The sequence below is a fragment of the Cricetulus griseus genome, chromosome 7 (assembly GCF_003668045.3).
Source record: "Cricetulus griseus strain 17A/GY chromosome 7, alternate assembly CriGri-PICRH-1.0, whole genome shotgun sequence".
Lineage (NCBI taxonomy): Eukaryota > Metazoa > Chordata > Mammalia > Rodentia > Cricetidae > Cricetulus > Cricetulus griseus.
In genome coordinates, this window is record NC_048600.1 from 133,425,946 (window position 1) to 133,496,854 (window position 70,909).

At 49.0% G+C, this 70,909-nt stretch overlaps 2 protein-coding genes across 5 annotated transcripts; one reads left to right on the forward strand and one right to left on the reverse strand.

Annotated features, from left to right (window-relative positions):
* The first annotated feature begins 8,770 nt into the window (after positions 1–8,770).
* Positions 8,771–11,818, forward strand: Slc16a3 (solute carrier family 16 member 3). The gene is made up of 4 exons (XM_035447208.1): positions 8,771–8,993; positions 9,372–9,515; positions 10,074–10,841; positions 11,521–11,818. Exons 1-4 carry the CDS (start codon positions 8,771–8,773, stop codon positions 11,793–11,795), a joined length of 1,410 nt encoding a protein of 469 aa, XP_035303099.1. The 3' UTR covers positions 11,796–11,818.
* A 19-nt stretch (positions 11,819–11,837) lies between these two features.
* On the reverse strand, positions 11,838–47,201 carry Csnk1d (casein kinase 1 delta). 4 transcript variants are annotated; one of them, XM_027425331.2, is made up of 10 exons: positions 46,815–47,201; positions 37,700–37,810; positions 28,155–28,303; positions 27,250–27,478; positions 26,625–26,795; positions 25,868–26,016; positions 23,322–23,493; positions 21,978–22,117; positions 12,800–12,952; positions 11,838–11,979 (listed from the first exon to the last, which is right to left on the reverse strand). In XM_027425331.2, the coding sequence occupies exons 1-9, from the start codon at positions 46,888–46,890 to the stop codon at positions 12,863–12,865; spliced, it is 1,287 nt and encodes a 428-aa protein (XP_027281132.1). In that variant the 5' UTR covers positions 46,891–47,201; the 3' UTR covers positions 11,838–11,979; positions 12,800–12,862. The 4 variants fall into 4 exon arrangements, with proteins under 4 accessions (XP_027281132.1, XP_027281134.1, XP_027281133.1 ...); XM_027425333.2 differs by lacking the exons at positions 11,838–11,979; positions 12,800–12,952 and adding exons at positions 15,882–17,975; positions 19,065–19,127 and having other exon boundaries at positions 46,815–47,199; XM_027425332.2 differs by lacking the exons at positions 11,838–11,979; positions 12,800–12,952 and adding an exon at positions 15,882–17,975 and having other exon boundaries at positions 46,815–47,200.
* Between the last annotated feature and the right edge of the window lie 23,708 nt (positions 47,202–70,909).

Sequence of the window (70,909 nt, forward strand, 5' to 3'; positions counted from 1 at the left end):
ACTGGTGCTGGGTGGTTCATGTAGGCTTGGCCAGGCATAGTGACAAGGCTATAATTGTAGGGTCATGAAGACTCTCCATGGGCTGCAGATGTGGTGTCTGTATGGCTCTGCAGAGCCTGGAAGATTGCTGGCTCCTGACTGGAGAGACTTAACCTTCCACCTACCCTCCCTGGGGCAGCTGACATGGGAACCGTCAGAAAACTCTCCCTGTTTCTGAGATCATTTTGGAGACAAAGGAGGAGCCTGGCTCCTACCCTGTCTGGGAGACTGGATGCTTGCTCAAGACTGGTGATAGCTCCTTAACATCCCATGGTTCCTAGGGGCAAGGATCTTGGGAAAGTTCATGTCCCCAAGGGTTCCAGCCACTGAGTCTCCTCAGAGCACATTCCAGGACCTGATGGGACCTGAAGCTGTAGACTGGAATGGAAGGAGGTGGCACAGGTAGGGTGCCTGGAGGGACATGGTGGACTGTGGAGGGCAGGGCCCGGTCTGGCTGGATCACTGGTCAGTGCTAGGAAACTGTCCCCTCACCAGGGACAGCTACATTTCCCCAGGTACTTTCCCTTCAGAAAAGGACATCCTGAGCTGGAACAGACCCATGGTGGGCAGATCCTGGTCTGGAGAGAGCTCTCATATCATTGCTAGAACAGTAGAGGATGTGCTGTGGGAATTTTGCTCTTGGGCTCTAGGTCCTGAATGCTCCTAGATTCACCCAGAAAATGGACTATTGGGTCTTCTGGAACAACTAGGTCTCAGTCTGCAGAAATCTGGCTATGGATAGTGTAGCTCCTGGCCTTTGGGTGACAGGAGGAGGCAGAGAGACCCTGGATGCATTGACTTGGTTTCTGTTTGCTTTTTGGCAACTCTAAATTATTTGGTCTGGATGAAGGGTGAGGAGGGGCAGCAAGCACAACCCTGCCACACTGAACTGTGAGCACAAGGAGAGCATAAGGCTAGCCCCCACATCTGTGTGCCACATCTGGCGGGTGGCACACGCTGCCACTGCACCTGTAACATATCCAGTGGCTGAGGCTGCAAGTTTGCCTTCCCCACCTCCCAGAAGTTATCCGCCTATCACAGGTCTTCATCCCTGAAGACTGAAGCCCCATAGGTCACTTGTTAGAGGCCATGGGATTCTTACCATGAAAACTTAGGGTTTCCCTAGCATCTTTGGAGTAATAGTCAGGCCCTAGGCAGGGGTGGAGATCAGACCCTGAATGACTCTTTCATGAAGGGTCCCTTGGAGGACGGGTGCTGAATACCCAACAGAGCAGGGCGTCTTTACCTACTAGGCTGGGCGCCTCAGTAGGTAAGGACTCAGGATGGTGGATTATGGGGCCAAAGCTAATGCCATGGTGCCCTCTGGTTACCATGACAGAAAGAGTGGACAGCTGTGACACTGTGGACTTGGGGCTCACCCTTTTCTATTCTGGATGTGTTGAGATCTTTGTCTAATGTTGAGTTACTCTCTAAACTTCCTAGCCTCAGGGGATCTGGGGTGGTTTAGGAGCCTCGCTGCAAGTGAGACGGAGTGCTTCTGTAACCCAGGCTGGGTGCCCAATAAATGTCTTGGGCCCTGTCCATCAAAGGTTCTGCTCCCTGGTGCCTTCTCAAACCTAGCCTCCAAAGTGCCAGCTATTTCCACCGTATGGAGGGGGAAATGGGGATGAAGATGCATGGCCCGCGGAGGACTAGGAAGACCCGGCTCAGAAGAATGACTCTGCTTTCTCCCAACCCTGATCCTACCCAGGCAGTCAGCATTTGTGGAGTAGGATGGAAAGCTGCCGTCAGGTTCTCATCTCCTGAATTGGGCTGGGAGATGAAGGGTGACAGGGCAGGGCTGTGGAGTCAGTGCCTGTATCTGGCTTGGCCAGGCTCCGACCACAGAGGAAAGCAGAAGTTCGGGGAGGTTGACAGCCTTGCCCAAGATCCCCAGAGACCAGCGTGGTCGGGTCTTGCTTCTCCACCAGGGGAGACAGCCGCGACGGCCACGCAGTAGCCCAGGCTTAGGCACCGACAGGATGTGGAGGGGGCGAAGGTCCGAAGGAGGCCTAAAGACGTAGAGCCAAGGCAGGTGACGGGAGCCCATGGTGAATGGGGTGTGTGCGGTGGCGGCTTGTGCCAGGGCACGGAGGGCAAAAAGGCCCCCGTCTGGCAAGGGCGCTGCCGCTGTCTTGCCAGAATCCTAGAAGGAGGCCGCAGCATCGGGAGGGAGTAAGTGGAGAGGCAGAAAGGGGTGCCGAGGCGGTCAGCTCAGGTCTGAGGGCGCGGAAGAGACCAGAGAGAAGGTCCGCGATGGGTGGGATCCGCGCCCTGAGCGCTTAGAAAACGGGTTCGGGTCCGGGCTCCCTGGTCAGCGGAGCACGGCAGTGACCGCGCCGTCGGGGCGCAGAGGCTGGGGCGCCCCCTCCGGCAGCGGCGTGGGGTCCGGGCGGGGAGGGCGGGGGCGGCGCCAGGCGGCGGTGACGTGCGCGGGGGACGTGCCGCGCAAGGGATGAGAGCACTTAAAGTCGCCCCCGGCGCGGCGCCGAGCTGCCGGGGCGGGCAAGGCGGACTCAGCGGCTGGCCGTAGCGGTGGCAGGTAGGCGCGGCGGGATGCTTGGCGCGCGGAGCGAGGCACGGGCGCTCCAGTCGCCCGGGGGTGGGGCCTTGGTTCCTCAGGTGCCGGATCCGGGCCTGGGGCTCCACGCTCCTGGTCCTCTCCCCTCCTGGCTCTCCAGCCCCGGGTCTCTCCTGACTTGGAGAACCCTCTCACCACTGCAGCTCCACCAAATGGCCCGGAGCAGTCAGTCGAGCGCTCTCCTCCTGCCTCTCTGCCTTCGCAGAAGCCTATCCATCCGGCAGCCCTCAGGGGCTGGGCTGCTTCATCCAGGAGGCAGCTGCCCCGGACGACCAAACGTCCCGAGTATAAATAGCTCGGCCCAAGAGAGTTGGAGGGTGGCCGGGCGGCTGGAGAGCCTGGGCTATCTATATTAGTTGGGAATGCTATAGACTTCTTGGAACCCCGAACCTCCAGCGGTCATCAGTGGGCCGCCAGTGAGAGAGGAGCACGTGCGCTTCGGATTGGTTGGGGGAGGGATGCCCTCGGGTCTCTTCCTCCCGCCTCCTCTTCACATCTTACCACCACCTACCTAGCCACCACTACTAGCCCAAACTCGGCACGTGAAAGTGTGGTTTCCCTCCATAATGGGCTAGGGTTACCCTATTCTCATTCCGTGGGGAAAACCAGGTGCGCAGCCTTGGTTTTCTTACCTGAAAAGCGGGTTGCCTGCTGCTACTGAGGGTGCTTAGAATCCAGAGTCTGCTCTTTGTCCGACGCACGGGGCTGCATGTCCAGGCCGGCGGCGACACTTTGTGATGATCCCAATCAGGGCAACAGGGTGATCTGAGAGACCGTAAATGGCAATGTCCCCCCATACAACACGGGGCACAGTAGCTTGTCCAAAGCTGGGGGTGGATTCTGTTGGGGGCAGGAGGTCATCTCCCAGGGCTCTCAGCTTCATCCCGCAGGCCCAAAATTTGGCTGGTGTCCACTGGGTGCCGGGTCTGTCTGTGCTGAGAACTGAGGACAGACCCGAAGGTGTGGGGACTCCCTCAGGACGGACAGGGTCTACCCTCAAGGGGCACTGGGGACTCTTACCTACGTGTGTGTGGCGCTTTCTTGACAAGGGCTTTGTGGTGTCGACAAAGCCTTGAACAACCATTGGTCTGGTTCCAACATGGATTTTCCCACACCACCAGTGGCAGGGCCTTCTTCCCCATATAAACAATCTAATACTCACTGTCTGGAAGCCTAAATTTGGAGGGGCAGCAAGGAGAAAGCCCTGTTTGTTGATCTAAGAGCCATCGGGAGTGATAGGGAAGGGGCCAGTTTGTGGGACTCCCGTATGCCGGTGTGCCAGGATTTCTGACTAACTGGCCAGGGAGGGGGTGGTGGTGCTGGTGAGGGGCCAAATTCAGGGGGCACCTTGGGGCTCCATGCCGGACCTTCTGGATGGTGGTGCTAATAAGCAATTGGAGACGCCTCTGGACTAGGCCTTGGTCCACCTGGCACTGGGCACTGGCATAGGGGTGGGACAGGAATGGAGACCGCCCTAGTGGCGCGAGCAGGCCTCTGGCCTCAGTTTCCATCAGTGGAATGGGCCGTGAAGGGCAGATGCACTTAGGAATTAGCTGCGAGGCCCGCAGTTTATCGGCCAGCATCCCAGAGACTCGGCCGCGCGCCCCGGCTCGCTTCTGCGAAGGGCAAAGGGAAATGGCCCGCCTCAAAAACCGAATCTGCGGGTCAATCTGTAGGCGCCTTAGGGCATGTGGCGCCGCGCTCTGCAAGTACGGTAGAAGCGGAGAAGGACCGCCTACTCCAGGCAATACGGCCGCGGCTCCTCCCTTGGTGTGGTCACGTCCCCCACGTCCCGAGGCCGCTCGGGCGGAGCTTCCTTCCCTTCCCGACCCTAGCCCGACCCACTGAGCCCCGCCCAGGTCTGCAGGACCTTTACCTCCAGTCCCGCGGCTGGGCGTGAGGCTGGTCCGGTCGGTTGCCTCCGCTAACCCAAGCCCCACCCCACCCACGCTTCTGCCATCTCCAGACCTACCTCCTTGCCAGACAGTGATGGGAGCTGGGGGGCGCTTATAACTCCTGAGCCTCCCTTTAGCCTTAGATTCTAGCTTTAGGAAGACTGCTCCGGAATCGAGGGTTCCCAAAGACAGTCTTGCGGAGGCGTGGCCGGTGCAAAGGCCAGCATGCCTAGGTGGAACTTTGTTGGAAAGTGGCTCAGAGAGGGTCCCACCCACTAACCCTAACCTTGCAGAGAAAAGGGCTCCTACAGCAAGATGGAACGGGTCCCTAGGGCTGCCCCATTTTTGTGACAGTCAAGCACTGAAGGTTCTTCGCAAGATGTGGGACTCTGAGCCCAACTATCCTAGGACAGCCCCGCAGAGATCTCAGGCCTGAGGTGGGGTGGTGGTTGACTTTGGGCAACAGTGTCTATTCTGGCAAACAAGACCAGTATTTCTACCCTACTGGTCCCTGAAAAGTTGATGTGAGCTGACAGGACAACTTGCAGCGGTGCCAGGCGTGCCCTGGAGGCTGGGCAGGCCGGTAGAGATAGGGTGGAGGGTCAGGCAATCCTGTGGCCCAACCTCGGCTGCACCATAGGTGCCTCTCCAGAAAAGGTCCCTAGGGGCTTTTCCATGGCATACCTTTACACACTGGTGGGCTCAGGGCCGAGAGCCCAGAAAGGAAAGGCACATGGAAGGAGGGAGGGAGGAAGGGAGAGGGGGAGGGAGGGAGGGAACGAACGAACTTGGAAACAGGCCTTTGAGCAACCTCTTGCCTTGCTTCCGAGGTACTGGCTGCTTACTTGCTTTTTGGGGATCTGAAATATAACTCAAGGAAGGTAGTTGCCTTAGTTCCTGCTGCCTACTTGAGACCACAAAGGCAGGGCCAAGGCTGGTCTCTTCTGATGACCGGCACTTAAGGGACGCCTGAACAGAACACAGAATTCAGGGCTTGGACCACCGTGGGCACCTTTTCCAGGCAGGTAATCCTTTGCCCTTGGATGCAAAGGGATGCTACAAGAGACTCCCATGTGCTGGCCCCCCTCCACGCGCCATAGGCCACAGCCAGTGGTGTTAGGCCTAGGGACTAGCTTTCGGGAGCACTCTGGAGGCTTTCCTGACCCAGCCCCCACCCCCAGATCAGTTTTCTGTGACCTGGAGGCTGAGTTATTTCTGGGCTGCTTTGCATGCTTCCCTGGGAGGGTAAATGTCACTGAAAGGCCAGGCGGCTAGGGTGTGCCCCGTGGATGTGCTGTCAGGGGTGGGGCCCCTGTGGATGTAGACAGGGAAGCCCTAGAGTTAGGGCATTGACCTGCATTTTGGCCCATCCATGCTGTTATCCGGTGGCTCTCATCCCCAAGGCAGGCTGGGAATCCTAGCCTTTTACTCTACTAGGATGTGTTGAGGCCTTGGGGACGAAAAGCAGGCTAAACAGCAGGCTTAAACTCCACCCTGGTTGGGAAATTCTATCTTTGTGAGAAGTCTCCCTCTGCAGGGTCTCTGGTGACAGGCTGGGGTGGACACTGGTGAGGCTTCATTAGGGTAGTCAGGCTGGTTAAGGACATCGCTAGTGCTGAGCCTTGGCCGAGAGCTTCCCGTCTTGATGCCATCATCTCCTTGGTACTGAAGGTGGCCCTTCCTGTATTATTAGCCTTACACAGCAGCCATGAGCCTGAAAAGTTCCAGAACATGTACCCTTCTGACCTTGCTTGCTCTCCAAGACCCCAGTTGAGAGGGCACCTTATCTGCAGCTGGTAAATATGTCTCCATTTCTGTCCTCCTTGGACTCTGAGAGCTCCAGCAAGCTTGTTTATTAATAAACAAGCAAAGGTGGAGAAACTTCAAAAGACTGGAGTAACTGTTAGTAACCTTGACAAGTGCTGGGCATACCTCACACAGCCCAGGAGCCCAGGCTGGGAGCGCTAATCCTCTGTGGGGGACCTCAGGGGTCCAGCCAGAGTTAGGTTAATGCTCACTGTGGGTTCTGGGCACGCTCTCCTCTTTGCTTTGCACCGAAACTGGATTTTATTTTGTTTTTTACTTTTTTTTTCTTTTTGTGAACATGGGGTGTGGGGGCACAGGCCTGTGTGTGTGCATGCCCGCACATGTGTGCACGCGTGTCACTGCTTGTAAACGTCAGGACAACCTGTAGGAGTCAGTTCTCTTCTTCCATCGTGTAGGTCATGGGGATTGAACCCAGGCTGTCAGCCTCAGTGGCAAGTGCCTTTACGCACTGAGACACCTTGCTCATCCTGGATTTATTTTAAAAAATGCAACAGAACACTGGGCATGGTGATGCGTGCCAGTAATCCCAGCCCTCACGGGTTGGAGGCAGGGGAGTTTGAGGCCATCCTGGGATGCATAGAGTTTTCCTGACCAACTAGGGATACATGGTGAGATAGTGTCCCCACACACACCAATAAACAAAAAAGGTATCAAACTTCTGTATAGCCACAATCTGAACAAGCAGGAACCCCAGTTGGCCTACCCCTCCCATTCTCCTTGACAACACCTTAAATTCTGGGACTGGGGTCATCTTCAAGTTTTCTGTCTTTTTGGTTTCTTATCTAAATGGTATATCCCTAAAATGTACTCCCCCACTCCAGTTTTTAGTTTCCCTTTTAAAATAATCAAGGGCCTTTTAAACTCTGGGACAATGGATAAGAGGTGCCTGGCACTTGGGGTCCCACTGAGCATGTCCTGACTGTGGCATATGACACGTCTCCTTTGGGTTTGAGTGGGGAGGGTCTTGGGCTGGGCCATGGCCAGGTGGTCGGAAGCAGGGTGAAGCCTTCGAAGGTTGGCGTACAATCCTAGCAGAGCTGTGTCTCTGAACCTCAGGGAAACCTGGGTAGAACGACACAGAGCTTCTGATTCTTAGGAAACAGTCTAGTTTAGCATGTCTCTGCCCCGACCACAGGATTCTGTTCTCAGGAAGAAGCCAGCAAAGGGGCAGGGCTGGAATCTAGAGACCCATGCCCAACCTTGCCAGGGTGAGCAGCCAAGGTGGGAAGCTCTCCTGGTCAGGGGTTTACATTCCAGTGCCAGCCGCCCTTATGCATCACGGCTTGATTTTCTCCGCAGAGTACTGTTTGGCAGCAGCACAGCATTTGTGGAGACTGGACTGAATACTCAGGTCAGAGGCTGCCCCCTGCTGCAGCTCGATTCTTGGTGAGATGGGGGATAAGGCTGAGTGACCTCTGGGATTTGGGGAATACTAACGGTGGGGTCAATAGCCAAATGGAAAACTGGTCCTAGCTTTCAGACTTGCTCTGTCTCGCATCAACTAAGCCCCCGAAATTCACGAGAAGGGAAGTTAGCAGTGGATGGGTGTGGGTTTGAGACCCTCCCTGCTTACTTTAGCAGCTAGGGGATAGAAGACCGGCCCCTGTTCCCATAGATTGGTTACTAGCTGTTGCCATGGCTGATTTTTTTTTTTTTTCTGTAACCCCCAGTCCTTCCCAGAATCCATCAGGATCTTCAGCCTCTCCCAAAAGCCACTGTCATGGATGGTTCTAGGATGAGTTACAACTACTAAGCTCTACCCAGGGGAAGTGGGAAGCCCCCCCTCAGATACCATAGCTTGTGTTTCTTCATCTGTCACTGCTCCAGACCCATATCCTCCCAGTCAGCCAGAACGTGGAATCTAGAGTGGGCAAAGAATGCAGCGTAGCTCCTCAGGGGCAAGGCTGACCTCATTTAGATTTAGAGCTGGGCAGGGTCCTGGACACCCACCCCAGACATTTGGTGGGGACTAAAGAGTGTGCCCCAAAGGGCATAGCCTCTGCCCAGCACCAGTTCAGAAAACACCAGCCAGGCCGATTTCTGGGGTCTGTTCTTCACAGGAGGTCATGTGAATCCTGGTTGAGCCCTAAAAGGTCATGTGGGAACAGACAGCTCCCCAAAGTACCAGTTAAGGGGTAGCCAGGGGCAGGAGCCCTGAGCCAATGACAGCAGGCTGCTCATGGCTGAGCTGCTATAGGAGTGGCCAGGTGCCAATTCTGGGACTCTCCAGGTGTGCGTGCGTGCGTGCGTGCGTGCGTGCGTGCGTGTGCGTGTGTGTGTGTGTGTGTGTGTGTGTGTGTGTGTGTGTGTGTGTGTGTGTCTGTCCCCACCCTCCCCTGCTGGGCTGCAGCTGATATGGTCACCCTGGCAACCTGAGTGAGCTCTGTTTCTTTTCTTTCAGGACAAAGTGAAACCAGCCCTCCTGGCTATGGGAGGAGCTGTGGTGGACGAGGGTCCCACGGGCATCAAGGCCCCTGATGGGGGCTGGGGCTGGGCTGTCCTCTTTGGCTGTTTCATTATCACGGGTTTCTCCTACGCCTTTCCCAAAGCGGTCAGCGTTTTTTTCAAGGAGCTCATGCATGAGTTTGGGATTGGCTACAGTGACACGGCCTGGATCTCCTCCATCCTGCTGGCCATGCTCTATGGCACAGGTGAGGTGGGGCTCACGGGTGTCCAAGGGAGCACAGAGCAATGGGAGTGATTGAGTGGGTGATCATGCCAGAAAGCTATGGGGCCTCTGAAGGGAAAAGTATCTTGGTCCCTGTCTTGAGTGGGTAGGTTGTGTTGACACACCCAGTGGTCAGGCTCCTCAAGCAGCTCCTTCAAAGGGGTTGGTGCCTGTTGACCTGCTTAGGTCGTGTGAAGGGCTGGGCTCTGCCCAGTGCCCATGAGTCACCTTGCACTAAGGACCTGGCCCCCAATGCTCAGCACACCTGATAAGTTGAGGCTCTTACATGTTCTGGCGGGCAGGGAGGGGGCAGAGCCAAGCTGGAGGCACGGCCCTTCCCTTAGTCACCTTCTCTACGCAGGCCCGCTCTGCAGCGTGTGTGTGAACCGCTTTGGATGCCGGCCTGTCATGCTTGTGGGTGGCCTCTTTGCCTCCCTGGGAATGGTGGCAGCATCCTTCTGCAGAAGCATTATCCAGATCTACCTCACCACGGGAGTCATCACTGGTGAGTCGGGGGTGGGGGCAGGGGACTCAGGGACAGGATGACGATGACCTGTAGACCTTCTGCTCATCTCATCTGGTCTGAGTTTGGGGGGAAAACTGAGTACTGTTGGGCTTCTTGGCTGTACCTTTCCCTCCCGTCTGTAAGTCTGCTGGGATGAGTGGCCAGCGTCTGAGGCTCTGCACTCCTGGAGCCTGTGCCCAGGGAAGCTGGGGCATGGATGAAGGTCTGGGGAGACACAGGGGTCTAAGCTGCCTTGCTTGGAAATCTGAGTCCCAGGGTCTAAACACTGCCTTTCCTGCAAGTCTTGGCCCTGGGGTTTAACTCTGCTATCCTTGGAGAGTTGGGTCTGAGGTTTCAGGCTGCCCTCTTTGGTGGTCTGGTTTCTCACACTACTGTCTGTTCTCGGGAGACCTTGGGTGAGGGAGTCTCATGCTGCCCCTTTTAGAAGTCTGGGTATAAAGTCTCACACTACCCTTTTTGCAGGCTTGGGTCACATGGCGTCCCACACTGCCCTCCTTAGAAGTCTGGCTTGAGGTCTTACGCTGTCCTCTCTTACAGGCTTGGGTCTGGCTCTCAACTTCCAGCCCTCCCTCATCATGCTCAACCGATACTTCAACAAAAGGCGCCCTATAGCCAACGGGCTGGCAGCAGCAGGCAGTCCAGTGTTCCTTTGTGCACTGTCCCCATTGGGGCAGCTGTTGCAGGACCACTATGGCTGGCGGGGTGGCTTCCTCATCCTGGGGGGCCTGCTGCTCAACTGCTGTGTGTGTGCTGCGCTCATGAGGCCACTGGTGTCACCCCAGGCGAGTGGAGGGAGCGGGGCCCAAGCACCCCAGCGGCCGTCAAAGCACCTTTTGGACTTGAGTGTCTTCCGAGACCGTGGCTTCCTCATCTATGCAGTGGCTGCCTCCATCATGGTGCTGGGGCTCTTTGTGCCTCCAGTGTTTGTGGTGAGCTACGCTAAGGACCTGGGTGTGCCTGACACAAAGGCTGCCTTCCTTCTCACCATCCTGGGCTTCATTGACATCTTTGCCAGGCCCACAGCTGGTTTCATAACAGGACTCAAGAAGGTTCGGCCCTACTCTGTCTACCTCTTCAGCTTTGCCATGTTCTTCAATGGCTTCACCGACCTGACAGGCTCCACAGCCACGGACTATGGTGGCCTGGTCGTCTTTTGCATCTTCTTTGGCATCTCATATGGCATGGTGGGGGCTCTGCAGTTTGAGGTGCTCATGGCTATCGTGGGCACTCAGAAGTTCTCCAGTGCCATCGGTCTCGTGTTGCTGTTGGAAGCTGTGGCTGTGCTCATTGGGCCCCCATCAGGAGGTGAGTGCGGCTGGCAGGGGACAGGGGGACAGGGCAAGGCCTGGCCTCTCTGAAGAGGGGCTATCTACCCCCATCCCCTTCCTTTCATACCCTGCTTTAGGAGACTGGAAATGGTAGGATCTTCAGCCAGCAGATACCAGCAGTAAGCGCTGGCTCTGAGCCAAGACAGACAAACTTGACAGATCTACCCACAGGGTTTAGCAGCTTCTTCAGAAGTCTGTACAACACAGGGGCAGCTTTCAAGGGACTGGGGCAGGATTTGTTACTTTGGTCCTTTTACTTTCTGAAGGTCAGCCGAAAAACACTCCTTTGAAATTGATGGCTGGAGAGGCGGCCTCGCCATCCTGGACCTGGGTCCCTTACTCCATAGCCCTCTCTGATCCCCTTAAAGCCTCTGGTCTTGGGGTCCTATGTTACTAGGTGTATAGGGTCTTGCTAAGCCGTGTTTCTTTCTAGGGGCCTATGACTGGGAAGGGAGGGGGGTGTAAACCCCATGACTGCAAACCTTTTGATTCAGCCTTTGCGCTCATGGGGAGGCAGGCCGAAGAGGAAGAGGCTGGAGAGGGCTGGGCAGATGCTGCTGGGGATGGAGTTCAAGTCAGACAGGGTGACTGCGTGTGTGAGGCATTTCCTCAATGCCAGGAGATGGATTTTCTAGTAACCTGAGTCTTCTTTGCAGGCAAGCTTCTGGATGCAACCAAAGTTTACAAGTATGTGTTCATCCTGGCGGGGGCCGAGGTGCTCACCTCCTCCCTTGTGCTGCTGCTGGGCAACTTCTTCTGCATCAAGAAGAAGCCTGAGGTGACACAGCCTGAGGAGGTGGCTTCAGAAGAGGAGAAGCTCCACAAGCCCCCTGTGGGTGTGAGGGTGGACTCGAGGGAGGTGGAGCACTTCCTGAAGGAACAGCCTGAGAAAAATGGGGAGGTGGTTCACACCCCAGAAACCAGCGTGTGAGCAGCCTCGCCGGGCGGGCAGGGAGCAGGGAAGAGGTCCAGAGACTGGCAACGCTCATATTTATTTCACAAACAGGACCAGCTGAGGCGGGGCCATCATCGGCTCAGCTCTGGCTGCCTGGTCAGCGGTCAGTGTTTTGCGGGGAGAGGTGGCGGGGTGGGAACCGTGTCATTCCAAAGTGGATCTGCGGTGAAGCCAAGGAAGCCCCACAGTTACCAGCCGCCTATAGCAGGGACCCAGCCTGCTGAGCCCAAGCAGCCTGTGCCTCCCCTGCCCCCCACTGTGGCCAAGGACCTAGAAACCCACACTTAGGAGACAACACGACTTTAATCAGAGGGCGGGGCTGGGGCAGGCTGGCAGGTGGGTGCTGCCTGCAGGGTCCTCCCTGATCCCACCATCCTACCCCCATCTCCAGCCCTAGTTTCCCACATTGCCAATCATCCCTCTCTGTCTAGGGGACAAAGAGCTCCTTCCACCTGAGAAGGTAGAAATAGTCCTGTGTGTAGGAGGAGCACCAGAGGCTTGTCTCCAGGAGCTGTCTGGTTCTGGGCAGTGGTCTTCACCCTGAGTCCCACCTTTGTTAAATAACAAACAGCTGATTCTTAAGAAGTGGTTCTGATCTTCATTAGCTCTCCCAGTTCTGCCTGCTGTAACCTCCTCTGCTGCCCCTAGGGTTTACGCAGCAGCCACAGCATTCATATGGCAGGGAGAAAGGGGAGGGGGAATAGCAAGGGAGGAGCCCGGTGCTAGAGAGGGTGCCTGGGTGGCACTTGGAGGCCACGGGATCCCCTTCGGGGCGAGGAGACTGAGCTGAGATACAGCGTAAGCTCTGTTCACTGTGTGTGGGGCTTCCAATGTGAGTAAGTTTCCTGCCTTCCATTTATCCACCCCTCTGAAGGGCTGGCAAATTTCTCTATGTGCTCAGCACCTGCTGATCTCTGTTCCCCGTCCTCTGTCCAGCCCATGCTCAGCACTTGGACTCGCCCTGGGCACCTCGCACCCACCTGCCCTGTGGCCAGTGGCGGCCTGCGTGGCTGGAAGCCCGGTCAGAGGCCGCTGGGGCCGCCTCAGTAGGTGGTACGTCGTGGGCGCTGGGGACGGCAGCGGGCACCTTGGCGGGCCGCATGCAGCCGGAGAGACGCCACGTCCCTGCTCCTCTGCAAGGAAAAGGAGGCGAGTGCTCATATCTGGGCCTAGCCTCCCATACCCCCTGGTGGCTCTGGCCCTGCTCAGCTCCATGAGGCCAAGGGCTTCCAGCTCTGACCCAATCTCAAGACTCTGGGGTTCCTCTCCCATCTGGTTTTTGTTCCCTTTAGGAGATCAGCTGGTGGCAGCTGTGGTCACATGCATCCTGGAGTCTCATTTGCCAACCTCACTAGAGAACGTGGGAATGGCAGGGACCTCAAAGATATGCCAAGCCCCAACTGTGGCCATTAGCTGCCCTTAGAAACTAGAAGAAAAGGGACAAAGTGGTGCGGAGTGAGTAGCATTCTGGTGCAGGGGTGCTGGGCCTCAATGGACATGGCCTGCTCTGCCTACCTCTCAGCCAGTCCCCAGGAGCCCCAGGCTTGTTTCCTCTATAGGCCTAGCTGCAGCAATTATACTGGTGGAACCGTTGGTTGAGAGTGACTGGGGGGGGGTGGCAGCAGGGCAGGCTTGTTCCTAGAAGTGTCTGCCAGACTCATCAGTCTGATTTCCCAACCCCTCAAACCCTAAACCAGCAGGTCATGCTGCCCGTCCCCGTCCCACTCATTCATTCTGCACCTGCACACAGAGCATGTGCTATGTGTGAGCATGAAGCCGTTAGAAAGAAAATGGAGAACGGTCAGGCTTCATGCACATAAGCAATCAGGGTTAAGATGTGGGACCTTCTTTTTTTTTTTTTTTTTTAACTTTTTTAAAGGAAGATGCTTTTTCATAGTAAAGAGGTCCACAGTAGGCTGAGCCTTTATGAAGCCTCTCTTGAGTCTGTATGTATGTGCTGGTGGAACCCCACTCATACCCCAGGGTGGTAGCCTCTTAGGTCCTGTAATAAGGTGGTCTCATCTGTCTGCATTTCTGCACTGAGATGCTTCCCAACTGGATAAAAGGAAACTCCCTGTTCTCAAAGTATGGCTGCTGGGGCACCTAGAGTGGTGACCAACCCTGATAGGTGATGTATGAAGCCAAGAAGACTTGAGTGTCTGTAAGTGCTACGGCAACAGCTGGGGACACACTGAACATGACTGCCCTATAGAGGTTGAATGGAGTGCCAAGGAAGGGTGAACTGGGTATTCATCCTATGAAGACCCAAGCTTGAGTGACAATGGAGAGACTTGCCCAGCCAACCTACCTATAATTGGGCCTTCAAAGGTCCAGGGGAACAGATAAGGTATCCCAGCATCCTCAAATCAGAGTCTGAGGCAAATGAGTTAGACTTAGGGCTACTGCTGCCCTACTCTTGGCAAAGAACACAGAGAAGGCAGTGAATGACCAGTATCAACCTAGTAGCTACTGATCCTGTGCCATCTGAGGAATGTGTGGATTGGGCTTCTGGAAGGCAGCTACCTAGATGCACAGCTGTTGGGACTGCATAGTCTCCAGTGTAGACAGACAATGGCCACTTAAATGCAACCCGCCTGTCTCTGGCTCCAAGTCCAGACCCTCTCACCTCTAGCACAAGCACCCTTACAGGAGAGGTGCAGAGTAGCACCTGACAGTGGTTTGCTTATTGCCCCCTGCACATTGCCTGGCAGTAACAGCAAGGAGCTCCAGACTGAAGGAGGTACCGATGTAGGCAGAGCTGGCACTAGCTTCTCATCTGTTTCAGGGGTTCTGAACCATCCTAATGACACAGCCCCTTCAATACAGTTTCTGCCTTTTTTTTTTTTTTTTTTTTTTTTTTGAGGCAGGGTTTCTCTGTATTGCTTTGGAGGCTGTCCTGGAGCTCGCTCTGTAGACCAGGCTGGCCTCGAACTACAAGATCTGTCTGCCTCTGCCTCCCGAGAGCTGGGATTCTCCCAGCGAATACAGTTCCTATGTTGTAGTGATTCCCTAACTGTAAAATTATTTTCATTGCTACTTCATGACTATAATTTTACTGTTATGAGTCACAATGCAAATATCTTTGGAGATAGGGTTGTTAGAAGGGTTTCAATCCACAGGTTGAGAATCATTGCCCTAGCTAATGAAGGGCAGCAGAACAGCAGATTCCTTTATGGAATCCACCAAGCAGGGCAGAAGCCAACATGGGATGCTCAAGGAACTGGCAGAAGAGCTGAAGAATATCTTGGAAGAGACAATGCCAAGTTGAGGGTAGGGGTTAGAGGTGGCAAGAACTCAGGCAGATTGTGGGAGTTCCCCCCTCTAGCATGGCCACATCTGTGACACACAGGGAACTACCAAGTGGGTTTTGGCCATAAATCCTGCCAGCACTTGACTGCTACAAATGCCTCCAAGTTCATCAGGATGTGGGATACAGGTAAGAATTCCCAAGAAGATAGGTCTCCACAACAGGAACAGACCTAGTTCCAGTAGCCTGATAGTCTGTGCCTGTCCCTCAAAAGGGATGCTGCTGTAGAAAACTCATGTGTGCACAGATGCCTTCTCCCAGTGTATGTCAGGAACTAAGGCAGTGGGACACACCCACCTCAACTACCCTCCCTAGCAAGGCAAAAATCTAAGGCACTAACACAGAGGGCTACATAATTTAGGGCCTTCTATCTCATTTATAAGGTGAGTATAGAAGGGCTTGCAGAACTGTCACACTATCCCCAAGTAAACTCCTAAGAATACCCACCTATGCACACCAGAGTCCAAGTGGGAGCCACATTTTTGGCATTTACTCCAACTAGCTTTCCAATACCCACAGGCTGACAAAGGACAAGCAGGATATCACCCTGAACAAGTTAGCTTTACTGGGTCTGATACCGATAGTCAGAAGGTTGAGGCAGAAGATTACTCCAAGTAGTTAGTTCCAAGACAGCCTGGGCTACAGAAAGACTGTCTTAATCTCAGAGTCACCACCCACACCAAGTTGACTTTCATGTGGCTTACACATACTGAAAACTCAGCTACTGAAAGAAAGACCACACAAAGGGGCGGGAAGAAAGGTAGAAGTCATTATGAATTTATTATTTACACAATTGTTAAAGTACACAAATACAGTGGTAGTACAAACACACAGCTCAGAGACTGGTCACCAAGACACAGGTTGATACACACATTCTAACTACACTTCCTGCACGTGATGATGGGATTAAATATTAGGCAAGAACCGTCAGAGCCACACCCTGGAGGACTTCCAATGGGCCTAATCTCAGCACAACCCCAACAGGGCCAGGCTGAACCTGGATCAGTCTCAAGGTCACCCCGATACCCCTCCAGCACCACAGGTATCTACAAAGAACACTTGCCAGGCAGGCCTGCTACTGGAGAGGAGGCCCAACTTTGATAAAGGATTTGCAACAAAAATCTCAAACTTGCCCAACCCTCCCAACCGCCCTCTGCACTCCCAGACACACAGTCCCACCAAGTCCCTGCACCCTAAAATGCTTGCAGAGTAACCAGCTCAGGACTCAGAAAGAAGCACCCACAGGCTCAGACAGCTGGCTGGCAAAACCGACAGCCACATTCTGGGATGCTGCCACAGCAGCAGTGTGGTCCCCCACCCCAGGCCAGTGCTCACAGTACCGGGGAACTCTGGGAAGAAGGATAAGCCATGGCGGCACCATTTGAGCCTAAACCTAAAGAAGGAGCCAAGTACCCAGCATAACTCTCCACAGGCTGACAGGGAAAACAAGAGATGGACCCACACACATGTACTGCCCCCCATTTCTCAGACAGGGAGCTCAGGTCCTGCTATCTCTTCATATCCGGTGCACATGGTGGGGAAGAGCTTGTTGGCATCCTAACCGCCAGCGGCAGAGCAGCCCAGCCCGCAGACGTGTCCAGCTGAAGATGATGAAGCTCGCGGCACCACACCTTTCTGGAGGTGAAGGGTCTAGATTCAGGTCGGCAGTCACCTGCTTCTTGGCACTTCGGGGTTGATTCCCTTTGGCCACTCATGGTGTCTAGGACAGCCTGCTCCCTGGGCTCTGAGCAGAGAGGTGAGGACAGACCTAAGTGGCATCTGCATGGAAGTACTCAGTCTGCTCAGCAACTTCCCAAGTTCAAAGGCATAGAGGCAACCAACACTACCAAATGGCAATCCTCTCCCCAGAAACCAGAAACACAAGCTCAGCTTTCAATCTTGGAACTCTCCAGCAGCCCATAGTGACCTCAAGGCCTCTCTGCATGTGAGTTCTTTTGAGTTGACTTCCTTCTTGCCTCCTTTGGGAAGACGGTCTTGCCACACTGCTTTGCTGAGAACATGCCTGCCGCACCCTGGCTCCGTGGCAGCTGCACTCTACCTGCGCTGATGATCGCAGGCTTGTCAGTTTTCAGTGGGGAAGAGTAAGCAAGATGCCCAAATGAGGCTGATGGGAGCCCACAAGACACACACGCACACACAACTGATGATGTTTCCTTTCCAAAGTAAACAGCACAACACGAGAAAACAAAACAAACAAAACACACATCATCCTTGACACTCATGTGCCCCTCTCTTGCCTGCCTCCATTTACACAGAAGCGCCAAGCCAGCATGTCTTAGGATTAAGGTCAACATCTTTTTTAAGACCGCAAAAACAGACAAGAAAGAAACAATAAAAAGACAGATTTCTTTACACAGATTTAAGCCAGTAATTTTTAGCAAAATGATACAAAACTGTCTTAACCAAGTAGAAGACTGGTAGCTGCGGTGGGATCGTCAGGGAGTGCAGGTCCGCCACCACTGGTGGGAGCAGAGAGGCTCTTCACAGGGAGTCGGATTCTCTCTGCAATGGTCTCCCAGCCTCTGCTCTTCGTTCCAGCCCCATGATAACTGAGCTCACATGGGGCCATGGTGCAGCCCCTGGCGATGGCAGCTCTTGGAGCCTGTCCATTTAGTTTGTGTTTTGATTCCCCATGAGCGTCGCTGGGTGAGTGGCCTGGAGAGCTCCCGGCGTTAACATTTCAGGTTTAGACCGGGGGGCGTGTCACTAGTAAAGCCATTGGTAACAGAGTAGATCAGCCATGCATTGTCTGCCCTTCACAGCAAAAAGGAGAGTTCTCATCGGTGCACGACAGACTGAAGACCACTGGAAGCCACCCGACCGGGAATCTGTCGGAGCCAAAGCACAGGACAAGGTCAGCATGAGGCCAGAGGCACAGGCCAGCCAGGCGTTTGGGCGCACATAACACAATAGAGCCTGGGAGGGAAGGGACGCACTGCCACCTGGCTTCAATCTAAACACCTTCAGCCCTGGCTGGAGAGAAAGGCCTCTGTAGCCAGCCAGGACAGGTGTTGAGCAGAACATAGGACAGGAAGATGGGGAAAGAGGAGGCATGCAAGCAAGGAAACTGCAGAGCTGTGCTCCTGTAGATCCGAGTGGAGCAGTGACACTTGCTCCCAGCCTCCCATTCCAGAAAAGAACTTGAAGCTCTGAAACAGGCATATCCTTAGGAAGATAGGAAAAGCAATTCTTACCAACACATTTCCAAGAGTGCACGCACATGTTAAATAGAGCACATCTCCCAGCAGCACAACCCCCACCAAAGCTCAAGCCTCGGACGGAAGGAACCACCAAGTGCCATGTGGCCAACAAGAAAGGAGCTCAGCGTGGACACCTAGCCATGCACTGACGGCAAGGTAGCAGGTGGCTGTGGCTGGATTAATAGACAACAGCTGCATGGACAAGATGGTTGGGCAGGTATCAAGTTTGGAAAGAAACACAAAATGAGGACAGATATAAATGAAAGAGAGGAAGAGGGATGACTGAAAAAGCCAGGATGGGCAAAGACCATCAGGAGTCCGCATGTAGCAAGAGCTCAAGAGAGCCCAATACCAAGCGTGGCATCACTCAGCTGAGTACAACAGACACACGTGCCAGCACGCTATCTGCCCAGAGCCAGCCAGGCCTGAGGACAGTTCCAGCATACCGAATGCAATCACAGGGAGGCGAGAGGACAAAGGCACAGCAGGATGGTTCCCTAGAGAGTCTAAGGATGCCAGAAACCCCCAGATTGGGCCGCTCACCACAGCTACTCCATACCTCATACATGGAGAAAAATAAGCAGAAGAAGCCTCACTCTACTTCCAGCAGTTGGCATGCAAGCCCAACCCACCAGCGAGCCCAGACGACAGGTGGGGAGCTGCTCCCACCTTGCCTGGCACCTGCTACCTGCAGAGCCCCACCCTGAGCACACTCACCCAGTGCTGCCTTCCGATGGAGACGAGCAGCTACTTGCCGTGGTGTTCGAAAGGAATGCTATTCTGAGGTGGGGAAAAGACAGCTGTTGGTTTAAGTGTCCGGCTGGCCAGACCAGCACATGAGATCCTGGCCCCTCGACTGCCTGTGTTGAGCCTGAGTCTTGATGAGCCCCTTGCCTTCAACAGGTCAAGACCCTGAAAGACACTTTGGGGACTTGAGCTAATGGCAAGTCTCTACACACAGTGCATGAACTCATCAGTCTCTCTCTCATGACCCTTGATAAAAGTGGCCATTGCTGTTCCAGCACAACCCTCCTAACGTCGTGTTCTACAGAAACTGAAATCTAGTGGACGGCGGCGGGGCTGAGTGAGCCCTACAAACTGGTTTCACAGCACTATGCAGCAGGTGGAAGGGATAGCACCTCCCAGGGTTTATCCATGGGACATACTTCCCCCAATGAGAGCACCAGGATGAGCCCGTGATCTTATTTAAAGCAGATGTGGATTAAGTGAGGTATCAAAAGCAGTAACTGGCACATTTTGAACTGTGCTAGACAGGAGACCAAGGAAAAACAACAGTGACCCAATGTTCAGATGCCCTGCAAAGCTTATGTTCGTTTGGCTGATGAGATAGATCAAAGTCACAGACATCAGGAAACAGTCTCCCTAGTGCAAGTGGCTCTTCAGGGAAGGTAAGATGCCAAGGAAGAAGCAGCTGCTTGCAGGCAAAACCTGAGTGAGGCTGAGGTCCTGCACAAGAGGCCACTCCAGTGACCTGTACCTTTTTGTCATCAGACGTGGATAAGGGCATCAGGCACTCCTAAGACTGGCTCTAAATGGATGTAAGCACTTGTGGGTATTACACTATACCACACAGGATATACCAGCTATTAGAAAACCAGCAGCTGTAGATAAGGAAACTCAGCAAAAGATATATCCAGTTGCAGCAAGCGCTTATTCACGCATGGTACTCTCCAGCTCACTGTGCTAAGTACATGCCACCACTCCTACCTGAACCCCAACTCTCCAGTGAGAAGTTACTACTGGCCTGTCAAGCCTGGAGGAACCCTGCTAGCCTTTAATTTCCAAACCTCAGAGCAGATGCTTGACTGAGGGCCTAACGAGTGGAGAAGGAAGTACATCATACAAAGTACAAGCACACTGATGCTGGTGATATTCTGCAATTAAAGGGATGCCCTTAAGGATAGCTGCCTTTTAGTGTCAGCAAAACTCCCCCAAAGGTGCAGCTGTGAACATAAATGAACATTTGTAGACAACTAGAACACAGGAAGTCTCTAGAAAACCCCCAAGGTAGCCAAAGGAAAACCCAAGGAATGTGTTCAAGCCTGTTAACAGTTATCCAGGCAGAAACATGAGAAACCAAGCGGCCAGAGACTTGATTCTGAGGCCCAAGTTAACCATGTGGAGAAAAATGATATTCTCTGTCACCCTAAGGACAAGGTAGCTACAGCCTTGGCAAAAAGATGACAACGCTGGGCTGTACCCTGTGTCTTCTTGGTACCAAAGAACCTCCTAACTCTTCCACTGTCCTCCTGGATCCCAAACTACCAGATGCTTCAATTTTTTTTATTAAACTAAAACAAAACAGACTGCCCTTGCCATCCCTTTCTTAATCTGCCCAGTTGCTGGCATGAAAGTGTCCAAACCAGCCAGGGTCCACCACATCACAGGCTGTAGATGAACAGGCAAAGCTGAACTACTTCCTAATATGAACACACAATGACTTATGTGAAAGAACAAAACAAAAAACCGTTAAGTCTTCCACGAGTGGTCTGCTATGAGTGTACACACCAAGGGACTCAATCTCCTCATGATGTCAAAACTCAAGGCCCACAACTTAAGTTACCCCTCGTCAAATCCCTACATCTGTTGTCTCTTCAGAAGAAAATTACCATATAAAACCCATCATTTCTGGCAAATCAGAAATGCCCAAGACTGTTTCAACAGTCTTGATTTCCATCAGACCAGGTCTGGGTGTGGCCTGAGCCCAGGAAGCCCCAGGGATCTCATACTGACTCAATGCACTATCGTCCAGTCCTTACCTACTCAAACACCAAACTCGGTCACACAGTAAGCCAGAGAGATGTCACAAATGTGCTTAAACCTAATGTAGACAGACATTATTCTAGTCTGACTGAACAAAGCAGTTTTGAATGCAGAACAGCAGCAAAAGCACAGCAAAGAGGGAGGACTTGGAAGTGGACGAGGGAGTAGCTAGGAAGGGTCTGGAAACTAGTCCAAACTACTCTCCTTCCCCGAGCACCTCCTTCATCACAGACAGACAGGTCAACAGAAAATGATACCTTAAAGTCTGGCACCTCCAAGGATGCTACTGCCTAAGATCCCTCACAGGGAACCTTCTTAGGTAGCTACTGCCTTCCCTTGTGTTTTGCTAAGGAGATCCTCGCTAGTAAACACTAGTGGAGTTGTAAAAAAGCTAGGTGTGCCTACAACAGACCTCTCCCCAACAAGAGGTATGAGCAAGCAGGCATATGGTGTCTACCTGGTGGGGAATGCGGCGGGGCAGGGAAAGATAGGGATGTCCCTTTGAAATCGAGCAGCAGAAACAGAAAAGCTTTACAAACAGTTCACAGCCCACTATAGTCCTAGCCAGGAAATAAACCCTTTAGGAGTCCGGCTAGTCACAGGCTCTAACCAAGAAGCAAAACATAATTAGAAGCCTGACTGCTTAACCATCCTCAAAATGAGGAAAAAAGTAGGGGAAGGAAGAAAATTCGCTCTTCACAAGTGTCACCCACTCCTGTGAACCTGTAAAGTCAGTCCTTAAGACAAGGTAAGGGAGAGAACCAGTGTCTGTACATAGTGACAAGGACATATACCCCTACACCAGGGGCTGGCACATCCAGGCCTCAGTGTGTTCTACATGCATACCTGTGAGGTGGACATTCGAGAGGTATCTTGTCGGCCCGTGAGATCAGATGAGGAGACGTTGACTGGTGCCCCACGGTGCAGCCGCATGCTCACTTTCCGTTCTCGTTCCATGCCAGAGACAGGCCTAGGAGAGGTGTTGGCTGGAGGAGATGAAGAGAAACCACAATTACCACTCTTTAACATCTCACTAGTTGAAGCTGGAGATGGCTCCGTGGTCAAGAGTACTTGCTCTTACAGAGGACCCATTTTGGTTTCCAGTAGCCTCAACCATCCTTAACGCCAGTTGCAGGAGACCTAATGCCTTCTTCTGACCTTCACAGCACCAGGTATATATGCAGTGCACATACACACATAATAATCCAAATAAATAAACATATAAATCAATAAAAATCTCGTGAGCCTGCAGGCACAGCAGAGGCTAATGGCCTCTGCTGTATCCAAGTACACAGGCTCAGGGATACACACACACACACCAACTCAAATACCCAGCAATCTCAAGACCTCAACATTTAGCAAAACTTGTCAGACCTGAGTAGTCAAAGGTTTGAAAAAAACCTGTATTATGAGAGAGAATTTTTTTTTTTTTTTTTTTTTTTTTTGAGACAGAGTTTCTCTATGTAACAGTCCTGGCTGCCCTGAACTCAATTTGTAAACTAGGCTGTCCTCAAACTCAGAGATCCACCTGCCTCCACCTCCCAAGTGCTGGGACTAAAGGTGTGCATCATCCCCAGCACAGCAAAACTTTAAAAACCTATTGTATATGTGTGGGTGTTTTGCCTACCTGTGTCTGTGTACCATGTGCATGCAGTGCCCAAGGGGACCAGAAGATGGGTTGGTTCCTCTGGAACTAGAGTTCAGACAGTGTAAAAGCTGTCATGTGGGGGCCAGGAAATGAACCCAATCCTCTGGAAGACCAGACAGTGTTCTTAGTCATCTCCCCAGCCTCATGAGAGCACACTCTATCTAGGAAACAGCCAATACTATCAACAAATTCCAGGGAACTCAATCTTTAGACCAAGTCTTGTGAGAAGGACATTTCTTTCTTTTCTTTGAGACAAGATCTCACTAAACTGGCTTTAAATTCACAGAAAACTACCTTGCCCCTGCTTACCAAGTTCTGGGATTAAATGTGTGTGTGCCACCATGCCATTTCTAAAGATGACATCATGGGCTGTGACCCAGTCCTATCTACTCTTCAGAATGAGGACTGACTGAAATGGGTACACAACCCTGAACTGGTTGGCCCAGAATCCTTGTGAGGCCACATGCTGGGGTGGTCAGCAAGTCATCAAACATAAAACAAGAGGCTCTAGTTTGGTGTAACAAGCTAAGAGGTGTGCTCACCCGTGTGTGAGGTAGGGGTAAGGGGCGTTGGGGGAGCCACTTCCTGGGTTCCCCGAAGACGGCCGGAAGCTGTAGAAGGGAGGCCACGGGTGGCTGGATTACGGGAGTGTCTTAATCGCTCCTCTCTGTCCCGGCGTTCCCGCTCAGCATCATCTGCAGCTCGGCTGGCACCCTGAGAAACAAAGTTTAGGATAAACAGCAGGAAAGTGGCCTTGGTTTAAAAAAAAGAAAAAGAAAAAGAAAAAGAAAAAGAAAGCTAAATCCCCCAAGGCTTTTGGCTGGCCCCAGCCCCTTGCAAAAACACTAAAAGACTGCCCTTTGAAACCACCCACATCAATAGAGAAATCAGAACATTTCTTGACAAAGATGATGCCTGCATAATACCCACGAAGGCCATAGTTTCTCTTCATAACCTACCATATTGGAAGTCACATGTACAAGCTGTCATTTTCATCCCTATCAATGCTGGTGTGCTAGTGCGTTAGGGAAGGAAAAGGGGATGGGGAAGGCCTGTGACAGGGAAAAGACCAGGGCAGAGGCCTAAGCAGAACCCTTTCTAGACACAGGCCAGCAGCAAGGGTGGGAGGTCAGGTTTCTGCTGGACCAGAAACCAGAGTCAAAGTATCATTCTGATCACTGTCAGCGGGACCTGCAAGCATAGGCCATTCCTTTCTATTTCATCATAGACTTAGCTGTCTCTTGAATCCCCACCGAGGCAGACGGACTAAGTCTCTCCTGAGCTAGCTCACCCCATAAGGCAAGTCTTCTCCTTCTGGCCCTGGCTGGTCTACGTACACACAAGCAGCACGAGCCCCAGGCATGCAGTTCTAGTGCACAGCCACCCACCCTCAGTTCTGATGAGTTGGGACACAGTGCACAGCCATCCACCCTCTCAATGAGTTGGGACACAGTGCGGCTGACTGACAAGGTTCCTGACATGCACCCTGAAGAAGCAGTTCTTGCTACTGCTTCAACTAGATACATTACTTAATTTCTAGTTCCAATTAGAAAAACTTTCTTGATTGTTTGAGATGGGGGTCTTGCTTTGTAGCCCAAGGCTGGCCTCAAGCTAATTAACCAACCTCCCAAGAGCTGAAATTAATTACAAAGCTGCACAACCATGCTTGGCTCAAAGAATGAATTTCTGTTTTTATTTTATTTTTGTTTGTTATCTCACTTTATAGCCCTGGCTGGCATGGAGCTATGTATTCTAGGATGATCTCAAACTCAAGAGACCTGCCCACCTTTGCCCTCTGAATGCTTAAAGGTATGAGAGCCATCATGCCCAGGCCATGAACAAATTTTCAATGAAAATAGACACAAAAGTTTCACAAAGCCTTGAAATATAGTAGCAATGTCTGAATGATTACATTCAGGATCAAATTCAGACTGAATACCAGACACTTTACCCCAGGGGCTCTTCTGAGGCCTATGAGATGTACACTGGATTGGAGATAGAAGTAGGGATGCTTAATGGTAGGAAGAAGTAGGGCTTAGGGCGACCATTAGGCTTTTCTACTAGTCCAGACTGCCACGCCACCCCAAGCAGCTGAATCCACAAAGCTCCTAAAATTGGTGATGGAAATTATAACAGAAGAATCTTCTAAGGTTGGCACGGGGTCAGCAGTACCCACAGCACTTGGAAAGCCAAAGCACAAGGACAGTTTAAGCTTAGCTGAGGCACAACAAACTTCAAAATAAAACTCTGAGGGTTGGAGCAATGAATGGGTTCAGTGATTAAGAGCACTTGCTGCTCTTGAGGAGGAAGGGCAGAAGGCAGGCCTTTCAACTAAGTAACAGCAATCCATAAACAGCTGACTCTCTATAGACCTTCACCACAGCTTACTGGATTTCTTATTATACATATCCACAAATGCCAGTGGTTTTTACTATTTAGTGTTTTGTTGCATGTGGGGCGAGCAACCAGAGGAGAGAGGAGAACAAGGAGAGATATGGTTCCCTCATGGTCATGGCAGGACGGTTAAGAAACAGCAGAAAAGATGGCAAATAAACAAAGGACTCTAGTTTTACAACATGGAACTGAGAGCTCTCTAAAGACGACAAGATGCCTGTGTTTGGTCTTTATCACCGCTGGGTTGCTAGGAGTTTGCAGATCCACGCACCCCCAACTCATGGCTGTCGTGGCTTGGAGCTGAGACATGCCGGGTCACGACAAAGTAAGTAAATGAACCATGTCATGCAGTGCCCACAGAGGCCAGAAGAGGGTATAAAGGAATCCCCTAGAACTGGAGTTAGATGGTCCTAACAACTGAACCCAGGTCCCCTGTAAAAGCTCTTAACCACCACACCATCTCTCCAGCCCCAAACGCTATAGAGGTTTTAGTATCACTCAGTATCTTCCCTCTCAGCACTCTGAACCTACAGGCAAAGTGGATTCTAGGTCCAAGTTCTACCAGGTGTGCATGGCTTTCACAATTCCTACCACTGTGCCTGGCACAGACAGCATAGCTTTACATAAAAAAAACCCAACCCAGCCTTCTGAGGACCAGGCTGTTGACATCCAATGCTCTACCAATGTCACTTACAAATTTGAGCATGTTCCAGTCGAACACATAGTCATAGGAGAAGCCCTGGCGATGGAACAGATTTCTGAAGAGCTGTCTCAGGTAGGAGTAGTCAGGTTTGTCATCAAAACGTAAGGAACGGCAGAAATTCAGGTATGTGGCAAATTCAGCTAAAAAACAAGAAACTCAAAGCTAGTCAGGAACTACCAGTGGTGGTCTAGACTTATATCTATTCACCAAGCTCACCTCCCACAGTGCCATATAACAAACACATCAAAGATGAAATCTGAAAACTCCTATTATTTAAGAAATCGGGCCTTCGACTGGAGGTGTAGCTGAGTGACAGAGAGCTTGCACAGCATGTGAGGCCCTGGGTTCCATATCTAATGCCCTCCACACCTCCCAAAAGGTCAACAGTGGAGAGCACAATGTAGTCATTGAGGTCATTTTATCGCAGGAGAAATCTCAGCAAACAGGAAAACTTCCTGGGAAATGGCTTTGGGAGGTTGAGTAGTTAGGTCTTCCACTTTTTTCCCCTTTCCTAGACATGTAAGTCACCTCTCCAGGCTCAGTCCTGCCTCTTCCCAGGGTCTCCTGGGCCTCACAGAACACCTTCTAGACAAAAAGAGTTCAGGGATGGAAAAACAAAAACAAACCAGGTCCAACTGCCACCTTCATATATAAAAAGTGTGCCTCTTTCATACAACTCTTCTAACAGAAGGTGAGGCTCTCCACACAGGCATCTAGTTAACACTGGGGCAGGAGTGAGGGGACTCACAAGGATAGCCCTTGCACAGCACTTCAATGGGAGTGGACATCTTCTTCTCACTGATCCTCTCATACTTCTGCCTCTTGGTGGCGGCCTTCAGCCCCTGCCAGGGGAGAGAGCCCAGGTTGAAGTACATCAGCACGTACCCCAGAGACTCCAAGTCATCCCTTCGAGATTGTTCTGGAAAGAAAAGGGAACCATGTCAAGGATGGCATGTGTGTCTGGTGTGTGTATAAAAGCAACACTTGGCAAACAAGACAATGGAAATAAAACTTCAAGAATAACAAAAAAATATATTTGCAAAATTACAACACCAGAAGTTGTCCCTTACATGATGTTAAAGAAACCTCCCTAACACTTCAGGCAAACAACCTCAACATCTTGAGGAGAACTGCTGGTGAAGCCAGCTTCTGCCTACCCTACCCCACTGTACCTGGCAGTATAAAGACTCCAGCAGTTGCGCAAATCGGCTTGTCTGCTATAAAGATTGCTGACCGCCTCCAGACCTCTCTTCTCTCATCACCAAACTGACTCATAACCCTAGGCTGCTAAATAAACTGGGCTTTCCCTAAGCTAAGGATGACCATGCTAAAGGTACACTAAGTCAAGTGTTCCATCCCTATGTCAGGCTCACCAATGCCAAGATGTGTGTTGATGGAGGCATAGCGCGCCGTCCCTGTGAGATTCTTGTTCTCTCGATAAGGGATATGCTGGTGGGTGCGGGCGTCTCGGTACTTCTTGGCCAGACCAAAGTCAATGATGTAGACCAGGTTGCCTTTCTTTCCCAGCCCCATGAGGAAGTTATCTGGCTTCACATCTCGGTGGATAAAATTCTTCGAATGAATGTACTCAATACGACTTATCTACAAACAGAGAAACAAAGGTGAGACTGAATCCCCAGTGTTCAAGCTGGACCAGGAGGCTTCCTGGCAGTGAGGCTCACATTACACCTGCTCTGCTTTGTGGAGAGCACAGTGATTTCCGTTAGGGTGGTCATCTCTCAAGATATCTTCAGCTCTCTATCTCCCCACCACAGGCCCAGACATTTCTTCTCCTTGGTTCCCGTGGGAGTAGAAAAGAGAGCAGGCTGAGGTGATAATGGTCTGCATCAGCTGGACTCTGCATGAGCCATAAACAACAATATTCATGGAAACCACCCAAGAGCTGCTATCAGTCCACTGAGAACAGGAAGTCCATTCAATAGGAGCTAAAAATTGGTCTCTAATCCTGAGGCCAATGTTAAACAAATTCCCCTTTCTATGCACAAATGGGTATAACAACAGAGAAATGGCAACCCAGTAACTTACCTTTTTTTTGAGACAGGATTTTACTACACATAGCTCCTGCGGACCTGGAACCTGCTTTGCAGACCAGGCTGGTCACGAACCCACAGAGATCTGCCTGTCTCTGCCTCCCGAGTATTGAGATTAAAAGCATGCACCACCATGCCCAACATAACCCAGTAATTTATTCTATCAAGCCAGCAAGCACATGCCAAGACCTACACAGCCTGTACACTTCATGAAATGGGGTGCTTACCATTTGGTCAGCAAGCAACAGGACAGTTTTGAGACTAAACTTCCTTGAACAGAAGTTGAAGAGGTCTTCTAGGCTCGGTCCTAGTAGCTCCATCACCATGACATTGTAGTCCCCCTCAGCCCCACACCATCTGATGGTAGGGATGCCCACTGGAAGAGAAACCAAACACAGCTCTTCAAGCCTGGGCTATTGCATCAGATCAACAGATCACCTCTACTCAACAAGACATATAATATTTGTTTAGTGGATTGAGTCTGTGGGTTCAGATGATCCAGGCAGGAGCAGTAAATGAAATAATTAATTTCATAACACCAGCATCCATGGAAAGAAAAAGCACATGAGTTAAGACAGGTCCAGAGAAGTCAGCTGAAGTGATAGCTGCATCACTGCACCAGTGAGACTGGAACCTAATGCCGAGAAACAGAAGAAAAAGACAACTACCACAGGTTGCAGAAGCAGAGAAAAAAGCCCCCCCCCCGCCCCAATATTGATGACAGAAAAGCAAATGCAATGAAAACTTCTTAGAAATTTACACAGGCTTTTAACACACCAACCAGAAGAAGAGAGAATAAGGAGAGAACAGGACAAAGTCAACACAAAGAAGCCAGTGGGTGAAGGGAGGTGCTGTGTGGTGGAGCTGAGGGTAAGGAGTTTTGCTTGGACTACGTAATGAGATGCTACAAAACCAAACAATCAAGAACTCCAGACGAAGGAAGGAACTTAAGGATGTCTTCAAGGTGCCAGATCTAAAAACAAAAGTTCACAATAAACACTCTCTCTACTTTTGAAAAATGGGCCAAAGACCAAATTATTTCATCTAAAAACATAAATGACTGACAGCAGTCACACAAAGATGTTCAGAAAAAATCTGGGAGCACTTGCTCATGAAAACTGCCAAGAACAAGGTTGCACACAGCAGCTTTGTTCAGGTCAAAGAGCAAGCATTGCAGAGAGTCACGCTTTACAAGACGCCCTGTACTCTCCTCTGCCTACGAGAACATGTGGCCTAGTAAGCGCCACACACACAGTTACTGACTCTCATCATACATACTCCACTTTCAGCTCAGTCATAGCATAAGGCTTCTCTTTCCTTCATGTGAAGCACCAAGTGGAGCTTCATCGTGAGTTTAGATGTTTGCTTGGAAAGCCTACCATTTGGTGGTGGTGGTGGGGCTTCATTATCTCAAAGTATTTTACATCTTACTTGAGAACTCATACAACAAATATCTAAATATAAAAGTAATAGAGACTGGAACCCTAACTGAAGACCTAGTATATATTGCTAACAGTAGCTTCTATCATACACACACACACACACACACACACACACACACACACACACACACCGTCTTTTGTGGCCTTTTGCTGTCCAAGCATAATCCCCATTCAGACCTCCCTCATATGTGCTATGTATGCAGCATTTCATACAACCAGTATCCCACAATCTGTAACCACCTACCCGGTGCATGGGGTGGTAGTCTGAATGAAAACAGCCCACACAGACCCATAGGGAATGGCACTATTAGGAGGTGTGGTGTTGGTGAAGTAGGCATGGCATTTTTGGAGGAAATCTGTCATTGGGGGTGGGTTTTGAGGTCTCAGATGATCTCAGGCCAGATGTCTCACCCTCTTCCTGCTCTCTGCCAATCCCGGATACAGAACTCTCAGCACCGGATGTAGTACCTCTCCAGCACCATGTCTGTCGGCATGCCACCATGCTTGCCACCATGACGACAATGGACTAAATCTATGGACTGTAAGCCAGCCCCAATTAAATGCTTTCTCTTGTAAGAGTTGCCATGGTCATGATGTCTCCTCATCCCAACAGAAACCCTAACAAAGACAGATGGTTTAGGTTTGCTTTTCCTATTATAAATGGCACTGTGAAGAATGTTCTTGCGTATGTTCACTGTAAAGCATGGAATTCCCTTTTATCTCTGAACATATAACCCATCTGCTGTGGTGTTAAGGCACAAATTATCCAACTATACAAGACATATGAGATAACATCAAATAGCTTTCTAGATGGGTAGCCAGCTGACACCAACAACAGCAACAAGCAAGTCCCTGCTGCTGGACATCCTGTGACTGCTTAGCACTGTCTATGCAAAGTGGTAACAATCTCAATGCCTGGCATCCAAAGGGCCCACATATTAGAACTGGTGGTAATGGTGGGGCATTAGAAATTAAAGTATGCCAAGGGACTATAATTCCAGCTACTTAGGAAACTGAGGTAAGAAGATCACAAGTTCAAGGCTTGTCAGGCCTAGAGAGAGAGTTCTGGGCCAGCCTGGGTAACTTATTGAACCCTGTGCCAAAATAAAACCAAACAAAAAAATGACAGGGATATAGTACAGTAGTAAGAGTGCCTGCTTACCTTGTGAGGAACTCTGAGATCAAAACCCAGAATTGCAGAAGAAACAAAATTGAAATATGAGTGAACTCCATGTCAACAAAGTTAAAGGAAAGAGAAACACACACACACACCCGCCTCTACCTGACACCAAAGGTTGAAAGTGTAATGTCTAAGATTGAAACATCACACCAAGCAGATTAAACATTGCAAAGACTGCTGTGGGATAACCCATTTGTATTCTGTGAAGGTTTTACTTCCATTGGTTAATAAAATAGCTGATTTGGAACCAGCCAGGGAAGCCAAACTGAAAATAGGGAAAGAGAAGGGTGGAGTCTGGGAGCTGCCAGAGCAGCAAGATGGTCCAGAGAACAGGTAATGCCACAAAGCCACATGGCAAAATATAGATTAATAGAAATAAGCTTCAGCTATATAGGTCAAATAGTTTATAATTAATAATAAGCTTTCTGTGTGCTTATTTAGGGGCTGGGCATCCAGGAAACAAAGGCACTATCTCTGTTTACAACAAAACTCAAGACAACAATAGAAACCACTGAAGTAAACAGGAGCCTTAGTGTACTGTGCAGTAGGCTCAGCTCAATCCATCAGAAAACAAATTCAGACTGAGCTCAGAGAAGCCAGGTGTAAGAACCATGAAGACTCCCTTAGGGCACAACAGACTGTCCACACAAATGGTGTTCCATCCCTGGAAGTCCTGCATAAAAGCTCCTTTCTGAACAGTGCAAGATCCATACCTACACAAAGCAACCAACAGCTCTGGGAGTAATAGCACTTCTTAGCTGCAATCTTCTTTGGTGAGAAACACAGCTGTATTTACAGCAGTGGAATCAACTGTGCAGAATATTTGTGTCACTGTGATTGGTTTAATAAAAAGCCAAATGGCAAACAGCTAGGCAGGAGAGACTAAGCAGGACTTCCAGGAAGAGAGGGGAACTTGGGATGAATCTAGGGGTGCCAGTGAGACATTGAAGAAGTCAGACATACGGTACAGAGGAGAGGTAACAGAGCCACAAGGCAGAATGTAGATTAATAAAAAATTGGTTAATTTAAGTTTTAAGAACTAGTGGGATAAGCCTAAGCTAAAGCAAAGATTTCAATTATTGAGTCTCCATGTCATGTGGGGCTGGCAGCTGGAAAAGTCTGACTACACTTGGTATCCAGCATTAGGCACCAACGAAGCACTTACTTACATTGTTCTATTATTAAAGTCAGGTGTTAGGTACTGGGGTAAAAACCTGATAGATCTAAAGAGCAATAGAGGATGAGCAGACGACCCTGCCTCCCCACACTTCCAGACTTGAAAAAGCCCTTGAAACCTCAACTCCCTTGGTCCTCTATGGCTAATTCTGGTCAGCCAATCGCCAACCCTGCTGTTTCAAGGTTTAACTTTATTGGAAATCTTGGAATGTCCTCCAGCAAAGCCTTTTAACTTTCTACATAGAGTACTTGCCTATCTCAAAACTTATTCCTAAACACCCCATGTACTTCCTATTTTGCTACAATAAATGGTTTCTTAAAAATTACATTGTGGGGCTGGAGAGATGGCTCAGAGGTTAAGAGCACCGACTCTCTTCCAGATGTCCTGTGTTCAGTTCCCAGCAACGACCCCTTATGAGATCTGGTGCCCTCTTCTGGTGTACAGATATACATGGAGGCAGAATGTTGTATGAATAATAAATAAATAAAATCTTTAAAAAAAAATTACATTGTGGGCTAGAGAGATGGCAAGAGCACTGGTTGCTTTTCTAAGGGTTCTGAGTTCAATTCCCAGCAACCACATGGGCGTTCACAACCATCTATCGTCGGATCTGATGCCCTCTTCTGGCATAATGTCTTACATTTAGACAAAGCACTCATATTTACAAATAAATTTTAAAAAGTAAAAGTTTAAAAAATTACATTATGACAACATTTAAGGTATATGCTACCATAAATGGTATTTTAAAATCACATTTTATAACTAGTTATTGTTGATTAAGTAAATTGACAGTATTTTAAATGTTTACTTAATCTGTTATGTGTGTACATATGTTTGTACCACACTGTATACATGAAGGGAATTTGTTTGTGGTCTATGCACTCCAGGGCATCTGTCTGGCTTGTGATGCTCCCGTTTCCACTTCCATGTTGTACAGAGGCGCTGGGACTGCACAGACACACTACTACATCCTGCTTGCACTTTTAACCTACTGAGCCATCTCCCTAGCCCAATTGATGATATTTTGATCTTAAGCTAAGAAAACTCCTAATTTCTTCTATGTTTACTCTAGGAGAGTCTGTCACATGCAAACAAATTCTAGGAATATATTGTCAAAAGGTTACAAGATGCATATAGCATGACTGCATTACATATTAGCAAACTGCTATTTAGGAGCAATATAAGGAAGCTTCCTTGGCTTCTTGATGTACTTAATAGTTTGGGGATTATGTGATGGGTGGCAGCACCTTCCTTTTCAATGGGGAATAATAGTGTTATTTGTTAATCCATGGCACTAAAGACTGTTTAAAATACAGTCACTGCAAAGGATTCCTGAGCTCAGATCTCTGGCTGGAGAATGTCTTTTGTGGTGTACTTTACCCTCAGCAAACTGCCAGAAACTAGTAGTGAAGCCTAGGAAACAAGTGACTAGAAAACCAATTAAGAGAAAGTTCCTGATAAAGCATGATGAACCTTCCAGCTCACTGCTATTCTGAAGCCAGACATTCATACTAGCAAAATCCAGAATCCAAAGTAGATCCTTGTCTGGAAAGTGCTGGTACTACTATTCTGTTGTTTTGCTTTTTTTCCAGGAACAAATGGAGCTAGCAGTTTAAAGAAAAAGCCCAAGTGCTGTCTGTACCATGACTTGGGGATGAGCTACACACCACTCTGTTCACAACTGTGAATATGGATGTTTTACCCTTACAGGGTCTAAGATGCTAAAACTAGGGCAGACACTAGAAAACACAGGTACTGGCAAGTGCTTTCCATTATGATTTGTCAAGTGTTTCAATGTGAATGTGGGCACTGAGAATTAATTCAAATAGACAAATTTATTACATGTTCAGCAATTCAGTTTAAAGTGATTAAACCTGTCAAATGTTTCTAAGTATTATTTACATTTTTAAACCAAATTTCTTGTGGGAGGACAAGAAAGAAAAACAGCAGGGCTAGGGCTGTAGTACAGTGCTTATCTAGCACAGGAAAAGTCCTAGCTTCATCCTAGCACTCCAAAACAACCCCCAACACGCCCCAAATCATGGCAAACAGAATGTATAAGCAAGGGCTAGAGGAGATATGCTAGAGACTAGGCAGGCACATGGCCTAGTCATGGCACATGGCTTCACAGGGTAGCATTGGAGACTCCCTCAAAGAACTGAGGGGTCACAGGCAGCTTTTACTCCAATATCTAACTCACCTGCATGCTGCATGTTCTCTAGCAATGCTCAGTAACAGCTCATGATTAATTACACCAGGCATGGTGGTCCACAGCATTAACTGCAACACTCAGGAGGCAAAGCAGGACTTTGAGATCTTGACAAAAAAGTCAAAGACAGAAAATAAACACTGCCAGGCATGCTGGTTTATCTAAGCACTTGGGAGTCAGAGGAAGGAAGATGATCAGCCTGGTCTACAAAGTGAGTTCTAGTCCAGCCAGGGCACCATAGACTCTCCTTTTTTTAATTGCTCGGAAGAGACACCATGACCACATCAATTCTTCTTTTTTTTTTTTTTTAGGTTTATTTATTTATTATGTATACAACATTCTGCCTCCATGTATTCCTGCAGACCAGAAGAGGGCACCAAATCTCATTACAGATGGTTGTGAGCCACCATGTGGTTGCTGGGAATTGAACTCAGGTCCTCTGGAAGAGCAGTCAGTGCTCTTAACCACTGAGCCATCTCTCCAGCCCGACCACAGCAACTCTTATAAGGAAAACATTTAATTGGGGTGGCTTGCTTACAGTTCAGAGGTTCAGTCTGTTATCATTATAGTGGGGAGCATCGTGTAGGCAGTCGACTGATGGTCACACTGAGAGAAGCCTGAGAAAGAGACATCAAAGCCTGCTCTCATAGTGACATGCTTCCTACAGCAAGGCCACACCTCCTAATAGTGCCACTCTCTGGGGGCCACTCACCCCGCCCCCCCAAAAAAAGCCAAGAGAAAAAAAACTATGTTGTGTATTTCCTACACAAATTGTATCGCAAAGAGGCTTTCTTCCTATCCCACAAAGTTCCCTGTTAACATTTACCAGAAGAAAACATTACTCATTAATGTTTTCTGCTGAGGAGTGACTGAAGGAGGGTGTGGTCTAAAACTACTTTGGGATATATCAGGAATGAAACAAGCAGTTAAAAAAGCTACCAGGTCTTATCTGGCAATACCGGGTGTTGACAAAAACTGCCTACTAACTGACTTTTACTAACTGAATTCTAGTTTATTTCTAGTATTTCACCTTTTAACTTTTTGTGCTGACCAGATTTTTGGACTCGTGAAGTGCCCAGATCACACTGTTGTGGAATATTTGTTTACACTGTGTGAAGTTGTGTCACTGTGGTTGGTTTAATAAAGACCTGAATGGCCAATAACCAGGCAGGAGAGATATAGGCAGGATTGCTGGGGAAAGAGAAAAAGAAGAGGAGGAATCTAGGCACTTGCAGATTAGGTTACAGAGATGCCGGGAGAGACTGAAGAAGTCAGATATATGGCACAGAGGAGAGGTAACTGAGTCCTGTGGCAGAACACAGATTCATAGACACAGGTTAATTTGAATTTTAAGAGCTAGTGGGACCAGCATAAGCTAATGGTCAAGCTTTTATAATTATAAAGTCTCTTTGCAGTTATTTGCAGGCTGGAGATTCAAGAAAGCCCAATGAGAGAGCTTGCGAAGCACATCCTGAGGCTGAGCTCAGGTTCCAGTCTGTATCCTATGAAAACCCTCCTGGGCTGTTTCTCACTCAGCACAGAAGCTCTTTTGTTTTTGGAGACAGGTTTTCTCTGTGTAGCTTTGGAGCCTATCCTGGCACTCCCTCTGGAGACCAGGCTGGCCTTGAACTCACAGAGATCCGCTTGCCTCTGCCTCCCGAGTGCTGGGATTAAAGGCGTGTGCCACCAACGCCCGGCTCAGCACAACAGCTCTTAACCAGGCACCGCAACACTACTAGCACCTGCAAGTCTTCCACATAAACCTCATGTTGCAGCCATCCACTTAACTATACGATTTCTTTTTGGCACAACCAGAGCCAACGTAAACAAGATCAGGACAATGAAACAGGCGCTTGTTCCTTCCACAAGGTAGCAAAGCAATCCCTATTCACCTACATACAGAGAGCATGACGTAACGTGGCTTCTGAGCAAAGCACAGCCCACCCTGCATCTGCCAGCCTCCACTCAGTCTCAGATAACAAACTCTGCCAAAACTGCATTCTTCCTCTGGACACACTGTTTCCCATAACAGAGACCTGTAGGGTATTCAGTAAGTAGGCAGCAAGAGTAAAACCTGACCAAAGGTCGAGAAACAACATTCAAACACCAACAAACAGTAGTACCCATTTCTGAATCTCGTCTGGGTTCTATGAGTTTGGAGAAGGGATGTGGGCAAATGACTGAGGGCCCAACACAGGAAGCAATGTTATCTCCCAGCAGGTTCCTGGCACCATCCAGGGCATCTACAACATAACCAGGGAGGGTAACTGACACCTAGGATGCTCCACACTAACAAACCACAATACCACAGTAAATGGCAGTGAACTGATGCCAGAGACCTGTTTGGAACACACTACACTCCTTTCTCGTCACTATCAGCCTGCCTCTCCCCTTAGGCACTCCAGGCTAGCAGTCTCAGAACCACAACCCTGAATACACTAAGCTCAAATGCTGACACTCCTAGAAAAGACGAAGCCTGTGACACTGTTCTATTCTGCTTGTTATAAAAGCTATGCAGCCAGTCCCTAATGCCCCCAAGAAGGCTGTTCTTCTGAAAAATGGTGCCAAAGGGCTGCTGAGCAGGACTGGGCCTCTTTTTGAGACAATAAGACAAAAATAAAACCAAAATTGAATAGGATGAAACTAAAAGAAAAGGAGTCAAAGAAAGAACACATGAAACAAACAGATGCAGAGACCCAGAAATCCCATAAAAACACAATATCAAAAACTGTAACACATATGCAAGAGAAAAAAAGAAAAATAATGCCCAGACAAACCATGAGACAGTTTCCCATTTCCTGCTGACAGGGAAGGACCAATAAAGGCTCTGTCTCAGGTGGGCAGTAGGATTAGGAGGGCTCTTTCTCCTTCCTGCTCCAACTACCATGGCACCATGGAGGCTTCTGCTAAAAGGGATCATGAGGTATGGCTGCTTTTCAGATATGAAGTCTGTCATGACTGTGTCCTCTGATTGCATCTACAAACTGTACTGTTCCTGTCTGTTCCCACCTTATATTCCTCTCTCCGCCCAGCCATAGCACTCCTGTCTCTACCTCCCCAAGTGCTGGGACTAAAGATGTGTACCACCACTGCCTGACGTCTATGGCTGGGGCTAGCTTTGCACTCTGATCTCCAGACAAGCTTTATTAGATCATAAACAAAATATCACCACACCTATCCTAGGAGATGGAGCTATGCCTTTAGAAGAACCCCAGCCCTAACCCTGCTGGTAAGTTCTTCTGAAGGTACAACCCCATCATCTAGGATAGGAGCCTTCACAATGCGTTTTCACCTGCTCCATGAATCAAACTAGAATTTCCCAGAATTCTACAAGTGAGACTGGCCCACCACTAGCTTCGTACTCCAAAGTCTTGGGGTAAAGTTCTACAGAACTGGTAACGGTGACTTAACTGGGAGGATCAGAAGTCATGTTCAAGAATTCTATCCAAGAGAAAACGAGCGTCAGAGAATTCCATGGGACCACCCTCAAGTTCTAAGGAAGCCATGTGGCCCAGAAGAGGCCAACTGGCAGGAAGCACCATGGAGTGATAGCACCACTAGTAGCCCTTCCCACTGTAAGAGAAGAGAGTATGTTTATTTTGAATCTTTCACAAAACCCAGATTTCAAAGACATTACCCTCTAACGGGAAGCTAAGAAAGTGGTTCTTAAGCAAAATACATAAGACTGCTTCTCTTTCTTGGGTAAGGTCTTTTGTACCTCTAAGCCAAGCCATGGGCAGACATTTAACTCCAATGACCCTTACCTCCTCCCTGCATCATTTTGTAGATCTTGCTCTCAATGTGGAGTTGAGGATGTTTGGTTTTGACACATTCAAGCTTGATGGCAACTTCTTCTCCTGCAGCAATGTCCGTACCTTGGCAAAGAAAGAAAATTATAGACATTATTTAGCGTCTACCACATATCCAAAACTTGCTGCAGAAAGGACACTTTTATATATCCTTTATATCTGGGACAGAAACGGTGCTGGGGATGGAATCCAGCAACCCTGCACATGGCTAGGCCAAAACCTTGCCACTGAACCACACACCCTTTGACCTAGCTCTTATTATCACTCCGAGTTTCCCGATATGGACCAAATGATAGATGCTCTTCTCTTCCTAGAAAGAGATTGTACCAACACAGAAAGCTATCTTTATTCAAGGAAAAAAAAAAAGGGGGGGGATCTATCTGATATTCTACCTGTACTCACTGCACACACAAGTCAGCCACCAGAGTTGCAGGCCCCAATCTTTCACCCACTCAGGCACACCAAAACAGAGTAACAGGACGCTTCTGTGCTGCTGATAGGCCTTTTGGAGTGTGGCTGGGTCTCCCAAGAGGAGCAGAGATGGGTTTTACTCTTTTCTCTGTCCTCCAAGCCTCAGACCAGACAGGCTTGACATCTACCCACACATCCAACAGTTTCTCAAAAGCAGATCTCAAGTGGGCTCAATCCCCTCATGGCTTCAGGAATCATCTCTAACCAAACTACTGCAGCCCAGGCAAAGATACTCAACTAAACCAAGGGATAGGCCCCACCCCTTCCCCCAGCTTTGTTTATAGATCAAGCTGGCTTTGAACTCAGAGATCTGCCTATCTGTCTCTCAAATACTGGGATTAAAGGCATGTGCCACTCTTTGAATTAAAGAGACCAGAATGGATTCTCTTCCTAAGCCCTGGCCAATTCTGCCTCTGCAATACCAACAGGGTATATAGATTTTGTTTGTGATGAACGCTATGATGACTGGAGTCTAGGAGTTTGGAGGCAGAAAGACAAGTTTTATGTGTAAGTGCCCCACCCCTCCTCATGCTTTCCTCCAACCACCTTCCTTCAGGCTCCCACATAATTCTTCCTCAGTCTACCTGGCCCAATGGGCTGCTTGGGATTGTCCTCTGCCTCCACATGGGACATCCAGGAGCTCTGAATGAAAACAGCCTAGTGCACCACATTGGCCCTCCTGCCTGACAGGCTGCTTCTAAGCAGAAAGCACTTCCAGGAATGCGGTTATTTGAAAAAGATAACATGGTCTTCCACAGAGCCTGATACAACCAAACATGAGCAGGGTCTATGCTAGGGAGACAAGTTGTGGACTGAACAGCCTGACTACTTCGTGGTGACTCAGTTACTCTTGTCAACTGAACTGGGAGGGGTCAGCAAGAGTTTCACAGGGAGTCGAGGAAACATAGGGTTAATGAGTCACTCCGACAGAAGGTGGAGCAAGGCCTATAAGCATAGGGACAACCTAATGCTAACAACTGTGTCTAGTGCCCACCCATGAACTATAGAGACAAGTCATTCTGGTCTGTCAGATGGCTGCTCCCAGATCATTTGGGCCCAAAGCTAATCTCCAATGCTGAAGATCTGTAAGAATAACTGAACCCAATAGTTGCTAGTAACCATTCTAGGTTTAAGAACTTCACTTACTATTCCACAAAAACTCTTTGGAATACTAGCAATAAGCAATGTTATCTTACTCTTCTTGCTGACATGCAGGGCATTTACACAAAAAGTGACTTCATCTAGAATGTACTTGCAGATGAAAAATGACCTCTGAGTTCTTTTAAGGATCTGGACTCAGCTGAACTTGCCAGCCAGGATGAATGGTGACTCACTTCAACAGTTACGTCAGTGACTCCCTGCACCCCAAAGCAGTAGTCTCTGGGGACAGCATACCACCCTTGCCAGCTGGCAGGTCCACAGGGACAAGACAGCCTGGGCCAACAGGCTACTAAATGAGGACCTTCAGGAAGGTGGAAAATACCTCTAGCTTTACTCTTCTGTGGCTACTATAGTTGGTGCCTTGACAATCAGCCATGGAATACTCTCAGGCTCAGGAATAAACGACCACTAACAACTGTGAATTATACACCTTTTCATGGAGCCAATGCCATGTACCATGTCAAGAAGAGCCCGCAGAACCTATAAAGAGGGTTGCAATGAGTCTGATAATTAGCAGGAGAGGGGAAGATGGACATAGGGCAGGCAAACATATGAGAACAGCACAAGGCCTCCTCCACAGACTTCCTCACCTTCTGGGTGGAAGGACTAAGCAGCTCCAACTTCTGTTTATCTTATGCGTGTCAATGGAGACTGACTGGTTTGCAACCCTGCAGTTATGTTCCACCATCCCGCAGGCTGCATCTCCTGAGCCCCACCAGCATGCTAGTCTAGTCCAGACCTTACTTACACTGCTACTGGGCCAAACACAGGAGAATGGATGGACCTTGGAACTCTGGTAGTGATTTAGTACTACTACAAAGATTGAAATTTACACTCTGGTTCTCTACCATACATATGTCTGATAAATGCTACCAGAAGTGACAGGTAAAAACATTTATTTGGGGAACAGCAAGACAGCTCAGTAGCTTTAAGGGTGCTTGCTGCCAAGCTTGACAATGTAATTTCAACTCCTAGAACCTCATGGTAAAGGTAGAGAACCTCCTCAAGTTGTTCTCTTGACTTGTACATATACATTCACACTCCAAACTCACACACAAATCTAATACAAAATTTAAAAAGCCAAAACAACCTTCACCACCTCCCCCCCCCCGCCCCCGCAAACATTTGTTGTGTTACCAGAGCAGCAGCAATATCTATATGCAATTAAACAATCCTGGGTCACTGAAGATAGGGCTCCCTTCCTAGGCAAAGGATGGATTATGTTTAGATAGACAACATTAATGGGGGCTCACAGCCATCTGTAACTCCAGTTCCAGGGGACATGACACAAAAATAATGGGAGGGAAGGAGGGAGACTAAGTTATGTCCCTCAAGCTGAGCAGTCCATAAAGGTTGATGGATCACTTGAATCTAACCCACAAGACTACTCTGTCTAGGGACAGCAAAGGAACACTCAATGACAAGCCCAGATGCTTGTCCAATCAAGATTTACCTTGTCTGAACTGACAGCAGTTAAGAGCACTGCTCCAGAGGACCTGGGTTTATTTCCCAGTGTCCACATGGCAGCTCACAACTGTGCTTTAACTCTAGTTCAGGGGATCTGATACAGTCCCCCTCAGAAACTGCATTACATGGGGCAGACATGTAAACAGGCAAAACACTTAACATAAAAATACATCTTAGGCTGGGTAGTGGTGGTGCACACACCTTTAATCCCAGCACTGGGGAAGCAGAGAAAGGTGAATCTACAGAGCTAGTTCCAGGAAAGCCAGAGCACGCACATGTGCTCACGCACACACACCCACACCAGTGGTGGTGGTGGAGGGTGCGTGTACACAAAAGCGCTGGGTGGCAGTGGTGGCAAATGTCTTTAATCCCAGCACTTGGGAGGCAGAGGCAGGCAACTATGTGAGTTTGAGGCCAGCCTGGTCTACAATTCCAAGTTCCAGGACAGCCAGGGAAACCCTGTCTCAAGAAAAAAAAAAAAAAAAAAAAAAAAAGAGAGAAAAAGCAGCCCAAAACCCTAAAACAATCTTGTTAACAAGGAAGTGGGGAGCTGGGTGGTGGAGGTGCACACCTTTAGTCCCAGCACTCGGGAGGCAGAGGCAGGGGGATCTCTGTGAGTTCGAGACCAGCCTGGTCTACAAGAGCTAGTTCCAGGACAGCCTCCAAAGCCACAGAGAAACCCTGTCTCAAAAAAACAAGGAGAAAAAAAGAAAAAAAAGAAAGAAAAAAGAAAACCAAGGAAGTGGGGAACCACCTCCTAACATCAAGGCAAAGGTCATCTCACAGGGCAATGAGGGCCAAGTGGCACAGAGTATCATTGCTATTATCAGAACAACACTTCCAAGGCAGAAGCAAGCCATGGCGTAAAGGCACTGCAGGATGGGGACTCTAAAACTACAATGATGCTACCACAATTTAGGGACTAAGTCAAGATCACAGTAGCCCCAAACATCTAGGTTTAGCCACCCATCTCCAACAGACGAGTTAAAAAGACAAATTTTAAAACACAGGAAAGGAGGTTTATTCAATGCAACCACACTGGGCAGAACAGGGATCCAGGGACCCCCACCCCCATCCCCGGCCATCACTCAGGTACTGACTTGAGGTTCAAAGATGCCCTAGTTTCTTATTACATGACATCTACAAACATGTGGGGCTGCTATACTAGCAGAAATGCTAAGTCCAGGGTGGACCCTCCTGGGACTTCAAACATAGGGCAAAAGTAGGTATAATTAAGCAGACCTGGTCAAGGTACGGCCCCACCATTACTATCTCAGTTCCAGATCTGTCCTAAAAGTTTTTAAAAAATATTTTATTTATTTATTTATTTATTTATTTAGTATACAGTGTTCTGGCAAACTCTTTATAGATGGTTGTGAGCCACCATGTGGTTGCTGGGAATTGAACTCAGGATCTCTGGAAGAGCAGCAGTGAGCTTAACCTCTGAGCCATCTCTCCAGCCCCCACCCCAAGGTATTTATTTAAGCTGTCAGAACTATGTGAAATCTTTCTGAGTATCAAGTTCATTTTTGGGTGGCACAAGGACTGCAGCCTTAATTTTCCTCCAACATGGGTAAATTTAATTCTCTGATGTCTGGATCAGTAAATAACATACTACCCAAGCATGAGGACCAGAGTCTGGGTCCCCAGCAGGTATGTAAATACCAGATAGGTGTGGCAATCTACTTGTCCCATTCAGGATGCACAGACTAGGTTTCTGGAGCAAGCTGGTTAACAACTGTAGAGTTGTGCTTGCGTCAATAGATAAAGAGGAAAGGGATTGAAGACAATGGTGTCATCTTCTGGCTTCCACATGCATGAGTATCTCCACACAGACATGCACCCAACCACAAACATGCAAACACACATGCATGCAAGCACATCACATACACATACATACACAATTTCTTTTAAACACATCTTTCCTGTTGAAGGTCATAGTGAGACTGGAAGTCCCACTCTCATGGCCCACCAGTGTTCAGAAGCTGTCAAGGTTGTGAGGTGAAAAATAAGATGAAAATGTTACCGAGTTTTAGTTCCCAAGGGATGCTTAAGAACATCATAAAACCTGACGGCACTGCCGGGTGGTGATGGCACACGCCTTTGCAGGTGGATCTCTGTGAGTTCGAGGCCAGCCTGGTCTACAGAGTGAGTTCCAAGACAACAAGGCCTGTTACACAGAGAAACCCCGTCTCGAAAAACGAAACAAAATCTGACGGCACTGTCCATCAAAAGGCAGCTGAGGGGCACAGAAAAGTGGAAATGAAGAGTGAGGAACACATTTATACAGTGGGCAAGAGGCCTCCCCCCCCCCCAATCATGTCCTTAGACTTTACTCCTTGCTTCCAGAAGAGAAATAAGGATGAAAAACAGGCCAAACCAGTAGATTATGCTTGCCCTGACTCTTCTGCATCTGGCACTTTGTAGGCTGGGCCTATACTGTCCAACTGAACAGACCCTGGCTTCCTACATACCACCGGACAACCTGGACCCCAGTCTAGCCCACTCTACAAACTCTTCCAAGATACCCTGACCCCTATGGAGCTAAGAACGAAGTAAATTTCAGAGTATGGACTCTGTTTAAAAACATTATCAAGAAAGGGCTTGGCTGGAGAGATGGCTCAGCAGTTGAGCACTGGCTACACAGAACAGTCTGTAACTCCAGTCCTAGAGGATCCGACCCCCTATTCTGGCGTCCAAGGGCACTGCATATACACACAGTAACAGTATGCAGACAAAACACTCATTCACATAAAATTAAAAAAGAAATGACTGTTATCCAAGGACACAGTACCGGCAAAAGCAAAAGAGCTACTACTGATTCCCAATGCCTCAAAAAAATATCAGCGCCAGAGCAACACACTCCAGAGATAAGACAGGGCAGAGGCTGCTTAAACCAGCAAATGCATCCTGCCCAGTGGTCATCTACAGGTATGGACTTTCTAAAACTTGGGCAATCAAATAGACTCAAGACACTGCTTCCTTCCCTTCTGAAGAGGTGGTGTTAGAGACGTGAATAACAGCCTGGCAGGGCACTATTGCCACTACAGACTCTCCTCCTGCCTGCTGGCAAGGCAAGCAGGCCACCATGGAAGGCAAGAGAACAGGGTTACTGACTTATGACCACAAACAGTTTAACATATTTTAAAGCACAAAAGTCTCAGGAAGAAATCTGAAACCAGGCTTAAAACAGGCTTAAAAGTGCCAGGCTTAAAACAGAGAGAACCCCGCTGGAAGAATAAAGTGTTTTATGAGAACAGTTAGGAAAGTTTTCGATTACACTTGCACTAGAATGAATGTCAGACGTCAAGATGAGGATCCAACTCCACTCATGTTCAACTGGCTCCTCAAATTAATGATAGAAAACTACAGTATGGACAAGCCAATCCACCCCCATGGTCTTCAGGTTATCTTTCTTGAACCCTGCCTTTCTATCTTATTCCAAATCACTCGTTTTCATGTTTCAGTTCCCCAAGGGTGTAGCTTGGAAGGAAAGTAATGAGGGCTTAGAGCCAAGGCTGACAGAAAAGGCCTGGCAGTATTTAATCCCACACAAGAGGCACAACCGGGCCCCAGCACAGTGGCACACAGCAGAGGCAGGCAGATCTCTGAGTCTAAGGCCAGCCAGGGCTGCATGGTGAGATCCTGTCTTAAAACAAAACACAACAACCGAAAACCCCACACACCATGATAGACAGGTAAGCCAGGGACTCTGACCCCTAGGATCCCAGCAATCCACCTCACATCAAAAGTCATCAAAATGGAACTCCTGGAAAAAGTTACCTCACATGATCAGATGGGCCACCACCCACATGCCTGTAGAAGATCCTGGGCAGGATGTGTATGCACTGGTTCAAGGCAGCCTCTCAGCCCTTCCCTCAAGTCCCACTGCTCTGGTTGGGACATGAGGCTGCAGGAACCAGGCAGGTCTGAAAAGATGTGACTGAGTAAGCTGCATCCCCAGACAGAGCCTGCACCCTTCCCAGAGAAGAGTTTACCTCTCTGAATGGCATGTGACTCCACATCACAATTTGGTTGTTAGGATCAATCTTCACAAAGTACAAAACTGCTTGGCAAAATCTCAGGGAACAAAAAGTTTCAGAATACCTATTTTCTGGTGCCCATGAAAGGGTGGCTAATGGATTGCCTTTTCAGTATAGCTCCTATATCCTGCCAAGATCTATTGTTCTATAAATAAGCCAAACATCTCCCATTTACCCAGCACTCTGACTCCCAAACACTGCCGAGAAGGCATCTGGCTGACTACTTGATCATAAATATTTAAATAAGCAAACCCCAAGTATCTCTAAAACATATTTACTCATCAGGCCACTATGGCAAGAAGTACAGGTTCAAAGCACTCGTGTGGTGGCACAGAGCAGGGTTACCTTACACGCTAACCAGGGACCATAAATACCTATGAACTACCCACACAGGCCAGTTGTCCACCCCACACTGCCAGCTGTCAAGGTCCTAGGAGTCACAGTAGGAAGGTCTTGAACTTGGGTAGCCTGAAAGGCAAGGCCCAAAGCACTGCTTCTTCCTGACTCTGCACTACAGGTACAACTGCCACACAAACGCAGAAGACCGGGCTACTCAGCAGAGCATGTTTGCCTCTAACAGGCAACCATCTTCAGGATGCTCATCACCAGAAGTTCAGGGGTTTTGGAATGACTTACAATTCCACTAGGAGACACGGGGGTAAAAATGTTCATTTTAAAATTCCCAACAAGTGGGTTTAAGCAAGCCTGTAATTACATACATGCGCACACACACACACACAAACACACACACACACACACACACACACACACACACACACACACACACACACACACACACACACACACACACAGTCTTCACTGTTAAGTTTGAGCTAACCCAGGGCAGTCGAATCCTAAGTCTGGATTTTCAAGTCTACCTTGTGAATTCTGAGAGTCAAGGGATGAGAACTTTCACACCACTTCCCTCTGCTCTGCTCTGCCAACCTCTCCACATGGACAAGATTGTGCCAGCATTAATCAAAGCTTCATCCCCACTGACATCCGAGTGTCCAGTAGTCAACTTAAGATGCTCAACATATACTGAGGACCCACGGCCAAAGGGCCAGGAGCTGACCGAGCTCAAAGGGGACATCTTCAGTCCTGTTTTGGCGTAAGGTGGACGATCCGTTCGGCAGGTCAGCTAAACTGGAAACAGCGTTGTGGAAAAGGGCAGGCTCAGACAGCCACAAGAACCCTTAGAAGCCAGCCCGTCATTTCCCCATTTCGGGCTGGGACACTCCCCACCTCCACGCTCCATTCGGATTGTTTTGACGTTTCTCCCCCCCACACACACATCAAAACACCCAGGATCACCCCGCAGGGGCGAGGGGCAGTAAGTACCAGACCCTCCGAGCGAGCGAGGAGCAGAGCGTGGCCTTTGTTTACTGCGGTGACCTTAGGTGGGGGAGGATGCTGACGCCTCTGGGGCCCCGCAGCCCGGGCCCTGCCCCCTTAGGGCCCCACCCCCAGCCCGCCGCCTCCCCCGCCCCGCTGCCCCCTGGACGAGCTCCAACACGGCCCCCCGCCCGAGCCCGCCGTCCTTTCCCACGCCCTCCGACACCCCACCACGTCTCCCGAAGCCCGCCGCCCCCCGCCCGCCCCCAGACGCCGCTCTTCGTCTCCCGGGGCCCCGGCCACTCCCGGGCTCGCTCGGATCTCGACCCCCACGGTCCTGCAGCCCCCAAAGCCCAGCTGCCCCCTCCCCGGTGCCCCAGCCCCTCCCCGCCCCCCCAGCCCGCCGCGCCCAGCCCCCGGCCGCGCTCGGCCAGCGGCCGTTGATGTAGGCCGCGGCCGGTAGCCCGGCCCTCGGAGTGCGGGGATGCCGAGCGGCCGAGTGTCCACTACGGCCTGACGCAGGCCTCGGCCTGCCGGGGACCCCGCCCGCCGGCCCGCACGGCTCCGGGCTGCTCGACGGCGCCGGGCCTCACCGAGATAGATGTCTCCGAAGGAGCCGCTGCCGATCTTGCGGCCCAGCCGGTACCTGTTCCCGACCCTCAGCTCCATGGCGGCGGTGCGGCTCGCTGCTGCCCGCCCGGCCGCTTCCTGGGTCTGTGCTCCGGGAGGCGGCGCCGCTGCTGCCGCTACTGCGGGTCCGGTCCGGCTCCGCCCCCCTCACGGCCCCGCTTTCACCATCGCTTTCTGGTTGCCCCGTCGCTCTCAGCGCCTCAATACGGGGCGGATGGGACAGTCCGAGCACCGCCGCCGCTGCTCCGGCCCCTGCCGGCCCCGCTCACCCTCTCCCCGCCGCGGATGGACTCGGATCTTCCGGGCCTAAATCCCCCTTCAGCTGCCTAAAGGAGCCGCCGCCATCGCGCTGTGACGTCACTTCCCCTAGCAACCCAGAGGGGCGGGGCCACGGCGCTCGGGGGCGGGGTTTGGATACTTGACGGCTTGCGCAGTCGCAACCAGAACGGTTTCCTCTGTCCCACTGTCCACCGCTGCCGCAGGACGACTACGTCTAGTCTCTGTGGTCTCTCCGTTTGTGTCCAACAGAAATCTGAGGAAGCTAAACCGTGCGTGGTAGAGAACGTCTTGTAGTTCCAGCCCTTGGGATGATGAGTCAGGAGGATCATTGAGTTCGAGGCCACACTGGGGCTGCAGAGACCCTGCCCCTGAACACACCACTAAATAGACCAAAATAACATGATGGGGAAGATTTTGCACAGCCTGGGGAAGGCCCTAAAGTGCTGCCCTTTGCAGGTCGGGGAACGGGGCAGAGAGGGAGCTCCAGGAACGGCTCTGGGGTCACAAATAGACTGTTTTCTAGGAGCCACCAGTCAGTCCTGGGCTTTGAGGGCTGCAGAACATGTGTAGTTGTGGCCTGCCACTGCCTGCCACCTTCTTGCACATCAAGGATGGAAGAAGAGTGTCTTCCTAGGACCCACGGTGGGCAGAAGGTAAATGATGAATTCACTGAGGGTGTAGAGTGTGTGTCCCAGGCCCGGGTCTCTCTCCAGTGCCAGCTGCCTGGAGACCATGTATGTCAACATTTTTTTTCTGGTCTGTATTGGATTTGAATATTCTGCCCGGAAAATGCAAACATGAATTCTGAAGTCCAGGCTAATAGCCAGCTCCCAAGACTTGGCTGTCCATTCTGACCACTGGGGAGGCCTTTGGAGAAGCCACCACACAGGAGGTGCACCCAAACTAGGGTCCAGCTTCCCAAGTAGATGGCTCTCTAGGCCGGCCCACCCCATCCAGCTAGAAACACAGAGCCACAGATCAATTTAATGTTCATATTTGGACAGCTAGCATCCACACCACTCTGTGCACAGGGGTCTGGAGCACAGGTGACACCTCAGAGCAACTCCTGGCTGGTGGGCGAGAAAAGCGGTCCAGCAATTGCCCTGCAGGAACACATGGAGCTCATAGCTCTTCTACTCTCCTGGCTCCACCACCTTCCTTTTGGTGGTGCTGTAGTACCTACCTGTACATAGCTGGCAGTCACGACAGGGGGGAGCATTACACAGCATGGCTGGAGACAGAAGACACCAGAAGGCAAACAAACCAGTGGCCCCTGAGTGGTGGGTAGTTGGGAACTGCTCAGCTTCTCAGTCCAGGAGTCAGAGCCAGACTTGACCACACTAGTAAAAATAACCTCACTGACAGAATTCATTTACTATTTTTCTAATGAAAAATTAGAAACTTATGAACAACACCTATCTTCCCCATCAGAGAAACCCTTATGTTGAACTAGAAACAGAACAGACTGGTAGCTGGGCCAGCCTCTCTCTTAACAGCCTTGGGCTGTTCCTGGCCCCTTCCTGGGCTAGTGGCTCTCCCTCTTTCGGCAGCTGTTCTGTCTTGAGTAGGAAACTGAGGATGTTAGCTGCTGTCAGGAGAGTCAGCTAATAAAGTGGCCAAAGTTCTTGCTGTATTTTGCTTGATGGTCAAAAGGAGGCAATGCACAGAAAGGGCCCCAGGCAGGGTCAGTGCTCTTGTTTTTGAAGGTCATTCACAAGTGGTCTGTGCTGGGGTTCTTGGCTTCCCATCACATTACCATGCTGCCAAAGCCCTGGGCATTCCAGGGATTGCAAAGGCTGAGCTCATGACAAGTTTCACCACCCGCACCTCTGAAGCTCAATTCTTTCTGTATTCATGCACCACCCGCTCACAACTCTGCTTATTAATCCATGCACTCCTGAGAAAGGGCCAGTATCAGGCCAACAGATCCCTCTCAGACCATGGCAATGCCTACACAAAGGCCCACACAGGTGCTTAGCAAGTATGCTATGTTCTTTTGGAAATGGATTTTGTTAGCTTCCTGGCTCACAATGACCCTAAGCGATACACCACACTAAGCATCCAGTAACATCAGCTTCATGAATGACCCCTGTGAACAGATGTCCAGCCCAGTGTGGGGTGTAAGGTCAGGTCAGCCCAAAGCAAGACAGTAAGGCATAGATACTACCGTGAGGACCTGGGGTAGTCTCTGTGGGGTCCTGGCTGCCTCTCTTAGCCTCACTTACCAACAAGGGTGCTGGTCTGGGAGATCTCCAAAACTCATAACCTGGACTCCCTAGACAAGTTCTAGATTGGGCACCCTGCCCAACAAAAATCTATTTTTAACCCCAAACCTCAACAGAAGCATAATTTCCTCAGGAAGTTTTCTGTAACCCCTGTTGGGGTTGGGGAGCTAGAGAACTTCCTGGCTGCCCCAACAGAACTTGATGTGTAGATTCCATCACAGCCTTGCAGAGCACAGCCTTACCTCCATCCAGTGAGCTTCACTGCCGAGGTCATATGTGTCTGCAAATTCCCCCACCCCCAGTTCTGAGCCTCCAGATACACACAAGACCACTTGTCTTCAGTCCAAATTGCCCCAGCCTTCCAGACACAGGCTGAGGTTCCCTTTTCCAATCCCAAGTCGGGAAGCCCTCTGAGTCCAGTGGAAGTCCAGCCTGATCTTCATCCTGTTCACCAGAATAGAAAGTGAGAGAATAGAATGACCACATCCTTCCCCCAGGCAGTGTGAAGGATGTCTCACGTTGAGCAGCCTGAATGACTGTGTACAGCCTTAGTTCACTAGAGCTCACCTTCCATGCCTCTCACCCATTTAAATTATGCAAGTCAGAGTTATCACCTGTATCCTCAGAGGTACACCATCAAGCCTCCACAGATTTTGCCACTTTTTATTCAAAATTTTTTTGGATTTATTTTCTGTACGAGTGTTTTGACTTGCATGTAAGTCTGTGTACCGTGTGCATGCTTAGTGCCCTTGAAGGTCAGAGGAGAGCTTCAGATCCCTTAGAACTGGAGTTACAGAGAGTTGTGAACCACCATATGGGTGATGGGAATCAAAGCCACACCTCTGCAAGAGCAACAAATGCTCTTAGCTCCTAGATTTCACCTCTTTATACTCCCCACAAAGAAGGTCAAAGTCACAGTATCACCCACACCTCAGGAGTCAACAGAGAGGTGGGGCTTGGGCTCTGGGAGTTCAGAGTTTATATTTCCTGTGCAGCCATCAGAACTCAGATTACCAAAGGGCACACACTTCCAGTTGCTACACAGTCTCATGGTGCCATCCTTGCCAGGCAAGCGGTAGACACATACCCTATCTCCAGAATTGAGGATTGTGCTGTATACGCTGTGTGCATGTGTCCTGGGAAAGACGTGAAGAACTGGCCAGGGTTGGACACAGAATGAGAGCTGCTCTGAGGTTTTCTCACAGCTATCTCTCATGGCACCCCCACTTTTCCTTGTAGTAGTAGTAGAAGTTGTTGTTTTTTAAAGCTCTTTGCTCCCAAATAAATACATGGAGACTTATTTGTACTTACGAATACCCAGCCTTAGCTTGGCTTGTTTCTGGCCAGCTTGTCTTAGCTTAAATTAGCCCATCTACACTTTGCCTCTGGGCTTTCTCTATTCTATGTACTTTTCTTTCCTCCTTATTCTGTGGCTGGTTGTGTGGCTAGGTGGCTGGCCCCTGGCATCCTCTCTCTCTCCTTCTCTTCTCTCTGCCTGGCAGCCCTGCCTCTCCCCCTCTCCTGCCTAGCTATTGGCCATTCAGCTCTTTATTAGACAAATCAGGTGTTTTAGACAGGCGAAGAAACACAGCTTTACAGAGTTAAACAAATGCAACATAAAAGAACACAATGCGCCGGGCGTTGGTGGCGCATGCCTTTAATCCCAGCACTTGGGAGGCAGAGGCAGGTGGATCTCTGTGAGTTCGAGGCCAGCCTAGTCTCCAGAGCGAGTGCCAGGATAGGCTCCAAAGCTACACAGAGAAACCCTGTCTCGAAAAACCAAAAAGAAAAAAGAAAAGAAAAGAAAAGAACACAATGCATCTTTGCAGCATCTAACGGATATTCCACAGCATAGACAATGTAACACATCTTATATTCCACAGCATAGACAATGTAACACATCTTAAGCTAATATTCCCCATCTCCCCCTATTTGTGTAAATAAAAATGAAATGTTTTAGCTTTTTTTTTTAACAAGATTTATTTATTGTGTATACAGTATTCTGTCTGCATGTATGCTTACAGGCCAGAAGAGGGCGCCAGATCGCATTACAGATGGTTGTGAGCCACTATATGGTTGCTGGGAATTGAACTGAAGATATCTGGAAGAGCAGTCAGTACTCCTAACCTCTGAGCTCTCTCTCCAGCCCCAAAAGGTTTTAGCTTTAACATAGTAAAACTATGTACAACAAAACAAGAATTACATTTACAATATGCAGTCTATTTGTCTTCAGCAAATTCAGAGAAAACACTCCATTATCTACCTTATATTAGCGATTCCAAAGTTTTATACCTAATTTACTATCATAACTAAAGAAAAGTGTAACTCAACTATTTAGTCTTTAACTCCATCAAAAACCCCAGGAGGATGTAATATTACCTAACAACAGCAACTTCTGGCTGCCTGAACAGTCACCCAAAGTTTCTCTGCAATGTTGGGGCATCCGTCTTCACCCCACAGGCCTAGAATAAATGGCACTCTGTGAGGCAGGAATCACGAAGGACTCACTGTCCTACTTAATATGGTAAAGTTCACCAGTCCTTTTCCTGTGCTTTGCTTGTGCACCTTGTTCAGCAGACTGTCAGTAGTGGAGGCAAATGGCCAACCTTGCCATGTTGAAAGCAAACTCAAAATGGAGTTTCTTTGATGCCCATCATAGTTTTATGAAGTAAATTGATGCTGCCAGGAGCAGATGTGTCTCATTGTCATGAAAAAAATCTTAGGTTATTAAACATCTTTAAATGCCGTATTCTGTAGGTCTTTGGAGTGTTTGAAAATCATCTGTCTAAAATAACCTGTTTACCTTTGAAAACATACCTAATGTGACTACAAGTTTGATTATTATAGATTAACTACTAACCTCATTTCTTAGTTATACATTGCATTTTTAAGTGAGCTGAATAGGCACAAGACCCCAAACAGGAGTAGAAACATATATACAGTGTAACAAAAATAACTTAAAATTTGTATCAATATACCAAAATCCATGCCAATGCAAAATATCTGAGATTAATAGTTGTCTCTCTTTCCTGTATTCTCCTAGATATCCCCCCCCCAAAACATTCATAATCCATCAGATAACCAACAATCACCAACCCTATCTATTGGGAATGTGGGCATTATGCTCTCTGGACTGCTTCCTATTGTCTGTGGGTGAAGGCACAGCTGTCAAGATTCAGGAGGTCTCCCCCAATCAAACCCTGATCCATATCAACCCTGAAGGAATCCAAAGCTTCTCATTTCCTGTGGAAATAAAAGCAAAACCCTTCTCCAAAGCAATGTGCTTTTTGCGTTCCATTTTAAAATTAAGGCATTCTTAAAATATCTAGGTTGAGTCAGTTTAGCAGTCCTGTTCACAATCCCATGTCTCTTAACAGCTGTCATTTGCTTATCAGCAATCAAAAAATTCAAAATCAACACAATAATATATAGGATCCAGACTCCCTGTGTGTTTCCCATCTCTAAGTGGCTTTGTGTGTGTGTGTGTGTGTGTATCTTTCTCTTTAAAGACTATTTAAACTACTTCTTTTCTATGATGTCTGTATCCTTTCTCTTTTCTTTCTTAGGCCTATGCCCATTTTTAAACACACTGGAGCCTGTTGCAGGTTTTTTCTCCACCTGGATCTGTCTTTCCTGCATATGTATGCCTATCCATTCGGAATGCATGCGTCTTTAAACTGCTAAGTGACACAGCTAGGACTTCTACCACAGCTTTAGTGGCTGGCTCTACTCTGCTTCTGCAGTCCCTGAAAGCCTAAACCTAAAGCTCCCAGCCCAGTTAGAGGTAGGTGACCAAGAACTGCCCCCGCCCCCCAATCCCAGCGCCTGCACTGTGGCAGGCATTTTCTACTTTGTTTCTACTTAAGTGCTCTGGTTTACAGGCAGAACTTTTTAAAGGAGCCGCGTGTCCTTTTTTTTTTTTTTTTTCCCTTAAACTTTCTCCAGTCCTATGGAAATTTGAGCCTCACGTTGGAATGCCAAAATGTTGTTGGATCTTTTTGTTTCTTTGATTGTTTTTTACTCTTTTGGGGGCCCTCTCTTGAGCCTAGCTATTGACCATACAGCTCTTTATTAGACCAATCCGGTGTTTTAGACAGGCAAAGTAACACAGCTTTACAGGGTTAAACAAATGCAACATAAAGAGAATGCAGCATATCTTTGCATCATTAAATATGCCACAGCATGGGGCTGGAGATGACTGGCAGGTTAAGAGCACTGGCTGCTCTTCCAGAGGTCCTGAGTTCAATTCCCAGACCCACATGGTGGCTCACAACCATCTGTAATGAGATCTGCTTCCCTCTTCTGGCCTGCAGGCAGACAGAAACACTGTATACATAATAAATAAATCTTTAAAAAATATTCCAGAGCACAAACAAATGTAACACATGTTAAACTAATATTTCTGACTTTTTCTTCATTTAACAGTGGATTGCTCTGGCTTCTAGAAGTTTCTGCTCATAACAGTTTCCAGGACTCCCAAACAGCCAGTCCATTCAGCTTGTTAGGAGAGGGTACCAGGCAGTCAGCCCGTTCTTTTTTTGCATCAGATCATAGGTTATAGATCACCGGCTAACCCAAACTGTCACTTTGGAGTCAGGGTGGAGGGTACATGGCCCTACACACAAGTTGTGGACACTTCTGGCTTCCCCAGGGCTAGTCCCTAGGGCTCTTAGGGTCACAGATAAGGCTTTGTTCTTGGAAAGTAAGCCATCAGCTCAGCTCACACCAGCTGGCTCCCTGATGAGCCTCAGAGGTCAAAGGTCAAGGATCCCCTTTTTTGCAGCTCCTGCCATCCCTGCAGAACCACAGGAGTAGTGTTGCTGGTGCCCTTTGCCCAAGGAGGTACAATCCTGTCATTGCTGGTGTGTGTGTGTGTGTGTGTGTGTAGACGATAAACCACTCACAAATGAGTAGAAATTGCCAGCTAAACAAAAGTAAAATCTCATGACGGCATCCTGCAACACAGGGCTTGCCTTGGCTGCAGTTTGCAGCTTCTGGCAGCGTCTAGAGTAGATGATTGTTTTCTAGAGGAACAGAACTGATAGAATGAACACACACACACACACACACACACACACACACACACACACACACACGGCATTAGAATGGCTTACATTACAGGCTATGGTCTAGTCCAACAATGGCTGTCTACCAATGGAAAGTCCAGTAGTTGTTCAGTCCACGGGGGCTGGAGATCTCAGCTGGTCTTCAGTACACACTGGAATCCCGAAAGAGCAGGCTCCAATGCCAGTGAAGGAATAGACTTGCCAGAGAGAGTGAGGACAAGCAGGCAAAGAGCACAGCTTCCTTCTCCCATTTATCTAGGCTTCCAGCAGAACGAGTGGCTCAGAGTGAAGTCTGAGAGTGGGTCTTCCCAGAGGAGGGGACTGAGGGGCGGAAGGGGGTTGGGAGGAGACCGCAGCTGGATGTAAAATAAATAGATGTATAAAGAAGAAGAAAGTGAGTCTTCCCACTTCAAGTGACTTAAGAAAAAAAAAATCCCTCACAGGTGTATCCAGCCACTGCAGTTACAGTTGATTCCAGATGTAGTCAAGTTGACAACCATGAACAACCATCACATGGACCACTGGCGGGCCCGTAGGTCTGAAAGATGGGAAGCAACCTTGGCCTGAGGGAGAACAGTCCCTGTGGAGGATCCATAGTGGAACGTGGGGCTTACAGCATGGGTGTCCAGCAGTGTGCATGCACGCTCACGTGTGTGTGTTGGGCCAAGCTAGCACCCAACCTCATGCTGAAGGTAATTCCAGGAAGTTCTGGTCTTGCTGTACTCAGGTGAGTCCTGGTGATTAATCAGACAGAGGTGGGAAGATCTGACCCACGCCAGGGAGAATGGAAGCGAGTTTGTGCCTCTGCCTCCCTCAACTCAGTCCCACAGCCGGGAAGGCAGGAGGGTGAGGCCTGACAGAGGCCAGGACCATGGAGAGTTGGCTCCAGGGGTTCTGTGTGGAAGGCACCAGACACATGTGGCTACTTAAGTTAACCTGACTAAAAGTAGAAAAACAGCTGCTAGGTACACAATTCATGGAAGCTTGGTGATGGTCACCTGCCCGGGACTTGGGAGGCAAGTTGGACCCTGAGTGCACCCCTGGCTGGGCACAGGCACTGCCCCAAATCCTCACAACATAGTTTTTCAATGAGTAGTACACTGAGGAGCTGAATGAAGCTCAGGGTTGAGTTCTCTCAACCTTGAGTTCTGCTCAAAGAAAGCCAGGACTCAGGCAGGGCTTCATAACCTCAACTCCTGGACTGACACAGTTCCTGTCGAATATCACTCAGACACAGGGCTTTGGGGGGGGGCAGTGTCACAGCAGCTCTGGGCCCACAGCTCCCGAGCTAGCTGTTTAGCTTTGGATTCCTCTTAACCTACCACCCTTCCTCCCCTGATTCCTAGAAGTACAAGTCCTGCCCCTCTATAAACCCCTTTCATAGCCCTGGTAGGTGACCAGAGCTCCTGACACCATTGCAGCGGCCCCCAGCCAGTGGCAGAGCAGCGATGGGGACACCTGCCTGGCCTGCAGGAAATCACAGCAGTCTCCTTACCCAGGCCACACCTCAGTCCCTGTTACTGGGGCTGTAGCTGCAAGGCTAGGAGGGTCATGCCTGCCTCTGGCCTGGGGTCTTGCTTCTTTCTGGTGGGCACGGAGACAGCCAAGAGGCCCATCTGGTACCCACTGTGTCTAGGTACCAGGCAGACCATCATAAGAGCTGATGCACAGAAACTGACTCGAGAGCTCAGACGCCCCCGTTACCCCTGCTTATCTGCATCTCGAGCCTGCAGGGCACTGACTGGGTCGTGAGTCACCAGCCTAGTTTCTCTTGGTTCCTCAAGGTGAGCACCCAGTGAGCTGGCAGTCATGGAACATCCCCAGCACCTCCTCCCTGAGGCCTACCCACCCCAACAGGCTTGGGGCCCAATGGGGCAATACACGAAGAGGTGGGCACTGCAGCCTCTGATGTCAGAGCTCACCCTCCAGGCAAGTCATCACACCCAGCTCAGCCTGCAGAGCTCTTGGGGCTAGATAACCAAGTGTGTCTCTGTCCAACCTTGAGCATGCTCATTGGAGGCCAAAGGACGGGACCCTGGCTGACAAAGTTCCATGTGAAGTCACAGTAAGATTTGTAAACTCTCAAAGGGGGCTCACAAGCCCTGATTGGGTGGACAAAGTAGACATATGGCATTGGGGGGGATGGCCACACACAGCTGCTGGAGAAGGCACAACTGTCATGAAATAATTGTTGGGATCAGGCAAGGTGGCACAAGCCTGTAATCCCAGTACCCAGAAGGAGGAGGAAAGAGGATCAGACACTAAAGGTCATCCTTGACTACACAGTTATGGTGACATTTTGTTTATGATCTAACAAAGTTTGCTTGAGGATCAGAGTGCAAAGCTAGCCACAGCCATAGAGACCAGGCATGGTGGTGCATGCCTTTAATCCCAGCACTCAGAAGGCAGAGGCAGGCCTAGTGTATGTAAGGGTTCCAGGACATCCAGGGCTACTTAGGGATACTTTCAAAGACAAGCAAACAAACTATAATAAAAATAACAACAAACAGTTGTGGTAGCCTGTACTAAATCTTGGTTCTGTCCTCTGAATTAAGCAATTGCCATTTTGAGTTCAGCTGTACCCCCTTGCTAAAGGATGGTCCCACCTGTGATTGTTGACTGTTTACATTCCTTCATGGAGGGTCAAGGAAGGTCATGTGACCCTCACTTGAATAGCAGCTCCCTACCACCTGTTGTATGCATACAACTCTACCTTACTTGCACACAGCCTAGGGTAGGGACTAGAGCAGTGGTTCTCAACCTTCCTAATGTCATGACCCTTTAATATAGTTCTTGTGTTGTAGGGATCCCAATCATAAAATTATTTTTGTTGCTACTTCATAGCTGTAGTTTTGCTACTATCATGAATTGTAATGTAAATATCTTGTGTTTTCTATGGTCTTAGGTGACCCCTGTAAAACGACCCATAAGTTGAGAACCATTGGGCTAGTGTATATAGGAGGGTAGGGACTAGAGGAGGAGACTCCAGTTATGGAGATGTGAGAAAGCCCTCCCTGCTGGGTAAAAGGTTTCTGGGTTTGGCCTGTGGGGAATAACACCCACACCCCTACAAGTAGGACCTCACCAATGCTCTATGAGGAAACTTTCTGGTTCCCCAGAGTGAGCTTTGGCAAAGTCATGCCTGGGTTTGCCATTAGGATTTAACAGAGGGGTAGACACTGCTTATGTATCCCTCTGAGAAGGAAATTTAGCAATATCAGCGTAGCCGCCTCAGTGAACTCATGGCAGTGAGAGACCTGTTCTCAAAAAACAAGGTATCAGGGCTGGAGAAATGGCTCAGCTGTTAAGAGCACTTACTGCTCTTGCCAAGGACCCAAGTTCCATTCCCAGCACCGACATAGTGGCTTACAACCATCTATAACCCCAGTTCCAGGGGATCTGACACCCTCTTCTGGTTTCCTTGGTTGGGCACTAGACACACAGGTGGTGCACATACAGCCAAAACACTCATCAAAATAAAGCTAGCTGGGCGTTGGTGGCGCACACCTTTAATCCCAGCACTCGGGAGGCAGAGGCAGGCGGATCTCTGTGAGTTCGAGGCCAGCCTGGTCTCCTGGTCTGCCAGGAGAGGTTCCAAAAGCTACACAGAGAAACCCTGTCTTGAAAAACCAAAAAAGAAATAAATAAATAAAGCTAAAAACAGATGGTAAATGGTGTCTGAGGGATACCCAAGGTTGATCTCTGGCCTCCACACAGGTGTGCACTCATATACATACACACCACCACACAGGTACACACACACACACACACACACACACACACACACACACACACACACACACACGCACGCACGCACGCACTCACGCATGCACGCACGCACACACACGCACACACACGCACACACGCACACACGCACGCGCACACACGCACTCACGCACAGGAGAATGAATAACTGCTAGACTGATTACAAGACCAGCTCTTCCCCAGCAAAAGCTTCAGTTCTGAAACTATAACCAATCAATTGAGAGCAAACTGAAGACACCAGGAAAAAGAAAGAAGTCAGCAGGAAAGGGCAGAGCAAGGATCAACAAAACTGAAAGCTGATTCCTGGAAGAATACCAGCAGGCAGGCTCCCTGCAGGAACGATGCCAGGAAAGCATGTTAGAAAACCAACACACAGGGGCAGAGTTTAGAAAACAGGGTTGGGAAAGCCAATATTCCCTGATAAAGATGAAAGTCTAAATAAAGAAGAAAAATGTTCCAGAGAACTGTAAAATCTGAAACAAACAACAAACAAAACCACTCTAAACAAACAAAAGAAGAAAACATCAGAAAAGCCTAAGAAGAGACTATGGGAGCCTTCCTTTCTACAGCTCAGAACGGGCTGCTCCATCCAGCTTCCAGGGACCAGCAATTTCTTGCTTTGGACAAGACGTTCCAGAAGTGACAAGGAGGGAGGCGGCAGCTCGTTTTACAAGGTCAGGACTGTGCAGAAACCAAACCAGAAAGGACAAAGGACAAACAAAGGATGGGATGAGGGGCTGGAGAGATGGCTCAGCAGTTAAGAGCACTGACTGTTCTTTCAGAGGTCCTGGGTTCAATTCCCAGCACCCACGTGGCAGCTCACAACTGCCTGTAACTCCAGGGTCCAATACCCTCACCAGACATACATGCAGGTAAAATACTTCTGTACATAAAAATAAATTGTTTTTAAAAAGGGATGGGTGAGTCGTGTGTTGGTGGCTCACACCTTTAGTCCCAGCACTTGGGAGGCAGAGGCAGGCAGATCTCTATGAGTTTGAGGCCAGCCTGGTCTACAAGAGCTAGTTCCAGGACAGGCTCCAAAGCCACAGAGAAACCCTGTCTCGAAAAACCTGGGGGAAAAAAGGGATGGTATGAAAGCCCACTTCACTAGGAGTTTAAGTGCAAATAAATAAATTGTAAGGATCTGTCAAGATAGCTGAGTGGGTAAACCAAACCTGGCTGGCTTTGCATTTACAACTCCCCTGCCTCATTCTGCAGCGCACTGGGGTTACAGGTGTGCCTTTCACTTGTGTTTGTTTCTCATGAAAAGGTTCATATGAATATTTGTAGCATTTTTAAATGAACCTAATTTTTAATTTGTTTATGTCCTTCATTTAAAGTACTCTTGGATAACATCCTTGGCCTCAGGTTGTTTGCCATGATCCTTAACCACTACACAAATGCAATCAACTCCTTTGTGTGGCTCCCCTCATCATCAGTTTTACAGAGGTTGACCCATCCCCCCTAGTTTTTTACTGTGATCGACCTTGATGGGGTTGCTTGGTGCTCGGCTCAAAGGGTCTCTACCAGCTTGACTTACAGAGGCTCCTCACAACTGGACACCAGCACACAGACAGCACCGTGGCTCTCATCTAAGGTTTTGGTGGTCACTCAAAATTCTGCAGACTAGGCCTTCAGCACCTCCTGTAAAGCAGTGTAAATGTCTACTACACCTCCAGCAGCAACGTTCCCTCGGCCATGGTTGTGCTGTGGGTTGTGAATGAACCCAAATAATTTCTTTTAATTCTTTAATTTCTAAATACATTTTAAATAATTTACTTAACTTTATTTGATGCACATTGGTATGAAGGTATCAGATCCCCTGGAACTGGAGCTACAGACAGTTGTGAGCAGCCATGTGGGTGCTGGGAATTGAACCTGGGACCTCTGGAAGAACAGCCAGTACTCTTAACCGCTGAGCCATCTTTCCAGCCCCTCGAAGCCAAATCTTGAATGTTCGAAAGCTTCTTACTCTGGGCACCTTGGTGAGGGCAAGAGGAAAAGATTCCGTAGCATCTTTCATCATGATTGTCCCAAGCTAGAACAAGCAGGACTTCCTTCAGGAGTTGAAAAGATAATTGCATTCGCCTTTTCATTGCTCTGACAGAATACCCGAGGAAAACAGAATTAAGGGGTGATTCACCCTGGCTCACAATCTCAAAGGGTTAAGCACACAGTCCCTTAGCAACCTGTTGTTTGGGCCTGAGGTAAGGCAGGCCATCACGAGGGTGGGTCATGGTAGAACCCAGGAGCTCGCCTCATGTCGGACTGAAGCAGATACAGAGAGGAGAGGAAGCAGGGCACAGCATTGCCTTTCCAGGATAACTTACTTCCTTAGAGCAGGCCTCATCTTCTACTTTTAACTACCTCTCAATAATGCCATCATATCATGACTCCATCAAGGGGTTAATTCACAATGAGGTCAGAGCTCTCAGGGTTCAGATACCATTCCAGCATCCTCAGCTGGCAGCCACATGCACTGGTACATGTCCGTGGAAGAGGAGTCATATTCAAATGATAACAAATAAACCATTACATACATCCAGTCACAGGAAGAAGGAACATGTTGCCCAGGCATGTGGCAACGGGGATGAGTCACAGAGCTCAGACTTAGTGGAAGAAGCCATTCAAAAAGGCTAAGCAGATACTCTGGAAACACCAAGGAGCTACTTTGTAATTTAGACACCTGAAGTCCGCCTTAATGTATGCAGATTTAGTCATTTAGGAGGTGGGGAGTCCCAGGATAGAAGTCAGATGTAAGGAGAGAGACGATTGCCTCACACACACAGCAGACAACATTGCTGAAGGGAGGGGGGAGGGGGGGGGCTTGGTGCTGACCTAAGTAGAAGTGAGTGAACTCTGAAAGAGTTGCACATAGAACTTGTCTCCATCTGGAAAAGCTGATTGACAAAGGAGTCTGATGCTTCTGTCCAAGCACCTAGAATCAAGGAACAAGGTAGCAAGGCCGGGTTTCTCACTGTGGAGTTCGAATCCTGTCACAGACAAACCAGAGACTTGTCTTGAATAATCCAGGTGGTGGTAAAGTAGGATTGGAGACATCAGTTGAGTTCCTTCCTAATACAGATAGTCATGGATACATGCATTACACATATGTATGGGCAGAGTGTAGCACACGTATGTTTCTACCTTGGGCTAGTCAAGCACCAACACTGTGGTGAACACAGACATCACCCAGATCATGGTTTCTAACATCATTCATTCATTTTTTTTTTTTTTTTTTTTTTTTTTGGTTTTTCGAGACAGGGTTTCCCTGTGGCTTTGGAGGCTGTCCTGGAACTAGCTCTTGTAGACCAGGCTGGTCTCGAACTCACAGAGATCTGCCTGCCTCTGCCTCCCGAGTGCTGGGATTAAAGGCGTGTGCCAGCAGTGTAGCGCTACTGCTCTGAACCGAATTGTGTTCCCCTCCAATCGTATACTGAAGCCCCATTGTAAATGTGTTTGGAGACAAATTCATTAATGAATTAGATGAGATCATGGGGAGTGAGGTCCTCATCTCCTGGATGTTCTCATGTAAGAGGAAGAGCCGGAGCACACAGAGAAAGCCAGGTCAGGACATGAGACAAAAGGAGCGTCTGCAGGCTTATGGGAGAGACAGCCAGTGAAACCAGCCCTGCTGGCATCCTCACTGCAGATGTCCGGCTCCAGAACTGGAAGAAAGGAGTATCTGTTCTTTAAACTGCTTTGTGGTATTTAGGTATGGCAACTCAAGCAGGAAGTGAAGAAAACATCAACAAAAACAATCGACCCACAATGGTGGGATTACACCAGAGACACAAGCAGAAGGTGTTCCCAATGGCTAACACTGGAATGATCTAGATTCTAAACAGTAAAACTGGTAACGTAATGCTGGGCTCTGAGCCAAATATAAACAAGTCCACGTGGGTTCACATGCATGTAAATAAAAAAAAAATACTGAATACATAACCAGGGAAAAGAAATTAATGTCCCAAGTAAAACATTCCATATAGTAGCCTGGGGAGAGGAGCCTCACCCCTGTCCTAGTTAGCCTTGTCTACTGGATACAGCCTAGAGTTATCTGGGAGGAAAATCTCAATTGAAGAATTACCTAGCTCACATTGGCCTGTGGACATGTCTGTGAAGAACTGTCTTGACTGTTATTGCAGGAGGACCTAGTCCATTGTTGACTAGGCAGGTATTCCTAGTCTGTATAAGATAACCAGCCAAGGGGGCTGGAGAGATGGCTCAGAGGTTTTAAGAGCACTGACCTTCAGAGGTCCTGAGTTTAATTTCCAGCAACCACCAGTGAACTCACTACCACTTATAAGAGATCTGGTGCCCTCTTCTGGCGTGCAGGCATACATGCAAGCAGAACACTATACATAATAAGTAAATCTGGAGGGAAGGAAGGAGGGAAGGAAGGAGGGAAGGAAGGAAGGAAGGAAGGAAGGAGGGATGGAAGGAAGGAAGGAAGGAGAGCAGGGTGACAGGGGCACACACATGCCTTTAATCCCAGCACTCGGGAGGCAGAGGCAGGTGGATGTCTGTGAGTTCGAGGCCAGCCTGGTCTACAAGGCAAGTTCCAGGACAGTCATGAATGTTACACAGAGAAATCTTGTTATCACAAAAAAGAAAAAAAAAAAAAAAGAAAAGAAAGGAAGGAAGGAAGGCTAGTTAGCTAATCACGAGCCTGGGAGTTATTGAACCAGCAGTGTTGTCTGTGGTTCCTGCCCTAACTCCCTAAATGATGGGCTGTGACCTGGAAAGGTAAACCAAATTAACCTCTTCCTCCCCAAGTTGCTTTTTTAGTCAGAGCGTTGTATCATAACAGTGGAAAGGAAAGTAGCACACTCCCATCCAGATACAACGACTGCTTTGCACAGGGCACACGGTGTGAAAAAAGAGGGGAAGGATAAGAGCTGGGTGGCAGCTGATGGTGAGATACAGTGATGGCAAGGACCTTGGGAAGACATGACAAGAAGGGCCCTGTGTCAGTTACCCTTCTGCTGCTGTGATAGAAAAGACCACCACGACTAAGGCAACTCATAGAAGAAAGGGGTTATTTGGGCTTATGATACCAGCTGGAGAAGAGGCCATCACCAAGTTGTGAAGTGGCGGCCCACACCTTTAATCTCAGAACTCAGGAGGCAGAGGTGGGTGATTTCTGTGAGTTCGAGGCCAGGCTGGTCTACAGAGTGAGTGCCAGGACAGCCAAGACTGTTACACAGAAAACAAAAGAAGAACAAAAACAGGAAAAAACCCTAAAAAACAACAAACAAAAACAGCAATAAAAAGAGTCCATCACCCTCACGGTAGGGAAGCATTGCAGCAGGCAGGCATGGCAGCTAGAGCAGCAAGCTAAGGGTTCACATCTTAAACTGCAAGCAGGAAGCAGAGAGAGCACTAACTTTGAACCCTCAGAGCCCACTTCCAGTGATAAGACCTCAGCAACTAACCTGCTCAAACAGCGCTACCAGCCAGGGTCCAAGTATCCAAACGCCAAACGTTACGGGTGGGGGGACAGTTTCTATTTAAACAATCACAGACACTTTATCTGGTTGAGTTTCCTGTCTTCAAACCCCAAGCCCCAGTCCTGTCATCATAAGAAAAATAATCTGACAAATCCTGGTATAGCAACAGTTTGCAACTTACCTGTCAGTGCTCCTAACAACCCTAAAGACCATCAGAGAGAAAAGGTGTCTCTAGTCAGGCATGGAGTCCTGTCTTCTCAGCATTTGGGAGGCTGAGGCAGGATGCTAGCTGCACGCCAATCTGGGCTACATAGTGAGTTCCTAGCCAGCCTGGTATATTAAGAAGAAGAAGAAAAAAAAAAGTCTGAGATACTCTCAGCCGGGAGAGGCCTAAGGAGATGTGTGGGATCCTGGACAGAAGAGGCATCTCGAGTAACCTTGAGGAGATGAGAAGGTATGACTTTGTTTTTGTTTTTGTTTTGAGACAATCTCATGTTGCCCAGGCTGGCCTCCAACTTGCTATGTAGCCAAGGATGACCTTAAACGTTTGATCCTCTTGCCTCCACCTCTTAAATACTAGAATTACAAAGATGCTCCATGCTGGGAGCAGAAACCAGGGTTTTAAACATGCTAGGAAAGCACTTTAACAGTCGAACTGCAGCACCAGCTCCTGAAGGATGACTTTTGTGTACCAATAGTGGGCTCATAGTGATGATGGCTGCACCGCACTGTGTGAAATTGGCATCACGAAACCCACAACTAATGTACACCAGTAAAACAGAATGAGCCCCCAGAGCACCATGCCACTGAGGATGTTAACAGTGGGAAACATGGACTATGTGGGAATTCTACACTAGTCTAAAATAAATATTGATACAGAAAATTTGTAAAAATTATTTTAGGTTTCAGGATGGTCCCACATTATGGATCTTTTCTGCTGTTTCTAGCTTGCTAATAATTGTATTTTGTATTTTTTTTTTTTGAGGTGAGGGTCTCTTATGCTGCCTAGGCTAGTCTCAAAATCCTGGATTCAAATATTCTTCCTGCCTCAGCCTCAGGATGCTGGGAATACACGGTTACCACATTGCACCTGGTTCTAACGGTTTCAGCAAGAATGAATATTTATGTTCGGCATCTCAAGATGATAAAAACACAGGCAGCTAAAACACAGCAGGAAAAGCTGCCTGAAGGTCAGAGGATGAGGGTAAGGAGTGACTGTGTAGGGTGTTCAATAGGCTGCGTCTTGTGAGAATCTCTTGTGCAACCCACGTCCTCTCTGGTTAGGACGGTAATGGTGGGCTGAAGACATTTCTCAGTAACAAAGCAAATCGCCCTGAAATCCAGGGGACCTCAGTTTAGATCCCAGCACCCATGGAAAATCTAGCTATGGTTGTGCTCGCCTATAATCCCAGCACTGGGAAGGCAGAAGCAAGAGGCTCTCTGGACTTGCTGGCCGTTCAGTGAAGCTGAGATGATGGTCTCCAGGCTCTGCAAGGGTCTCTATTAAAAAAGAAAGTAAGGTGGTGGGTGGGCCATCAAGATGGTACAGTGGGTGGGGTTCTTAGAAGGAAAAGTATCGTCTCAGGACACCAAAGACCCAGTTCTCAGAACAAAGGAGATCTGTTTGTCCCAGAGGGACAGAGGGCAGGGAATAAGAGACAAAGACAGGGTATACAGGACAAGAGAGTAAGAAGAGATATTTGTCCCAGAGGCACAAAGGACTGTCTCTGGATAGAGAGGAGACAGACATGGCAGTTTATAAAGGTACAAGGGGGAAACCACATGTTAGGATGGGATGCTTGATTTTTTTTATTTTGTTTTGTTTTGTTTTTGGAGACAGGGCTTCTCCCTTGTTATTCTGGAACTTACTCTGTAGACCAGGCTGGCCTTAAACTCACAGTGATCCACCTGCCTCTGCCTCCCGAGTGCAGGGATTAAAGGCATGCACCACCACTGCCTGACTCAGAGGTGGGTTTCTCAACAGGACTAATAGGGTAAAGGGGAGTGCTTATAGAATACCCAAGTCAGAGTGATTTAGGACTCCCAGCCTTAGAGCCTTAGAGCTCTGCCCATCCCAAAGGTTTAAATCTGATAACTTTTTTTTTCTTGGTAACTTGGTCTTCCATCTTCTTTGGAAGTTTAATTCCTTTTCTGTGCCAAGGAATGACCACCAGCACCCCATTTACTGAATGTGACCAAGGAAGTTACTTCTAAGCTACACAGAGAGAGAGAGAGGGGGAGAGAGAGAGAGAGAGAGAGAGAGAGAGAGAGAGAGAGAGAGAGAGAGAGGTTATGGGGCCTGAGGATAGTGTTTTACAATTATTACAAACAACTTTTCAGAGAGCATGTCCTTGAAATGGATTATGACATGGGGTAAGGCTTTTCAAACACACATTACTATATTTCAAGCCCTTGATTAAAACAGTAGAAGTCTAGTTAGTATAGAATTGCTGTAGGGATCGACTTGGCATGATTATAACCATCTTGGGCACAATTGCAGTCTTGTGCTCCAAGCAACCCTGGCACACATCCCAGAGCCCATCAGATAAATGAAATCTTTTAGATGGTCAAGTGTGGTGTGCCAGCCATCGATGCTGGGCTGTTTCTTAGCAGATAGGGACATGTTAATAGTGAGAAAGACCAGATGCCTTCAGGGGGCTGCAGCCCACTGTTGTCTAACTAAGCATAGAAACCCCTTGTTTCTGATTTGGGGTACACCAAACATCTTGTCTTGTCGCTTCTGCCTGTGAATTCTTGCTAAACCACACCTGTGTGACCCTCGCTTTTGCATTTTCTTCTGTCTCACAGAACCTTCCATCTTTGGTGGCCAGTTCTCTGCACTAGGCTAACATGGGAGCTGAGTGTGGTGGCACATGCCTATACCCCAAGCCCATAGGAGGCTAAGGCCTGAGGATCAGGAGTTCAAGGCCAGCCTAGGTTACTGGGGATGACATCAAAGAAAGGTGGGAGTAGTAACACACACCTGTAGTCCTGGTACTTTTCAGGCACAGGCAGGAGGATCTTAGTGAAAATTGAAACTAGCCTGGGCTACAAACAAATAAAAAACCACAAAGCAAAAGATAACATTTGGCTCTGGTAACTCTGGGTCCACCTTCCACCCAGATAATTTAGGTCAAGTTGCAGAAAGGGTATCTGAAGCTTGAGTAGAATCGCAGTTTTGTGTGTGTTTAGTGGAATCTTATTTCAGGGAGGCCAATTAAAATGTTACACCTGAGGGGCAGGGTATGGCTGAGTGGAAGGGAGTGGCATCCCCCCGGATACTGGAGGCCCGAGTTCCATACCCAGCAACACAGAGCGAATGAAATGTTACATGAAAGTCTTGTATTTTGGTTTCTTTCTGGATATGTAAACAGTAGCATTTCTCTATTGCATGCTCGAATTTTCCACTTTCCTCCTCCTCCTAACCAATGACTCTCCATGCTCCCCCTACCCTCTGTGAGCCTCTTATTCTTCCTCAAATGTCTTCTTCCGGGCAGTCCTACAGTGGGGAGTGGTGTCTCACGATTTGAATTCTTACAGGTCTTCCACAGTACGAAGTCACAAAGAGAATCTCCGGTCACTCTTAAGTGGAAGAAAACACACCGCCGCGTGACGATTGCGGTCCAACGCCCATGGGACGTTTGCATTGTCTTCACAGGGAGTATTGCAGCATCGCTTTCGCTTGTTTCCAGCTGTGTTCATCATGACTGTAATTGCATGAGTCTGAGGAAGTGCGCTTGTCCCCAGGAAGCGTGACGCCACATTCTGGCCACCGCACCCTGCAGTCTTCCCACCCTCTGCCTGGACTGTTTGTAGAGCGTAGCCCAGAGCCTTGCATTTGCCGCCTCTAGTGGCGAAGCAGATGGGTTACAGGGAGCTGAATTCAGAAGGCAGAGTCCAGGCTCCCACCAACCACCAGGAAGAGCCGCCTCCAGATGACGAAGTCCAGGACCGAGGGTGAGCAATTCGCCTGTCATCCTCTGTGGGAGGACGTCAGCAGGCAGTGCGTGCCACCAGCACCTGGCCCATCTTTGCTAACTGCCAAGACCTAACCAATCTTTATCTTTCATGACGTCTGTGCTTCCAAACGTACTGCGTGCAAATGCAAAGGGTTCTCTGTTTAAATGTTCATCCAAATCCCTAATAAAAGTTTTCACTATGCTTCTGTTTTTAGTTTTTGTGTTACTTTTGTAAAATATCCCTACTCTGTCTTAGAACAGAAAGAAACAAAACAAAACTAAAACCCAACAATACAAAACAGGGCACTGTTAACCAATTTCCTGGCACACTGAATGAGGACAGCTCTCAGAAACCAGGGTGGAGCTGGCTCTCTCCACAGGGGACCTGGCCAGAAGCCCTTAACTAATACTGAGTGAGCAGAGGCTGGGGAGAGGTTCCTGTTGGAGGTGGAAACAGCTTAGAAAGTAGCCAGGTCCTGCAGGGCCAGGGCAGCCCAGCCTCTTCCAGGAAAACTAGTGTTTTCTGGGACAATATATCTCCTAGGGAAGATGTTCTTTGGTGTACATGGTCCCACATTGGGGTGGGCTGTCCCTTCCCCCCTCCCCCTCCCTTTGTTCTCCATTTTTGTTTTGTGCTATGAAACAGAAGTCTCAGATAACACAGGCTGACCTTGAATTTACTGAGGGTGACGTTTCACTTCTTATCTTTCTGCTTCTACTTCCCAAGTGCTGGGATTACAGGCATAAACCACCGCAGCTTCCACTAAACTCTTCTGACGCCCTCTGATTGTGAGGAGCAGGGTACTGCTGTGGTCAGCCAGAGGAGATCCCCACTAGGAACTTCCACTTGGGTAAGGCCAGATCCTTGATTGCATCATACGAAAGACTTTGGGACAAGCCGATGTAAAATAAAGCTAGCAAGCTGTTAAGTAAAGCCTAGTGGACAGCCAATGTTTACATTTAAGGATGGACACTGGTGAGAGGGATGATTAACAGGACAGAACACGGCCCCTACCAAGACGTAGGTGTTAGATGTCTCTAGAGAGAGTTATACTTAGGTGTCTTTACAGTGGACAAACACACTTTTGTGTCTTGTTTTTGTTGTTGTTGTTTTGAGTCGGGATTTCACTATGTATCCCAGGCCATATTGGAACTCACTCTGTAGAGACTTAGTCCGGCCACAGATTTATCTTCCTGCTCTGCCTCCCAAGGGCTGGGATTAAAGGTGTGCCCAACCACACAACCACCGCCCCCGCAACTAGTGCTCTTTACCACTGAGCCATCTCCAGCCCCTCCCTTTTCTGTCTCGTCTCAAGATTTCCTTACTTGAATCCTAGACAGCTTCTACCAGGAAGTCATGGGCAGGGAGTGATGGGAAAAGCTCGGGGAATGTGAACTTGGAATACTGGCCAATTACAATGAAATGATAACACAAACACTGAGGATTAGAGTGTAGCTCGGAGATGAAGTGCTTTGACCAGGCTGCCAAAGCCTTAGGTTCACAGCCTAGGCACTGAGGAAAACTCATTCTTTAGAGTGTGTGTGGTGCCTCAGGCATGTAATCTCAGAGAAGTAGATTAGAAAGCTACATCTCCCTTTGGGGCAGAAGTGAGACTCCGTTGAAGCCTGTTGATGCAAATGACAAGTCTTTACTGTAAGCACAACTTTCAGTGTTAACAAACAAACAAACAAAAAGCTAAGATATTGGGGGCATGGTAGTTTAGCTCCATAACTGACAGCTGTTAGACGGAACTGTTTTGAGAAAAGGACATCCAGACAAACAGGCAGCTAGAATGCCTCTGTGTTAGCATCTCTGACAAAGTTTTAAGACCATAGAGTTGCCTCAGGAGCCTGTTAGCAGCCCCTCTGACTGCCCATCTTCAGCCATCAGACTCTCGTGCTAGCCACTGCTGCCCAGTGTGGTCTTCCTAAGGCCCAGGCCTCACCCTACTTCCTCCGTGTTCCCTGTTCACACAGGCCAACTCCCCTGATGACAACTGCAGGGTCTCCCATTGTCCCTTCCATTCGCAGACCCAGACTCTGTGCACCTCGCACACACGGAAGAGGCTTCCTTGCTGGGTGGCCAGCCAGGTCCAGTGACCAGGACCCAACCTTCTCTTGACTTCTGCACTTCATAGTTTCTGCCCCAGCAGCTTTTTGGAGCTCTGCAACACCCTCTCTCACTACTACCGCACACACTCACACACCCACACCTGATACCTTACACACACACACACACACACACACACACCTGATACCTTACACACACACACACACACACACCTGATACCTTACACACACACACACACACACACACACACACACACTGATACACCACACAACACACACACACACACACACACACCTGATACCTTACACACACACACACACACACACCTGATACACACACACACACACACACACACACACATACCACAAACCCTCACCGCCCCTCACACACACACACACACACCTGATACTCTTTTTTGTGTTGCCAGCTCAGCCCACACTACCAATAGTGAAGATCAAATTTAGCAGAATACCACTCAAAAGAAACCTTTTGGCCTGGCGGTGGTGGCGCACGCCTTTAATCCCAGCACCCCGAAGGCAGAGGCAGGTGGATCTCTGTGAGTTCGAGACCAGCCTGGTCTACAAGTAGTTCCAGGACAGCCTCCAAAGCCACAGAGAAACCCTGTCTCGAAACCCGCCCCTAAGAAACCTTCAGTTGTAACACTAGGAAGGCGCCTTCTATTTCCCCCACAAGATCTGCAGAACCACCTGTTTAAACAGACAATGCATCATTACCACATACTTTCCTGTGAATGAAAAACTGTTTACACCAGGCTCTCTAGTGGGGGAAAGACCAAACCCCCTACCTGAGTAGAAAATGCTGCAGGTTATCTGAAGTTCAAGGAAACCTGGGATGCCAAAAAGTCCTGCATGCATAGGCTGTTTGAAACAGTCTTTATCAACTGGTGACCAGGTTGTTGTGGGGGCATCTTAAGGCTCATGAGAATTGAAACATTTGCTCAGGAACTGGCTGAGTAGTCTTGAAGGCTGTTCCCAACTGTGTGACACAGGAGCTGGGTTCTCCAGGCGGTCAGGACAGCCAGTGGAAATGGGCAGGAGCAGGTGTAGGCCAGCACCTCCCATGACCTGGACTGAGAGGAAGTGTCCATATGTGTTCCAGGAGCACAGAGGCTAAAGAAGGCCTCTGTCCTCTAGGTCAGCCTCAGAGCTTATAAGCTTCCATCAGTGGTGGAGGCCCCTCCCAACACTAGAGCCTGGTCCAGGTTGGGCTCAAACTGCTGCAA

Excerpts from the sequence above, each read along its gene's own strand:
- Slc16a3 (XM_035447208.1), top strand. The coding sequence starts at position 8,771 with ATGGGAGGAGCTGTGGTGGACGAGGGTCCCACGGGCATCAAGGCCCCT. Across the intron at positions 9,516-10,073 it reads CACCACGGGAGTCATCACTG|GCTTGGGTCTGGCTCTCAAC; the intron begins GTGAGTCGGGGG and ends CCTCTCTTACAG. Across the intron at positions 10,842-11,520 it reads CATTGGGCCCCCATCAGGAG|GCAAGCTTCTGGATGCAACC; the intron begins GTGAGTGCGGCT and ends TCTTCTTTGCAG.
- Csnk1d (XM_027425331.2), bottom strand. The coding sequence starts at position 46,890 with ATGGAGCTGAGGGTCGGGAACAGGTACCGGCTGGGCCGCAAGATCGGC. Across the intron at positions 28,304-37,699 it reads CAAAATGATGCAGGGAGGAG|TGGGCATCCCTACCATCAGA; the intron begins GTAAGGGTCATT and ends TTTCTCTTCCAG. Across the intron at positions 12,953-21,977 it reads CTCGAATGTCCACCTCACAG|AGGAGCAGGGACGTGGCGTC; the intron begins GTATGCATGTAG and ends TTTTCCTTGCAG.